We start from the raw sequence: 71,271 nt of genomic DNA, 5'->3' as shown, positions 1-71,271 counted from the left end.
GATAACTAACCCAAATGTTAGGATTGGTCATAAGCAATGAATAATAGGACTAAAAGGTAGAAGACACACCCTCCATTTATGAGAAGTTTGTAAAGACTTTTTAAGAGTCTCAATCTCCTATTCTTGCTCATCATTTTTTACTTTGAATGAGTTGATGTTCTCTTGAGAGTCTTTCGATTGTTGGACCAAAGAGGAGCAAGTGGTACAAATGCTATCTACTTAAGAGAAGAGATGAATGCCTTGGAAGTAACATAATGTTCCTTACAAGATCGCAACTCCTCCCTCAAATCAAGTAATTCATCATCCTTAGCTTGAAGGATGGATGCATCACTAGAAATCTTTTTATCCTTATCCATAAGTGAGATCTCTGAATTTTTAACTCATGAGGAAGACTCATCAAGCTTAGTGGAAAGATCTATAATTCTACTCACAAATGAGGAAGCAATAACTAGATATAAAGTAACAAGGAATGAAGAAACGATATCCTCCCTAACATTATGAATTGCTTCGGAATACAAAAGCCCATCAATTACCTCTTTCAAAGAGGGAAAATGACACAAACTCCTCATGTGGATTGCATAGCATAGCCTTTCCTTTCTCAAGAGAAGGAATATAAAGGAGGTGTGGGTACCTTCTTATAAGAAGGTTTTGATGGTGGACGAGATAAAGAAGGCCTTTTCTTCAATAAGCATCATATAGGAACTTCTAGAGGAGTGGATTCCAAGTAAGAAATTGGAGGCTCTGATACATGTGAGGAAGGGGACCGAGGAATGTCATCATGCATGGAACAATCACTATCTATACTCACAATTGTGACTTGAGGATGGATGAAAGTTTTGAGAAGCATAGTCAAATATGACACATAAGATGCAAAGATTGACTGATGATTAGGAACATTAGTGAAGTGATTATGCATCTTATCTTGTAAGGAATCTGCCTAATTAAAAACAATTCCCTTTAAGATCAAAACTACCATGCAAAATAATTTCTTGGTAATTCAATTATCCTCTTTTCCACATTTGGGCGCATGAAATGATGTAGAAGGAGCTCACAAAGTTGTCTCAATAAGGGTTTAGTCACATAAGCCATAGCGGCCCCTGAAGGTGTATAAACCTGCTTAACGGGTTGGTCTACCACATGAAGGGTATGCATGATCACATCATTGGCAAAAAGCTGAGACTTAAAAGGCACCGACACACCTCGACAAGGAAGATGAAGGAAACTATGAATAAAATTTGGCGTGAACACTCAAAGATAGAGATTGGATGACTAAATAGTTGTGAAAAATAAGCATCACACAAAAGATGGTCAATTTGGGGAAACTCAAAAACCAAGAAATCATGCAATCTCGACTTGACCATACACTCATGTAAAACAAGAAATGGATAAGCATGCACAACCATTGAGTTAGGTTGAAGAGGAATGATCAATGCCATGGTAACAATGCAACCTCACAATAAAAATGATAGATATGCCACTAACCTAACTATAAAAAACAAATGTGGACAAGTCCACCTCTAGGAAACAATAGTTCCACTTAGTGGCCATTGAAGGATTTCAAGGATGTACCGATGCCTCAGAGCATAAATGAGCATCAAGTAGATGATGATAGGCAACCAATCAATGATGATAACAACACGAGTCAATGATGAGGAAATATGACATATCAAGGAGGAACACCGGCTAGCGTGACTAATGTCTACTCATTGAGGAAGAAGTACTCAAAGGGTACGGATGGATGAGGGAATGGAATGGCATGTGTAAGGAAGGGGAAACAAGAACGATGGTGAGTGATGAAGTATCGTGAGAATGATTAGCTCCCAAATATGATGAAGAAGAGGGCAAAAGAATGCTAAATGGAATGATGTGAATCTCAAGTTCCAAATAAGTGTTAAAACAGATGTATGAGTGTATAAAAAACAAGTGTGTGAAAAACTTGCAAAAAATCAAGTGGCTAGTTAGATTTCACACTCAAAAAACTAACAACAATGGGTGCCTCGACTACACATTCTTTAAGCTCCAAGAAATCTTCCTGGCACTCTATTGTCCACCAACAATGCACTTCATTTCTTAACAACTTATAAAGAGGAGTGGTTTTCTTCGATGAATCTTCGATAATATCCCACATGACCTAGGAAACCTCCGACCTCCTTCAAGGAGGTCGGAGTTGCGAGGGCTACTATCTTTTCCACTTTGGCTATGTCGGTTGTTGCTATGGCTTGATTAGAAACCACATGACATAAAAGAATACCCGAGGATGCCCAAAAACACACTTTTCTAGATTAAGGGCTATCCCAAACTCTCTACACTTATTAAAGTGTTGTTGCCAGTATTCAAGGTGCTTTTCTTTCTTACCAATGATGGAGAAATTAGTCTACATCTTTCTTACCAAAGATGTAGAAATCATCTAAGTAAACTTCAATAAAATGTTGTAAGAAGGTTTGGAGGGTAGCCATCATCACTCTTTGGAAGGTTGTTGGGACATTACCTAATCCAAAAGGCATCATTTTATGAGCATAAGTCCCCCATTCAGTGGTAAATGTGGTCTTGGCTCTATCTTCTTCAGCTATGGGAACTTGGTTGTGCTCGCTAAACCCATCCAAAAAGGAATATATCTCATGACCATCCCCATTGTGTCTAAGAGTTGGTTAGTGAAAGGAATCTAGAGAAGTGGTCCTTCTTTGTTTTAGATTTAAGCTTCCTATAATCCACACATATTCTTAACTTTCCATTCTTCTTTGCCACTCCAACAATTGTTACCTCTAAGAGCTTAAGAAGCTCAGCTAACTAATATTGAGTAATTAGGATCATATTCTTTGTCTCTAACTTATTGGCTTGGTATCAGGGTCTAAATTAATGGCATATGTCTGGGGATATTCCTTTCAAGTCTCCATAAGACCAACAAGCAAACACATCCAGGTTTCTTTATAAGAGATCGTTGCACTCTTGTGTTTCTTCTTTAGTTAGACTTACCCACCTTCAGCATTCTTTCTTTCCCATCTTTGGTCCTTAAAATTAGCTCTTGATATCCTTTCACTTCCTTAAAGAAAATATCTTTGATGGGTGATGGGTTTAACTTATACTCCTTAATTAGAGGGAGGGCTTGCTTCTTCCATCAATTTGGGTTCCTCTTCTTGTTCTTCATTTTCCACTTTGTGTCCTTTGTTGGCTAGTTCTTTAGACTTCAACTTGGACATAGGTTCTTCCTCGCAGTAGGTCCTTTCTGTGGAGTTATTACATCTTCTTCACTTATGGTAAGAGAGGAGGAATCACCTTCTATGGAGCTTTCTTCCAAGAATGTGACATAGTTGCTGTGAGGTTTGTTAGCTATTTGTGGGTTTGTTTGTGAAGAGGGTGATGGGGGATTGTAGAGGAGACATTTATCTATCTATAGCAGGGATTGTAGAGGTGGTTTAGGGTTCTATGTGGAGAGTGGTGTCCTAGAACCTCTCAGATTGTATCACTGTTGGAACTTGGACCAGATTTAAGGATTGCTCAAAGCAGATCCCAGTTGTACTGGATAGTTGAAACCAACAAGTTATTTTTGCAGATCTTATTGTTGTTGATCTTGTTGGAATTTAGAATATATGATTGGTTTCCTTTGTGGTTATTGGTGTGAGAGCTCTCTTGGTCTGTTGTTTTTCTCTCATATGCTGTTTTTGTTTTTCTCTCATATGCTCAAGTCTCAAGGTTTGTTGCATATTGTATAGTCTTCTTAAAATACACAGAGAATCAAGCTGTGTGGAATTAAAGAGTTCTTCTATGGTTTTGGTTGTTGCTTCGATGGAGTTCTTTTGAAGACAAGGATGTAAGTGAAGAATGGACTCTAGCTGAGTGAGTCTATGCGCTGGGTCAGTTAACTTGTGTAAGAGTCAACTATAGTCAGCCAGACATCAGAATTAGTCAGTAGGTTGTGTAGGGATCTTATTCTAACCTATATAAGTTGACAGGAAGTGGTTCTAAGGCACAACTAACGGTTTTAGTTCTATCTGAGGAAAGTTGATAGAAGGCTAGCACTTTTTCTATTGCTTTGATTGCTTTTAGAGATTCTTTTTTAGGCTTTAATGTCCATGCAAAGCATATATACAAATACACCAACTTCTCTACAATTCTACATAGTGCATACAATGTGCATATGTGCACTCTGGATAGAGGAATATCAAGCACTGCTTTGAAATCTTTATCTTTTAAATGCCTATCAACAAGATCTAAAGTCTTAGCACTTGACATGCAATATAGACATGGACTCTTTGCATTTGCACTTTTGCTTATGTTATACATGCATTTTAGAGTCTTCAAATCACTTGCCATGTGCCATTCCACTTTATAGTCACCGAACCCAGGCACATGAAGGGCCCTTCCATTTCTTTGCTCACTAATCAGTGATGGAATTGTAGTTTGATGAAACACCCAATGCAAAATTTCAAAGTCTTCTTTATCTACATGTGTCATTAGGAAGAAGCTCATGTTTAATACAAGTTTCGTGTTTAAATTATTTCAACGTAATACACAGTCATATTCAATGATAAAGAAGATACCTCAAAAGATCCAAGTGGCAATATGTTATTCTCCGATTGAACACTAAAATATCTTGCATCATCTTTTGTAATAGATGTATCTAAGGCCCTGTTCATTAGAGTGATAGTAGCCCTCTCCATTTTTTTGTTCTTTAAAATCTCACACTCATCTAGTTTCAAAATAAATTTTAGAACTCCTTCACATTCTTCTTGACTAATCTCAAAGAACTGAACTCCGTACCTAAGCAAAGCTTCAAGATCAAAGAAAATATTGTTGTGCTGGTTAAAGAGTATCTCTCTGTCTTTAGCAAACGAATGTTGCTTCAATATGTACTGGTGAACCAAGCTTCTCAAACACCTCTGATTTCACATGTTGGAGTGCAGACTTTACTTGCATTGGTTTTGGACGTAACGAACCTTTATGCTTCTTACTTTGACATTTCTCTGCTAGTGCCTTTAACAGCATATTGTATGCTTTCTGAGAGATGCTAGTCTCATCCACCATTGCTTGCACCTGAGTTGCATTGAGTTGGTTCTTGTTCATAAAAGAAGACACATGCTTCTCATTGATTTTTTGAAACTTCTTTTGATACAGCATCTCTTCCACTATTCCTTTTGATACTAAATGAATGTAATGCATCCAGCTTCAAAATGTACCTTGGACTCTAAATGAAGTAAAGATCTAAAAATAGAATAACATCAAATCTAATTACTTATGTCTAGTTTCAAACAAAGAACCTAATCTAAAAAGAGAAATATATATGAAATAAGAGTTAACATTACCTTACAACCTCTACTTGCTTCTTCATCCCTCCACTTCCGACTTTCATTTTCTCTATGTTGCAAAGTTGCCTTCTTCTTTTACGTGGCCCTAGTGCTATGTCATTTCTCCTTAAAGCATCAATCTTTTTCTCGAAGTCTTGAATTGTTTCTTTGTTTGCCATAAGCTTCTCTGCATAAAACCCATTTAGTTTTTTTATTTCAGTGCTCTATCTGTAGAAAATCATTCTGCTATTCTGTAACCATCGCTTTTGTTTCCAAGTGTTGGGCATAACCCAGCAAACCTTGTCTACCATCACCGGTGAAATGTAGTAGGTTTGTAATGTTGTAAAATGGAGGTGGTGCATTTATAAATGGATCCCTGGGATACATTAACCCATCAGTCCCACAAGTCCAAATGACGCTCTCCATTATTCCTCCTTTGCTCTTTTTGCTCATAACATTAAAAAAAAACTCTTATTTTGTTTCTTCAAAGGCTGGTACTGATACTGTATGTCCACATGAAGATGGTAAGTATCATATGTTCTTTTAGATGCACCATTTCTACTACTGTTTACTGAGAATTTTACTGAGAATTTGAGTGTCTCCATGTGTTGTTATTGAAGGTGGATTAATTGGAATCCCCAAATTTGGATTAATGTTCTCATTTGCAAAGCTAGTATTTTATGTCATCACATAAAACATATTAAAGAATTGAAACAAGAACTAACTCGATTAGTAAGGATGTTTTTTTTTATATAAAAGTTTTAGTAGGAAAACCCCCACGGTCGAGATGATGATTAAATCTTTCCTCAAATCTATTAAATGCATAACTACCTCAAATCTGTGAAACTTTAGTTCTGACAAGTTTTACGTGCATCCAGCAAAGAATGCCGCCTCATGAGATGAAACCTCATTGAAAGAATATGTATATTTTAATATATTTAAACCTACTATTATAATAGTAAAAAATGAGCCGAATTACAAATTTGGATATGTTTTAAACCTTTTTTATTTTCTCTCTCTAAGTTGAGTTGGCACTTCTTATACAGGGCCCAAAATTGAGTCCATATTTCTCCTAATGTTGGTCCGAATGCATATGTTAGCACTTACAAATCACCATTGTGAAGCTCAAATACATAAAATTTAGGTTCAATTCTTGTGTTTTTTGCACTAGTGACTCTTCACCTTCCACTAGGAATGAAATCATCAAAATACATTAAAAAATCAACCCCATTTCCTTTTTAATTAACCAATTAAGCATAGATAGCCTAATTCCTCAAAGCTTAAAACTCCTTAGAAAACCCTACGAAACAAAACATAAAACCATAATTTGTGCTCTTGAGAGAAACAAGTGGGAGAATCCATAATTGAATACCTTGGGATTAAAGCTTTGAATCTATCAGGTTTAAACTTCACTTGTGTACTTTACACTCTTAAATTACAAAAACGCATATTCAGAAAGCATGCATTAACTTAACATTGACAAATAAATGAGAATGTGATAATGTCCTTGCAAATAGAAACTTGAAGTAGAACCCATCTAGTCCTAAATTTCAATCAACCAAGTTTGATTTCTTACGTGTGATTTAAATCTGTGTAATAAATTTCCAAGTTACTTAGAATTTGAGGCATAAGAAATCTATGTTAATTTTTTGTACCTCCCACCGAGTCAGCTCCACAATTTAAACCCACTTCGGCCAATATTTCAATCGACTTATCTTTGAACCCATCTATGTTTGAAATCGGCTAAATGGTCATCTCTTTGATGAGTCTCTGTACAATAAAAACCCTTGTTTAAACCCATTAGTCTTTAAATTCATCCATACAACTAGATTGTATATAGCAGAATTTATTGTGAGAAAACTTTAAACTCACTAGAAGAATAGTTTCTTCAAGTGTGTTTTACTTACATTTAATTTTCTAGTTAAATATGCAAATGGACTATGCTAAAAACTCTTAGATCATGTAGCTAAACATAGTTTCCTCCCATTAGGTTTAAACTTTCAAACCACCTATGTAAAATAATGCTTCCTCCCACCATTGAGAAAATATTATTTCTATATTAATGATGAGTTTCTTAGTGAATTTCATTGAGGACACACTAAAAATTTCCATCAAAAATCTTCTATAGAGACAATTTTCTCAAACAAAAACTTTTTTGCACATCTTCGATCAGATAAATTATTGGCAACAATGATCTACCTTGTTGTTGCAATACACGCAACAACTCCAATACTTCCTACCCACCAAAGCTTAGGTCTCATCATGTCAATGATGCTCAACAAAGTGCATCTAATCTTAGAAAGTAGGAATAATCAAAGATTGCTCCCAACGAGGAATCCATAAAAATGAACTAGGAGAGAACCAACCTAGGAGGAGGGCCTCTGATGGTTTTCTCCAATTTCAACTAGACGAGTGGCCCCTACCTCCCCCTGTAACTCTATCAATATCACCATAAGTTTCATGAAAAGAGTGTTTAAGTGCCCTACATTTGGAAGAGGTAAGATAAAGTGGCGTCCGTAGTAGCAAGAACTTCTAGATTTGAACCAATGAGAGTGACGCAAGTACACTTCATGCTAATCTTGAATTAAAACCCTTACACCTTATAAAATAGCCGATCTAAGGTATGGATGTGTCAGCACCAACAACTCTAAAGAGTTATCTTTGTAACTCCTAAAAACCAAACCCTAGCCTTGAGGATGGGTATTACACAAAATGTGCAAACCATACATACCATGCCAATTGGCCACCAACCTCTCTCAAGGCCCTTACCTAGGACACTACTTCATAGGGGAACCCAAAAGTACTGCACCACCTCTTATAGTGCCAGTCATCATCGGGAGCCAAGGCAAGACTTCACTCTAGGGTTCTAGCCCTATGTGGATTATTCTCAGTGGAAAATCATTAGTGACCTTTAACTAGCCATGACCTCAATGAATCCACCTCGGTTTCTAGGCCTAGGTGGATTATTCTCAATGTATGGAAATCTGTAAAAGTTACCCTTTAACTAGCCATGACCTCAATGAATTCTGGTGGGAAGGTGAGTATTAAAGGACTCATTAGTAGTAGTTGGCTAACCCAAGCAAAGCTCGATAACACCACCATGTTCGGTTCACCCTTACCAAAAGAGAGACATGTGCTAATAGACCCAATGCAACCATATGTATGGGGAATGTAAAACCAAACCCTAGAGAGGGGTTCGGTTCACCGTTACCAAAAGAGAGACATGTGCTAATAGACCCAATGCAACCATATGTATGGGGAATGTAAAACCAAACCCTAGAGGGGTAGGTCATCATGGTGGAGCTTGATAGCACCACCACTTTCAGTTCACTCTACCAAAAGAGGGACATATGGTAATAGACCCAAGGCAACCAAACCTTAGAGGGCATGTAAAACCAAATCTTGGAGGGGTAGGTCATCATGTGCAACCTGAACCTTTTGTTTCACCACATCATGAGTATGTTGAAAGTATGTTAAGGATGGCAAGGGAAATGAGAAGGGGGATGGATGGTTAGGTCATCATGGTGGAGCTTAATAGCACCACCACTTTCGCTTCACCCTACCAAAAGAGGGACATATGCTGATAGACCCAATGCAACTAGACCTAACCAAAACTTGGAGGGGGTAGGTCATCATGAGCAACCTCAACCTTTTGTTTCACCACCTCGCAAATATGTTTGAAAATATGTTAAGGATAAGGGGGATGGATATGTGAAATGTACAAACTCTAAGAGCTCCAAATCAAGGCCAAGTAAGCCTTGTTAATATTTAAGAGTTGTAACCTCAAGCAAGAATAAGGAGAGTCCATTCTAGACTACATATCGAAGAACAAATACCTCCACATTAGATGCACTTTTAGAGAAAGACTTGATTTGGAATCCCTCATTTGAGATTCCTCATTGGGTTAAAGAGCAAAAGCTTCATACCATATCTACTAGTCTACTTCTTTGATGAATACTACCGCAAAGCAAATGACCTTATAGAAAATCTATTAGACACACACGTGGAAGTTTTCCATCCTCATGAGGAACCTCCTTTGAAAGCATCATGCAACCAAAGCACGAAGGTGTGCTAGTTAAGAAATGAGCATTGATAAATTAGCAGGCAACTTGCTGAATACACTAGGTCATAATGGCAAGGTAAACAACCCAGAGACAAACAAGGTCACCCATTTTACCCACTCCACTTCCACCCCAGTTTCTGTGGGTTTTAGGTAGATTTTGGGGTGCCTATATACGTGGCACCCCATTTGACCGGGCCTGCAGCAGCCGGTAGCCGACGCCCCGCCCGCAAGTGTATAAACACCGGGCTATATACGTGTGCAAACGTGGTTGGTCACGGTTGTGCCATAGTGGACTTGATAAGGCACATGTTTGGGATGAGGGAGGTACTGGGTTCGAATCCTACCTCCCACATGTCTACACACATGATGTCTAGACATGTGTCTGTACATATGTTCATAACATTTTGCACGGACCAATGTTTGGACATGGCACTGGGACTTAGAAAATTTTCTAAGTCCCAAAGCCAAATGACCGGCTACCGGGGTCAACGGGGTGCCACGTATATAGGCACCCCAAAATCTACCTAGAGTCGTTTCTCTGTACCAATTTCCTATGTTGCCATCATCTACCTCCATATCTAGCCGCCTTCACATTAATTTTGTCAACCCCTCCCTGTCAACTTCCCTTGCTCCTCTCTTTGTTTTCGTCAAGCCGAATTGGCCTTGCCCAACCTCGCTTCCATCTAACCTCTAGCAATGGATGCACGTCTGTGTGCATCCTTCCTCACCCATTTTCATGGCAAGCCCAATGGTGAGCGGAAAATTTTCACATTTCTCTCTAGCATCATGCCTGACCAAGAGTTTGAACCTATTGATCATACAAGGGTGAATCCTTCCAAATGGTTCCACCTAATGCCATCACAAGGCTCCAAGCAAAATCAAGGGCAATAACACAAGAAGCAACAAAATCTTATACTACCACTTGCCCCAAAATCCTATGCCAAAACCAATGGCTCAGGACTCAAAAGCTAAGGAAAATATTGAACTAGGAAAGACACTCTATTCCCAACCTCGAAAAACGAAAACCTCAAAATAAAAGGGCATAAAAACATAGCAATGAAAGTAGCTATGAAGAGGATTCTAAAGCATCATCCCAAGGTAAGTCTACAGAGGAGGTCTTACACTCAAGCCCCATTTAAAACAAAGGAAAAGCCTTGATGGAATCAAGGCCTTGAGAGAGTAGCCCAATTTTGTGTTGATGATGAAGAGATCTCAATTGCAAAAGTTGATGCAAAATGTTTAAGCTAGAGCATTTCCTTGAGCAAGTGATCGAATAATTCAAGACATTATACGTACCCTTCAAGAAAACAACCAAGCAATATTATCTCATATCTAGCCGCCTTCACATCAATTTTGTCAACCCCTCCCTGTCAGCTTCCCTCGCTCCTCTCTTTGTTTAGTCAAGCCGAATTGGCCTTGCCCAACCTCGCTTCCATCTAACCTCTAGCAATGGATGCACGTCTGTGTGCATCCTTCCTCACCCATTTTCATGGCAGGCCCAATGGTGAGCGGAAAATTTCCATATTTCTCGCTAGCATCATGCCTGACCAAGAGTTCGAACCTATTGATCGTACAAGGGTGAATCCTTCCAAATAGTTCCACCTAATGGCATCACAAGGCTCCAAGCAAATTCAAGGGCAATAACACAAGAAGCATTAGACAATAGAACAATCCCTTGATACACAATCGTGAATCTTCTTTCTATCTTGTGCTCTTGTTTTTATGTTTTCTTTGTACATGTAAATGTTGGCTTGCCTGTTGAGAGCATGTTTGCTCTTCTCCCCTCTTCCTCTTCTCCTCTATTCTTGCTCTCGAGAGAGGGGCACAATAAAAGGTAGAGTGGATCTCTCTATAGTTGTATTCCCTTGTTGCACTCATCTATTGAGATCAATCTTTGGTGGTGTGACAACATCTAAGAGTGAATTCAAGCTTCTAAATTTCCAAGGTAGAGGCTACACAATATGTACGACTATAGGGTAATCCTCTAAAGACCCTTGCATTTCTTCCTTTCTCCTTCTTACAAGGTTATAAAGTTCATTGAGATGAACATTGGGGTTCCAAACTCAAGGAGTGTTATCATGCTCTTCAAATTTCATCTCTTGTAGTTTGTATCGATGGTGCAAGAGATAGACTCACTATAGGTGGGCAAAAACAAATTTTAGCTTGTAGTTGTAGCCATATGCTATTTTTCACCCAATGGCTCATCTTATCTCATCTATGAAAAAAAGCGAATACATCATTGGTCCTCAATCCATGGATGTCAAAGAATTTCTACCTCAAGGACATATCACAACATGAGCTTTCACTACCAAAACTACAAAATTACAAGTAAAGTCAATTAACAATGACAAGTGCAATTAGAAACCCATGGGTCGCGAAAAAATAGGAATAGCTAGACTTTCTAATGATAAAAAAAACAAAACTAGATATGACCATTGCTAGTTGTATTTTGGTAGGCATGCGAGCTAAAGATTTGCATCGGGTTATCTTTATGATTAATTTCAATGGGCTTCCTAGTGCAATTGAAAACATCAAGAGATTCGCAATTTTTGCTTGCTTTTTTTTGGATGTCAATAGACACTAAGAGTCGAGTCCCGAGTATAATGCATTGTATTGTCACTATTGTGTGACTATAGTAGTGTTGCATCACGTCCATAGCTTAGGAGAGTAATGTCTCAATAAGAGTGGAGCCCACATCTCCTAGTTTGCCTACCAATGCGTCTATATAGGATGCAAAGGGTGGGAGAGGAAACCCTTGCTTCACTCTGATGGTGCTAATTAAATCCCTTGCCTCTTAAACATAATCAACCAATGACCATAAGAAGTGTCACTATGATCAAGTAACTCTCTTGACGATGTTTGTCTCAACCAGGTGATCCAAGCTTTCTTGTAGGACACATCAATAGCCTTTCAAAAATTAACAACCACAACAAAAGTACTTTACACTTGGACGCCTCGGTGATGACATTTAGGGATGGGTAACATTTTAACTATGAAACAACCAATCATGATTCAAAAGTTCGTAAGGTTCACTGGATCCCATGCTTTGTTGATGGGTATGAAAGGTCCTCATTACAAGGTTTGAATAAGGAATGGTACCCGGACTTAATCAAAATGCTTGGCTAGGATCAATACAAGGGTCTCTTGGTCGTAGCCCCTCGTGATCTTTGCCTTACCATACTTCAGCTTTTGGATTGTTTGGGTGACTAATTTTGTGGTAAAAAGGGTACATGTGGGGAGAGAGAGAGAGAGAGAGAGAGAGAGAGAGAAGAATGGTGCTCATGCTAGTGCCACTTTTCGTCGAGGCAAATCTGGCAATCCAATGTTTGATTGCAAGTGCTCCACATGCCTGCTGATCGCATATTCATGTTCAATGCTGCATCTGGCTAATTCCAAGGCTGATGCCTCCTGAGGTGTAGCTATAGGAAACCTTGGTATGCGGGATGTTGCAGTTCCGGACGGTCTTCAGTCTGATTCCATGTGAGTAGGCCTAGACCCAAGCTCTAACTTCATAGCCTTCTAGGCCAATGACATGTCTCACACTCTTTTGGTAGATCTCAACTTTTTGGAATAATGAGAATTACATGGCAAATCCTAAGACTGTGATTGACATTCCCCTTAAGCATAATATTAAATGTGCAAAAGTTCACGCTTGTTGGATATTATATGATTTGACGAGGTTCACACAGTTTAAAAAAAATGTACTGACGTTTACCGATGTTAAGTGCAAATAATGTCCTTGTTGACAGCATAGTTGAGGCATGGCCATACAAGCATGACCATTGAATAGGCATTGCCTTCGGGAGCAATGCCATGCTATATTATAACTTAACTCTGTAGTGATAAGTGTGTAGCAAAAGATGACAATGTCCCTCTATTTTTTCCGATCAGCCCGATTGTCATTGCCATTTGAGTAGCCAGGAAACATCTCCACCCATAGCACATTCCATACATTCTTGGTGACACCAATGACTTGGCCTACCATCCAGTGCCACAAACAACTTAATCATACAATCCTTACCTCACAATGAAACCATAACTAATCACTCACAAAATGCCAGGGGGACAGCTTGTCAAGGTTCCTCACTTGTTCTCTTCTTGATCACGCCTGATCCAGTACCCCTTCTTGGCGCCAGTGGGATTTGGCCACCTACCTTTTCTTTGAGACTTACCATTAGATTGACCATTGAGCCTCCTCCTTGTCGACTTTGTGGAGCCACCAGTCTCTGACCCAACCTGAGAGTCTAGTGCCTGCTGACCCAGTATCAAATTATCAAATTCTTGCAATAATGGATCCACTGTTTCATTAGCTGAAACTGAAATTGATTCCAAAGCTTGAATGGCAGTGGAAGCCTTCCCGGCTTCTTCTCTGGGTTCTGAGCAACTAGCTGAAGGAACTGTTGTTGCTGGCTGAGTAACAAACATCCCAGGAACTACTACTTCCAATTTTTTGGGCTCGATGATGCCACTGCATCGCTGTTGAGCCTTGAAGAGTTCATCAAACTTACTTTTCCGCTCAATTTCACTTTCAGTGAAAAGAAGTTCAGGCTCCAAAGCCATCTCATGCTGTTGACCCTGCACAGTGCCAAATATTTCAGAGGATTAACTTTTTTGCACTACAAAAGCTGCAAATTCACAGCTATTGGCAGTCCATGTTGATTGGTTAAAAACCTGTTCTGTGACCGAATCAGCAGCTAGAACACTCCAAACAGATGCTAAATCCTCAACATTGACAGGCTTGCGGCACACCGGACACTTCAGTTTGACTTCCTCCAGTAGCTTCTCACGGCTGCAAATTTGAAGAGTCCAAGCATTTGGATTAGGTTCTCAGTCACAGAGAAGAAAACAAAAGCTAATGCTCTAATTTCTATTGACCAGAAGTCACCCTTCTTTTAAATAAAAGTTAACTACACATAAGAATAAGCAACAAAATTTGATTTCAAACATTCCGATAACAAACCTCCGAATAAAGTCGGTTGACTGTGTGTCTTGTTCCAACCCCAATCCATGATGTGCAATTAAATTGTCCAGGCTTCGCTCTTGCAACACCCATCGCCACCATGCTCCAAAGCAATCACTGCCATTGGTCAAGTAAATTAGGAATGCTCCTCATCTATCTAAGCATGTATTTAATTGGATATGTTATTTTTAGCACTTTAAAAAACTTGCTATAACCTGTGAAAGCAGTGGAAGCAAGACATGAGCTTCATAAAAGCTCTTAATTCTGAAGATTCATCCTCCACCAGTACCAATGGAAACATACAAAAACAGCAATTCCCATCAGGCTGATTCATGTCTGTGAGCCTATCTAGTGCTGCCTGTTGCAGGCATACAACATAATTAGAATCTCTCTCTCTCTCTCTCTCTCTCTCAGCCACAGTGATACAAGAAGATGGCACGTACGCCGAATGTTATTTGATGCATATGTGCTGCAAACAGTATTGTACGGAGTTGACGTATGGGGCGGAAGCATCTCACGATCAACTTGGGATGATATTGAGAAAATGCAAAAGTCCTTCCTAAGAAGACATCTGGGTGTCAAAGCTACAACGCCTTACTCAATACTACTCCTACAGACAGGCTGTCAACCAATTGAATGTCACGCAATGAAGAGGGTTTTCCAATACATAATCAAGATCAAACATATGAATGATGATAGATTACCCAAGAAGGCTTGGGAGACAAGCAAGAGGCCATAAAAGAATCATAAAAGTAAGATGCTATCTTCCGGATGGATGCAAGATTTGCAAGGCTGGTTCAAACGATGGAAGGTAGACAAATACCTAGACCTGCCACATGAAAATATGGATATGGAAGTTTTCCATCACGCCCTCCTAGAGACACTCCGTAACAAGTGGCAATCAGCTGAGAAATAGGCTAAATTTGAATACTATTGTGATGCCATTAATCGTGATTTTTGGTCACTCAAGCATACATAAGCACACCAATGCCACCCCATGCACGCAGGAATATAGCATGTCTTCGGACAAGATCACACAAGCTTGAGATTGAAAGAGGAGCACGGCAGAAGGTGCCAAGGCAGGAAAGAATCTGCAAATTTTGTGACATGAAGGCCATGGAGACAGAAGAACATATGGTCATGGTTTGTCCTCGATATACACATATTTGAGGCGGCTTCAGCAAACTCCTTGAAGGCCCCACACAGCTGCCACAAGTATTGCTTACCGCCACACCCACTGTTTGGGAGCATTCATCACTCTACTCTTCAGACATAGAGTCACATTATGCCACACACTAGCTTGCTAGTTTTACCCTTCATAGTAACAAAAGGAGACTTTTTTTTTCGTCTTGTACTAGTTTGTTGGTCCCATGGGTCATATTTGGTCCCTAGTGGACGATAAAAGTATCTTCTTCTTTTCTTCTTCTTTTCTTCTTCTTCTTCTTCTTCTTCTCTCTCTCTCTCTCTCTCTCTCTCTCTCTCTCTCTCTCTCTCATGTTTCCCATTTTCCCAAGTTACTCTTGATCTCTAGATCTTTAGATCTTTTCTCACTTTTTTCTGTTACACACCACTGACATTTGTACTTCCTTTGACCAGATTATTGTAACTTTTGGTCTCATAGGTCATTTTGGCCTTTCGAAGACATTAATACAGATTTCATTTTCATTTTCAGTTCTCTCTCTATCGCGTGAAGCCCTATAGGCTGCACTAAACCCTAATTCACTGCTGGCCAACGTTTTAGGAAGGCTTTCTCTCTCCTCGTGCTGCCTTCCTCATTGTTTTCTCTGTTCGAAACCCTAAATCGTCACCTTCTCTCTCGTCGCCAGAGCCAAGAGAGAGGCCTACCACATGTACCAGTGGAAATCGTCTTACAGAGGGGAGACCTGCACTTCAATAGGGGTACAAGGATCGGGAGGGGTGGTGGTACTATTCAGAACACATCTACAGTCCATGGTTATCATATACCTAGATGAATCCACGAACATGCCCAAATTCACCTTTTAGGAACGTGCATGTTATATACTCATGGTAGTCAACGCACAAGACTATATAACTATCAACTCCATTATGCATAGTATGGACTAGATACTACGTCCCCACTAACGTCATCAATGCCCAATAGTGAGTGTAGAACTCTGTATCAAGATATGATCTCACACACGCACACACGCACTCCACACACACACACACACATAAGAGCATATATTCACACAAAGCCCTTCGTACTGAGTTTTTGTCAAACCTCCGGAGATCCATGGTTATCATAGTCCAGAAGGATGAGGAGGCATGCTTTATGTGGCTACGATTACAGGCCAAGGAGACAAGATGCATCTACATCACCGTATGCTACTTTGCCCTAGAGAAATCACAATATTCACGGCAAGAGGGAGGCCAATCACCATATGCACCACTATAGTAGTTACAAAACGCGTTTCATACCATATGAAACTTACGAAACGTCTCACACGTATGAAACGAGTTTCAAACCTGGTCAAGTCTTATACAGTTGAAAAAGAGTGTTTTTAACAAATTGACCAGAGACTTCCCGTTTTTCAAAAAAAACGTCGTCCTGCGCCTGGGATTCACAACACTAGCAACCTGCATGTCCACAAATCATCACAAAATCAGCCCCTCCTGCTCTTCTCGGCTCACGTGCCTACCATCTCTCAGGTTGGTTGTTGGATTATATCATCTCCAGAGGGTCTACATCACCTTTTTCATGGTTGTATTGACCATTTATGAGGCCCTGCATTAGCATATCTTAGCGATTATTTAGCATTTTTCTACCATTTCTCTGGTATTTTTTGGCATTTTATGTAGCATTTTCTGCTACAACCATGTTATCGGCCTGCTACAGCTGGCCGACCAACATACTGAGGTAGTATATAAGGGTTGGCTCCCTTTCCCTCAGTTCATCTCATTTTTCAGCATTTAGTTGAGGTCATTAGCAACTACTACTGCTTCTCATCATTGTACAGCACCTACGGGCTTCCCTCGTGCTCATATTTCAGCAATAAACATCAGTTTCCAGCATTTACAGGTCTTGTACCTCGGCCTACATCTGTGTTTTATATTTGCTTCACTTTCTTTCATGGTATCAAAGAAAAACGCTGACCTGTGAGCAGAAGAAAGCTGCGTTTTCTGTTTTGGAGCAAAGGCTTTGCTGCGTTTTCTGCAGATTTCAGCGTAGAAGGGTGCTGGGTTTTCTTCCGGGAGCAGAGGCTTCCTCAAGAGTGCTGCGTTTTCTTCGCCTGACACTTGGGACTGTTGTATTTCTGAATTTTCAGCAAAGATTGCTGATTTTTCTGATTGCTAAAGCCCTCTTCTAGGTGTTGAGGACAAGGAACTACATCTTGGAGAGATCTTCTTCCTCTCCTTTCAGTTTCCCACCCTCCCTCCCTTTCTTCTTGCTGTGCACAGCCTAAGAGGACTTGCTGATTTTTTTTTCAGCCCCTTTCTTCAGAGAAGGTTTCTTGTCAGAGGGCATAGCTTCACGAGATTTCTCTATTGCTGCTCCTCCTCCTGTTGATACTCCAGCACCATCACAGCCTGGATCCCCTGCTCCCACTGCTCCACAAGTGGTTCCTATTCCCAATCTTTCCTCTCTGAGTTTCTCTCATCCACGTCTTGCTCCTACCCCTACCCACATACCATCCTACAATCCTCCCCAAGTCAGTGACTCCATGAAGCTTACCACAACCAACTATTATACTTGGTCTTTCTACACTCAGTTGTTGCTGGAAGAAGCCGGTGCGTGGATGGCTATCTCCACACCCCCTGCTTTGAGAAGCATATTGGATGCTCGGGCTCGTCTTATTATCATCATCCATTGCATGACTCCATCCATACAGGCACAGTTTGTCTCCTCCCGGAGTAATGCTCATCAGATGTGGACAAAGATCCAGAGGAGGTATGGGAGAGTTTCGACAGTGAAGATTGCCAAATTGGAGTTAGATCTGGAGAAGCGTACCATCACTGAGTCAGATAACCTGATTGAGAAGATTGGAGAGTTTTCCCGTATCAAGCTACAACTTGAGGAGTACGGGAGCACCATCAACAATCCCATCCATAAACTTCTTGGTAAGTTGCCTGCTTCCTTTGATTCTTTCAGGGATAATATTTATTTCCATGATCCTCTCCCCCCTTTTGAGGAAGTCGTGAGTTATCTCCACGACCATAGTTGTTTCTCGTACCGGTACAAACGAGTTCGTACGGTACGATATGCCCGTTTCTAGCCGTTGGAGCTGCCCGTTTGCGACCGTTTTCTAGCCGTTTTTGTGGCCGTTTTTTGCTTGCCTTATGACATGTGTTGCTTGCCTTGGCCCTTGTGACATGTGTTTTGCTATGCCATGGGCCATGGCCCATACTTATAAAATGCCCACTCCCTAAGCTTCCCTCAAGGCTCTCATTGCTCAAGTGACTATCAAGCCCCCCCTCTCTCTCTCTCTCTCTCTCTCTCTCTCTCTCTCAACTCTCAACTTTCAAACCACTCTCTCCCCCGTGGGCCGTCTCTCAAGCCTCTCTCTCTCTCAAGCCTTTAGGCGCTCTCTCTCGCAAGAGTCAAGCCTCAAGGACTCAAGCCTCACTCTCTCATTTTCTCACGCCTCTCTCTCTCTCTCTCTCTCTCTCTCTCTCTCTCTCTCTCTCAAGCCTATCCATCTCTTGAATCTTCTAACTTCTCTCTCTATTACAATGATGAGGGAGAAGAATGAAGCCTTCAATGTGCATGCTATCCATGTAGAGAAAGCCGATGGAAAGTCCAAGTCATATAGGTGGACTTGTAAGTATTGTGGCAAACAATACACAAGTGGAGTTACTAGGCTTCTCCAACATCTCGAAAAGGTGGGGGGGGGCAAGTTGCGCCATGCAAGGAACTCCCCCTTGCTATATCCGATGAGATCTTCAACAAGATTAAGGGTGGATTGGGTGCTCACCGTGATAGTGGTAGAAGCTCAAGGACGGATGATGAGGTCATTTCCCTGCCTTGTGATACATCCTCCCCCACCGCCTCCATCGGTGCCGCTTCCGCCAGTGCCGCCTCCGCCTCCGCCTCCTCAAAGAGACAAAGGCTTGAGTCTCCCATGAGGCAAGCCACCAGGGGGTTCTCTTCTTCTCTATCACATCTCTGAGAACGGCAACGGTTAGCAGATATAGAGATTGCACGCACCATTATTGAGTGCAATCTCTCATTCCATGTGCTCAAGGTAGATCAATGGAAGTCAATGGTGAAAGCCATTGCAAATGTGGGCCCATGTGAAGGATGGACCGGCGTCTCCTATCATGACATGCGCACAAAGAGGCTTGTGGATGAGAGGGAGAGAATCAATAGATCTCTCAATCCGGTGCGGGCGGCATGGTCCAAGTATGGGTGTAGCATCCTCTCCAACGGATGGAGTGACCGGAAGATGAGAGGCATCATCAACATACTTGTCTCTTGCCCTCTTGGCACATACTTTGTGCGGGGCGTGGATTCCGGAAAGGTGGGGAGGAAAACATCGGGTGCATTCATATATCGCCATATTAAGCAAGCCATCATGGAGGTAAGTTTCAAATTGCACTCAAGTCTTTAAAGTTTAAAGTTTAGGCTTTAGTATATGTGATATGTGGCTATGTCATGACTCAAGTCTCATACCGCATACGCTCATTGCATCCATTCATGTGCATTGTGAAATGTAGGTCAGATTGGAGAACGTGGTGCAAGTCATCATCGACAACGCTTCAATGTCATGTGCATGAATGTGCCATGAACATTTCTCAGAGATTCTCCAGCAGAGGTAACCAGAAAAAGACCATTAGAGCTTGGATTATGGAGCACAGGGTGCAGATTGGCTAGGGCAGACTTGGAGAGGACCAGAGGATGCTGTCGGCTGACTACAGGACCTGTCGGCTGCATGGTGGAGGGCAGGCGCTTCAGCGTTGGTTTTATTTGGTCCAGTCGCCTAGCCGACTGCTAGTCGGCCAGCGCTTCATATTTCCCAAGGGCCTATAAAAGGCACCCAAGGCTTGTTATTGTAACCATTCAACCCTCTACGGGTTTGGGTCAGTAGGAGTCCCATAGGGGGACAGTTTTGGGTGTTAATCACCTTTTGTTCAAGGCAGCCTAGGGCTGTGTGTAAGAGTACCTTTTTGTACTATAGTAATATACTGAATTTTCCAGCACATCTCTCTCTCTCTACTCTCTCTATATATCTATGTTTTGCATCAGCATGTTGCCAGTAGTGTTTAGGGCTGAAAGAAGACTCCCAGAGCTTCCGCGTGTTACATTGGTATCAGAGCATCAAGCTCAGCAAGGCTAAACGCTGTTTCAGTCCCATATAATGGTGTACAGGTCCAAGGTACAGGAAAGTGCACGGATGCGAAGCCCAAGGCAAGGAACACAAGATCGAGAAGAGCTCCCAGGAGGTTTGTTGGTGGTGTTCCACAAAGCCAGAGGGGATGGCAGTCCTATGAACCAGATAGGTTCTCGGGCAACGGTCCCAAGGGAGGATTATCCTCCAAGGGGTGAAGTGAGAGCGCCAGACTCATTTCTCAGGAGCGAAGACGAAGACGGTGTTCAGAGTCAGGGCAGGAACGGATTGGGGACTGGATGGAACACATGCATAGATTTTATTCAGAGTCAGAGTGGTTTTGGAGACTGGGCCGGGTTTTTAGTGAAAAGGGTTGCCATAGATGGATGGATGACAGAGGGACTTCAGGAATAGAATAGGATGATGATACTCATCCAAGAACAGGTTGGAATCCCGTCATCAAGTTTAGCAGAGGGGGATGTCATGTGCAAGCATTGCCATGGACATTCTCTGGAGCTAGTCCAGAAGGGGCAGCCAGAAAAAGACGATTAGAACCAGGTTTTGGAGCATGAAGAGCAGTTTTGGCCTGTGTTGGACTTGGAGCAAGGCATGGAAGACATGGAAGATGATGTCGGCTGCGTGAATGGGACTGTTGGCTGCACACAGAGGCTGTTGGCTGTACCAGAAGGAATGCAGGCGCATCCATATATAGGATTTATGACCAATCGGCTGGCCGACCAGCCGTCGGCCAGCACTCCAATGATCCAAGAGGCCTATAAATAGGCAAGTATGCTCATTGTTGGACTCATTCACTCCCTTATGGAGTGGGTCCTAAGTGTAGGACTGTTTTGGTGTTTTCCACCTTTTCAAGAAGGCAGCCATAGACTGTAGACTTAGGGTACCTTTTTGTACCATATGAATATACTGAATTTCCAGCTCTCTCTCTCTCTCTCTCTCTCTCTCTCTCAGGGTGCTGACCACAGAGGATATTAAGGAGATCCGCCAGCGTTCGATGCGGCACATATTATGAGATGGAGGCACCTCCATAGTGTACCCCCCCCGTCCCGCATGATATTGTATCCCCTCACTGTACTCCACTCACCTCCATAGTGTACCCCCCCCCCTCACTATATTCACACCCTATAAGGGTTTCTGTCATAGTTACCACGGAACGTCGTTCCGCCGGGCGAAGGCACGTTCCCGGAACGTCCCGGAACGTTCCGAAAATAATAATAATAATAATAATAATAAGTTTTGCTTGCAGAAATGTATGTTCATGTCTTGGGGGAGCAAATATTATGAAGCATATTTGGCTATCCGTATACAAAAAGTTACATTTTTTTGTGTCATATGCTGACATGTCATATGACGTGGCGTTCCGCGACGTTCCCAATCCGCTCCCGTTCCCGCTCCCGCTCCCGCTCTAGCATCCGACGTTCCCGGAACGTTCCCATTCCGTGGTAACTATGGTTTCTGTTTACCTTCCAGTTCCAGTTTCATTTTCTAGGTGCCAGTAGTATCATCTTTATTTTTTATTTTTATTTTTTTCATTTTCTGGTTTTTATCCAGACATTGTATCAGATCCACCATGATGTAACTTTTTGGTCTCATAGGTCATTATGGCCTTTTGAAGACGTTAATATAACATTTCATTTCATTTCTCAAACCGATCCCGTCAAGTGGGAATAGACTCCGTTGGACACTCACACGCGTAATAGCACAACTTAATATCACAATTTGAAATGGACAACTTAATAACAACTTGAAATTGAAATGAAATGAAATGAGATAGATGGACACCAGCACTGGGGCCGGAACGGGCCGACCCCCCCCTCAATATATAATATATTATTGGGAGTATTGTCACCTTCTTCACCACAAAGGTGAAGGTGCTTGCCATGTTCCGCGAACATAACAAGTTGGAATTGAAGAAGCCTTCATCTACACGCTTCGCCTACATGTCGCTCCTCTTGGAGCGCCTCCACGATGTGAAATTTTCCCTTCGCCAAATAGTGGTCTCCACAATGTGGAATGAGTGGGATGAGCGAGAATCGGCAGAGGCCAAAGCCATGCAACGGCTTTGCCTAAAGGAGGAGTTTTGGCAATCGGTCCGCACTATTGTCATTGCGGTCACGCCCTTCTATAGGGTATTGCGGATGACCGACATGGAGGGAGCCACCATGGGCCTTCTCGTTCACTTCATGAGAGAGGCCATTGCAGAGTTGCGCGCTTCTCCTTCCATCGACGAGGAGAAGCATGATGGTATGTTGGCCATTGTGGAGAAGAGATGAAAGTGGATACGAAGACCTATCCATGGTCTTGCCGCATTATTGCATCCGGCTTACAAATCACCGGCCCTCTTCACCAACGTGGAGCTACTTAAAGCCCGAGATGCTTACTTGCCCAAAGCATTGCCGGAGGATCACCATGGTAAGTTCCTTGAGGAGCTCTTAAGCTACAATGACCAAAGGGGAGGAGCCGCGTTTGCATCTACTACCTATTGGAAGAGGGAATCCCTTGTGAAGCCCCTCTTTTGGTGGGAGACATTTGGGTATGCGCTCTCAAGCCTCCAAAAGGTGGCTTTGAGAATCCTAGCTCAAGATTGCTCTTCGGGTGCATGTAAGAGGAACTGGAGTTCCTACTCACTTGTACACACGAAGTTACGCAATCGTTTGAGCACGCAACAATTAGAGCGGCTAGTGTATTGCTGCGCTAACTTGCGCATGGTGCGCACAATGCAAAAGATGGAATCGGCGAGACAGGTATAAGTTACAAATTATAATTTCAAACTTCAATGTTTATTGAAATTTGAAACTAAATTCTAATACATTGCTGGTCACTTGATCATTGTACAATGTAGGTGAATGTGGATGCATTCAAGCTCACAGGGGGCACTCTTGAGAGTGTTAACAAAGTGCAAGATGAGGAGGAGGAGAGGATCTATGCAGAGATCTATCGAGAGCTCGAGTCATTTGATCGACGACCTACTCGCACTCGTCGTGGGCGTGGAGATAGTGGCAGAGGAGTGCAAGTAGGAAGCCGTGGATGCACGATTTGTGGTGCTTCCAGAGACATAGTGCATACCTATGTGCGGCATGGTTCGGGTAGCTCCACACTCACTCTTGCAGATGAGGATGCTCCCTTTGGCTTCTCACATGACCTTAGAGAGCCCGAGTTCGATGATGAGGGCAACCTTCTTAGCGATGGCAACTTCGGCAAGGCCACTGATGTGTCCTCTTCTCATGAGGATGATTTCAACGAGAGCTCTGATAGTGATGCCTTTGTCTAGTCTCTCCTTGGGCCTTGGCTCTCTTTTTGTACTCGTGCCTAGCGCGCATGATCCCATCACACCTCTATGCTTTATGTACTTTTGTTTGCCACTTCAAACTTGTTTTTAATGAAATTTTGGTTTGAAACAACTTCTCTAGACTCTACCCTTCCAAATAGAAAATGTCTATGTTTGTACGTGTTCTTTAATAAAAAAACCATATTTTATCGTACGGTATCCCAAATTTTCATATCGCACCGAAAATTCCCATACAGTATCGTATTTTCGTATCATGACAACTATGTCCACGACAAGTGTATGCTTCACGGAAAAGACAAGTCGGAATCTGCTTTTGTTCCCTCTGACAAAGGCAAAGGCAAAGGCGGAAAAGGGAACTCCAACAACAACAAAAACAAAGACACAGGCAAGGGTAAACAGGATTCTAAGAAATCCAAGGACAAAAGCAATGAATGTGATTATTGTGGCAGGACAGGTCATACTGAGGCTCGCTGCTTTGCTCGTCGTGATGATTCTCGGGAAGCAAAAGCCAAGTATAAAGCCTAGGATGCTTCTAAAGCATCTGACAAGGACAACACCAAAGATAAAGGCAAAGTTTTAGAGAAACTCTGTGTTCCCTTCCTTGGAGCCAAATTCTCAGGGGTTGACCTGGGGCGCTCATAAGCCGCCCGAACGACATTAGGGTCACTCACAATGCGACAAAGGTTTGTATGTTCCCCTGGCTCATTCTTAACCCATCGAATCTCTACCCTTCAGTGAAAGCTTTTTGCAAAAGATCCCGGAGCCTTGAGGAAATTCCCAAAAGCTCTGGCGGAGATCGTTATTTTCCCGTGCTCCAGCCATTTCGCTCCCTAGACTCTTAACCGTACGTATAAATACGATGGCGTAGCCACATCTTGAGGATGGTAGAAGGGATCTGCCAAAGTTGCATACATGGCAGTCACAGATTCATCCACTTCTTCAAAGGATTCATTTCTCGTGATCACAAATATGACTTCTCCTGAAAAGGTTAGTGTCACACCTGAAGCGGTGGAATGGGTTGGTGATAGTGGTGCTTCTACCCACATGACCAATCAGGCCCATATCTTGGAGGACTACCAGACTATCTCTTCTTCATTTCGTATCGACAACAACTCTTCGCTTTGTGTCACCGGTGTTGGTAATGTTTCTTTGGGTTCCTTTGCCACCTTACATGATGTTCTGCATGTATCCATTGTGATGGGCCCTAGTGCGCCTTCCTTTCCACCCTTCTCGACTGGAAAAAACTGGTAGTGTCACCATTTGATCCATCTCCATTTCTAGATCCACTTCTATGGGACTGTCACTCCATAGAGCCGCCAGATTTGTGCCATATTCACATGGGGCTTACCCCCCTCTTGAAAAATAGCAAGCGTCCTCGATTGCAGCCATAGCCTTCAACCCATCTTTTGCACCATAACACTTCAACTACTTCTTGTTCCTAGCTGACTACTTCTTGTCCTTGGTGTCTTTTCTCTTGAGCTTCATCCTCAGCTCTTGCTCTTCACCTCATATAGGCAAAGACACACAATCTTGCACTTCCTTTTCACTTTCCACATGTTGAAGCTTTCGATGTGACTCTCATGAGACAACCACAAGCTCACCCCCTTGGGAAAGTTGGTGATTGTCCCGACCAGAGCAACAATGGGCTCACCCACTTGAGAAAGTCGACGATGTCCCGGCAACGGAACCTTGTAAACCGGCCTCCAGCCTTCAGACGAAACCAAAGGGCGGTACAAAAACAAACTTGCACACAAAACACTTCAACACCTTTGAGGACTATGAAAAGGAAAACAAACAAGGGGAGCTAGAGTGCTCCTGCAAACAGTACACGGACACCGATTGGCCCCAAAACGCAGTGGCGCCCCTTGCGGTATTTCTTTAATTGATTATAAGAGAGCTTTGATTACAATAAGGCTCGAAACTCAACCGTCACAGTAGAACTCCTGAAGCCTGCAAAGACCCTGCATCATGGCTTCATATCCACTCGACATCCACAAACAAGTCCAGCCATTGTTCACATCAAAAGACTCTCACACATTGAGTCTGCATATAGAAGCTTTCTCCCATGATCAGGACTGCCGCAACCATCCATAGCCTCTCACCCTATGAACAGCATCACACCCTGACACATCTAGTGCTTCTGCATCACAACAAAGACTCCCAAACTGTCTCTCAAAAGAGAACTCGCATCACAACACAGCATACCATACAGTGGACACACCTGTACCAACCCTCTCTACCTTCCAAGGGTACTATCCATCTCTATCATGGATTCCCTGTTCCATGTCCAATCATTAGCAAGGCTGTACCAAACATGTGTCCATTCAGGTACCTTCTGCCTGCATGTGACCGATTTAAATGGAATGGTTTTCTCTTGAAATCAAGCTCTCCAATGATTCATAATAATTAATTAGATTAATGCTAATTTTTATCCTCAAGAAACCTACGACTTGTTTCCACATGAAACCCTTAGGCCTGTTTCCCTTTGAAACTTTTGTCCTGTTTTCATACAAAACCATTCACAACACCATTCAACAACAGTGTCAACAACGGCATACATCTAGTTACCTGTTCCCTCATGAACATCTGGAAACATAGAGATGCCCATAACTGTAGGTCCCTCTGTTCCTTTCTAGCAGGAAGAAACAATCTGCTCCATGAGCATGCAGCCATGCAGGCTTGCATCACTCCCATGCCAAGAAACACATTCAAGTGACCTGTACTTGCAGCCAATAACCCAAGCACATAGCTGAATTTGCAGCCAACCAAAAACAGCCCATAAAAAGTCCTCAAACTGATCTCAAAACAGTCCTGGAATTGCTCATGTTCGTAGCCACATGCACTGCCACCAAACAGTCCATAAACCCTTTCCAAAACAGTCGCGAACCAAAGCAAAGAAAAGCTGAAAGTTCGATCCATTGAACGCCATCGACATGATGTCTGTGCTCATGTGTTCGGAACCACCAAACACCAAGTTGATGCCCCACAAGTATGTAGGGGAAAGAGAGAAACCCACACGGCTGTGCACTTCCTGCAGCCGCCTACAGCCCTGTGTCTCCTTCCAACCTGTTGTCCAGCCCCCTTTTCTAAGAGAGAAAACGCACATGTTTATGCTGCCCGATTCCTAGCCAGCCAAAGTAGGCACACAATTCAGCACTGTGCTGCCTATGTGTCCAGAGAAACCAGCTCCCTTGGCTGCCTGTGTGTCCAGAGCAACCAGCCCTTGGCCGCCTGCGCATATGTTCGGGAGTACAGCAGCCAACTAGCTTCTCTCTCCAAAAAGCAAACCAGCGGCTGCTATTCAGCAGCGCCTGCATGAGTTCCAGCACAGCCCGCCAGCAGCCTTTTCCAAAAAGCAAGAGAGAGAAATAGGCGCATCCTGCAAGAGTAGAGTAACCTCCCCAAAATAGCCTTTCGGGCCACCAAAGGTTATAAAACCTTTTAATTAAAATCTCTTTGTCCCCTTCACACTTGGGGTTGTCCACACATGGGTTTCCTTTTCAACTCCAAACTGATGCCATTCACATTGTCCACCAGGTCCCCGTGCCCACCTGCATATTGTCCAGAGAAAAAACACAGGGTCGTGATAGGGTCGTGACAGGGCCAGGCCAATGTTCCATGTGAAAGGGCCAGTCTTTTGGTGTCACATGGACAGGAGCCAGATCAGTGCCACCCGTGTGTGATCTCCACAGGAGAGGCTAGCTCGCTTTCATTCAGACTCAGGGTACATGTTCACGCCATTCACAGCCTCAGCATCGGCGATGTATGATATCTTATATCCCTCTTATGGCACTGGATGGCGTTAGACATAGATCTGCATAGCATGCTTGTACTACCCCTTTAGCATATAGAGATGCATCTTGCCTTAGCACTCCATCCACATCCCCACCCCCTTTTATATTGTTTGTATATGGGCTCCACCGCTCCATGATGATTCACAGTTGTATCTAGACACACGCACACTTTTTCTTTTCTTTCTTTTCTTCCGATGACCGGAAGAACACAGTTGTATTATTTTTTGTCTCATAGTCCGACTTTGGCCTCTCGTAGACGTTAATCTCTCTCTCTCTCTCTCTCTCTCTCTCTCTCTCTCTCTCTCGGTCGTGGGTTCGACTCCCGCTTGCTGCAGCTGGGAGCGACGTGTTGAATAAAGTGACGGACTAAATAACCCCTGGTGAAAAACTCGCTCAAAAAAAAAGAAAACGGGGGGGGGGATTTTGTATTGAGGCTCTCTCATAGAGAAAATGGAAAATTCTCAAGAGCATATTATGTAGGAACAAAGGTCAAAAACACATTGACAAGAAGATTCAGGCCCAAGCTTTCAAAACGGCTGCAATGTCCATGTGGTCAGCCATCACAGGTCATTCACAACACTTTAGATAAAGAAAACAAACAGAGATATAAACAGAAAATGACGAGAAAAGGGTAGCCTGACTCTGCAGAAAGTGTACAATATAACAAGACATTAAGCTTATTATACAAGAGAAGAGGACTCTAGCTCCAAATACAAAAGAGACCTTAAGAATATGCAATATGTGAGACAGTGATATTACTTAAGCTAGCAATGACGTAACATGCAGCAGAATTATGCGTAATGAAGGATCCTGTCACACAAAGTCTCACACCGCCTTCTTTATCCTAAGTTTCGTCCGCGAGGCTTTAGCAATCCACTTTAACACTTCAAACTTTATGAGAGAGAGAGAGAGAGAGAGAGAGAGAACTGTACACCTTATTGGGTCCCAAATTACCCGCTGAAGGGCCCTCTCCTATTGCTAGGAGTATTTGCTTTATTATCTTTGAAGAGAATGAATGAAAGACTGACTTGGGACTGTAGATAAGCCAAACGCAAGACCTTTGAAAGACCAAGAGTCGGGCTGAGCTGTACACGAATATAGAAGCACCAATGATTGACCGATCTGAATGCCTATGCACTCTTCCAAAATGGAGTGTAGGAGACTGAGAGAAGGTGCTGATTGGGACTGTTCTAGGCTGTGTTATGCACTATGAATGAATGAATATGATGCGTTTTACCTTCACCGAAGTGGCTGTAGCAAAACAATGATGTGAAGGACTGTTGAATTCTGTTGTATGCTGAAAACGCAAGGTACAAAAGCACCTTCCTTGGCTGAATGTTGAGGATGAAGCGTTTTGCTGAAGTATGCTTATGTGCTCAAGCGTTCATGCTCCGAGGGACTGAATCGCTTGCTTGAATGATGATGAATGATATGATATGAAGTGAAGCTATGCTATTTATATGCACTATACTACTGGTCGGCTGGCTGGGGAACTAGCCGACTGCAGAAATAAAGCTACACGACTAGAAATAATGGTATAATGCTGAAATAAATGGTAAAAATGCCATAATAAATGTTGGAAAATATGGTAAAATATTAGATGATATTCCAAGGCTTCTACAGTCATCTATGTGGTCTATGTGCATATGGGATGAATGATATGCAAAATGCAACCATGATCTGATGCAAACCCTAAGGCTTCTCCTGACTCTATGCATGAATGATTCTCTCCAAGTGGGTTAAGGGACTTGACTGACTGACTAACTCTCTAAGGTTGAGGAATGACCTACGTAGCTTGTGCCTGACATATCCTGGACTGAGGATTACAATGGGGTCACGGCGTACGACAATTATCAAATCCTAAAGGGTCTTACTGTTGTACAAAGTTGCACTGATGATGAGCCATCTTGTCACCATGCACTACAGTGCAGAGTGCATGTGACAAATGAGGAGTAGTAATGTTACCTTTTGGTCAAAAATTAAGAAGCCTTGAAAAGACCTCATGTGGAGGTAGAGAGTTCTACGCCAAGTCACACTGAAGCTTGCCGATAGACCTACCTACGGTGCATGGTGCAAGTCTTTGAAGGAGAGACAAGGGTTGATGGGGTGGTACAGGGGTCAGCAAGAGAAGTGATACTATCCAACCCAGGGAACGCAGAGGCACATAGCCCAAAAGATGTTTGCTGTTGCCAGAGTTTGGGGAGCAAGTGCAGTGTATTTTGACGACAATAGGCCCCCTTCTTAAAGGCTCAACATAGTTTCATGCTTTTCATTTTTATCTGTCACTAATTGTAAAGATTGGTAAAGGAGAGAAGTCAGGAGAAAAAAAATACAGCTTACCTCACAAATGGCCACCAACATTGGATTGAAAGTGAGCTCCTCTGCAAGAGCTTGCAATTCTGCCAGCAAATGAGCTACCTTTTCTTCTTCCAAGCCTTTTGTGTCCTTAAGCTCCAACACAGGTGGCTCACGTGGATACTACACACACATAGAAACAAAAGAACTATTCACAACCACGAAATACAGATCCTAGATTTAAAAACCATGAAATGCAGATATACAGCTGTTTAGATGCACTATGTGGTCTTTTCCAAGGCACAGATTGTTAACAATCTAGGTGTGTTTGGGACAATTGGCTTGGCTTGAATTTTATTAGCTTCCTTAAGGTGGTTGTGTGCAAAAATGTATGGTGAATTGTACAAGGTGAGGAAGACTCTCGAAAGAGACAAAAAGTAATGAGGAAGGTGTGTAGATGTGGACACTTCAGAGAGCACGTGGGATGCATGCTTGTGGTTGTTTAGTTTGAATTGTATTAGCTTCCTTAAGGTTGTTAAAAATGTATAGTGATTTGTAAAAGGTGAGGAGGAGATATGGACACTTGAGAGGGCACATGGGTGGCATATCTTGTAGTGCACAATTTCTCTTTAGAGCTATATATATGGATGTACTTGTAGCTCTCATTGAAGAGTGAGAGTTAGCAATGCATTTAACCTTTATGCTTTGAGTTAACCATTGGTATTAGTTTTCTATTATCTTGGGCTAAAGGAGATTATTCGTGGATTTAGACGGTAACCAATAACTTGAAAAAAGATTAGCTTGGTTAAGATCCATTTGGACTTGATTAGCTAGTTTATGCCTCCTCTCTCTCTCTTCTTGAAACAGGAAGTTTAGAAAGAGAGAAAAGTGTGTGATGATCTTCATCACTGAACTGGCACTTGCTGCATTGTCATCATCTTCCAGCAGCCATGACCATTTGCTGCAGTGACCAGTGACTGCACCTGCATTCCCCAGCTGCCTCTTTTAATCAAGGAGCCATAGAAGCTGCAGAATCTTGCTCACAGCAAAAGAAGGCGACTGTCAAGAGTCCCGGTCCCCTTGCAAGCACAAGCTCAACCTGCGATGCTCTGATGCCCCTTTGGGGCATTTGACCAGTCTAGTTCAGTCCATTAGCCTCCAGAGCTCATCAACCATAGTACACAATGCAAATCTGCAAGACCAGTGTGGGTGGCTCAAGCAGCGTATTCACTCCATCACGGGTGGCTTCTCTCCAGAAAAACCCGACAGCAGCTCGTTTCCCTCTGGCGCAACCTCACATGCAGTAAGAAGCCAACGTGAACCCATTGGTGACCTCCACTTTCAGTACAACAACAGTCACATTGTGGCGGAAATTTTTACATGAAGTAAATTTGATTAGCAGGTGGCATAGCTTAGTTGAGGGCCCATATTAAGTGGGCTGCATGCACCTTGCGATGATGAATCCAACAGCACAAACGGCACTCAATTTGGAGCTCATCTTGGAGTGTTATGGACTCTAGCACACTTAGCACGGGAACAGCTCCTAGGAAGTTTTAAGTCTTTGAAGAATAAGAAAAATAATGGGTGGAGTAGACTTAGCTTGCTGGGGGAGCACTGGCATTAAGGTAAAAAATAATGGTGATTTAAGTACTTGAATGCTTGCAGAACTCCCCGTTCTCATTCTTCAGGAGACCTATAAATTGGGGCTTACAAGCCCATCATTTGGTTAAAAACTTTGGTTTCACTTCTTCCTTTTCTCTGCAACCATGAGTAACAAAAGGTTTGGGGCTTGTGCCCAATTTTGAGTATAACCAAGGAGAGGCCAAGTGGAGGCCCCACGATGACCAAGGACGCCAAGCGATGGTGCACGTGCCACTGTTTGCACCTGTGTGCAGGTGACACATGGGACCTGAGGATGCTGGCCAATGCTTCAATACATAAAATATGAGAAGGCTACGAGCTGTCATCTCCCATATTAGTGATTGTAAAAGCTCTATAACTAGAGCAGCTGGCAGGGTCTATATCCTGTGAGTGGGGCTCTGGGATTAATAATACATCCACAGAATCGAGCATCTCTACTTGAATCACCGATAGTGTGTGCATTATAAGACATCAATAATTTGCTGCAGAGCTGGTTATATTGATTTATTTCAGCACTATATACATTTATAGGATAGGTAGTTTTTGGGTTTGATTAAGGTTGTTAGTATCTCTCGTTGTAATTTCTTTCCCCAGTCCAAATAGTAGATGCACAGACACACATGTTCACACCCACACACGCACATCCTTATGCATAAATGTATCACAAATCCACAAACCCAGGCATACGCATGAATGCATCATACATATGCATGTTTAGCATATGTATATATGACCCAGAGCCACAGTGAGCCCAGATAGGAAGACTACATGTTATGAAGAAGTCATGTGGTCCAGAGAAAATTTTTCACCTAACCCCACATTATCCTACCAAAGTTGCCACTCACAATGATGCTTCTTTTCAGCTGATTATACACAAAACATCACATAGGAAATACAGCGAAGGGCAAGCTTAGACCTCCTTTACTCAGCTTACTATCTGCTAGATAATGAGCAGCTCAAAACGACACGTATAACTAGTATGCTTGACATCCCAATCAGTAACCATAGAGGCAACCAGATTGACCATGCAAAAGTCCATGGTTTCCAGACAGCTGCCAAGAGGTAGGAAGGGAGCATATAGAACTTTAAATATGTATTACCAGTGGTGGGGATAGAGGAGCATGCTGTAATTGGTTGATACCAACATACATTCAAGGACACAAGCTCCTTTTTCAGGAAGAAATTCAAACCACTACACGAAGCCACTGACTATAAGCACCAGACATGGGTGGTGCTCAACTTGCACAAATACCACAGCCCTAGACCAACTCATATAGTAGTAGACCAAAGGATGTCTGGACACTGGACCTCTTTTTTCTTTTTTGGACTCGAGACACTATGCTCCTATATATGGGAGCAATTTCAGTGGCCAGATTTGAAGAGGGAAGACTGGTCTAACAGGAACGGCTAAAAATTAGCATGATGTCAAGAGGTATTGAAAGTAATCCACTGCCACTTTTACAGCCTAACTAGTTGACTTGATAGCTTGCCTGCAAAAAGGATCTCTCAATTTTTATTGATCAGTTCTGCCATCTACTCCTTGGTACCTTGTCATTCTCATGCTAGATGTGCTGCTCCATCCACTGCCCCTGTTCCGGGATGTAAACCATGTGTAGGTTGCATTTTCAATTTAAAAAGAGAAAACCCACTTTAAAATCAATGGCATTGTATATTTTTCCTTCAAGATTGCTTTGAGATTCAAATGCTTTCAGTTTTGATCTTTCTATCACCTTTTAGTTTTATGATACCTGAGCACTCGCTTTGACCACAAGAACAGCTTCAACAAACTGCAAATAAACAACACATCTTGAATGTTAATTTAGTTCTTTAACAGAATTTCACCCAATTTTCAATTAATCAACTTAGAAGCAGCTTCAGTGCAACATAATGAAAGGTACATCAAGTAAAATTTTCTAGTTATAAGTTCATTTAAAGATTTTAAGAAAGAATTCTTTGAGCATAAGAATCGAGAGTGCCAAGTGAGAGAATGGTTGAAGGCATCAAGTATTTTTTCCACATTTTTAGGCACTTTTCCCTAGTCCTTAGTATTTTCACCAATCGTGGGTTTCTTCTACTGGCCAACTTGGCTATTTGTGCTGCATATAAGAACAAGCTTTTTGCCATTTAATTCCTTCATCATTTTTGCTCGAGTGTTGGATCATTGCTGGCTGCTCTAAGTCTCTCCTCTGCTTCCACTACTAAGTAAAATAGATCAAGTAGAATAGTTTTATTAATTCTGAACCTTAGCCCTTTGTATTTGCTCACTATCTCCTAATCCCAGGTTTCCCTAACCCTATTGGATTAGGCCTACTAATCTAAGGATTAGCTCTTGGTACATAACAACAAGATTGGTCTCGGGCCAATACCAACTAAGATCGTATAGCCTTTTACCGTTGGGACCTATTCATAGAGCAGATCTCAAACACCAGTTCTTGCCACCACAATTAGAACGTCTAAACGAGTCCCACCGCTTGCAACAGAATTTGCAACCAACACTCCAATTTGCCAACAAGATCACTCTGTTGGCCCTTTGGTTGTGCAAGTCGGATGCAAATAAGTGTGGGGCCTTCCTTTATGGATTGGACCCATAGATTCAATGGGCAATCTTTTAGGGTGCAATATAGCTAGCCCAAAACATGGAGCTGAAGCATGATCATGGGAAACCAAAGGCCATAAATTCCTAGTCCATTGTGCCTAAGCCACAACTAACTGGCAACAAAGTGCACACCTCGGGGGTTCGCCCTAGCACAAGCTTCACGAGCTTCTAGCTCCAAGCCCAACCAAACTGACCCCACACCATAAGGCATAGAAAAAGTGATAGAGGGCCACTTGTCTGCACATAAACTGTAGATATACCGTCAGGGCAATCGATGTTTTTTTCTACCACGCAATCAAACATAGCAAACAAGTATGCCCAAGCAACATCCACCCAGCTGTGACTCCACCGCTTCCCCAACCATGATTTTCACCCAACCCACCGCAATGAATCCTCTACCACCATCCCTAGTTGTTGGCACTATTCTTCATAGGGTAAGCAAGAGGGGACTTCCATGAGGGAGCTAGAAGACAAGCAGGAGGGGCCTTCCATGAGGGAGCTAGAAGACAAGCAGGAGGGTGTCAGAATACGCAACGGAGATGATGACCAAATCTGGGAACACGAGCAAAAAAAGCAGGCAGAAAACAGCACAAGAGAGAGAGAGATATAGGCGTGTAACTCTGCTCTGATATACACAAGAAGATCCCGAAATATGATACATGAAGTAGTGGGGAGCATGGGGCATATTTATATGCCCCATAGATGCAGTCGGCCTGTGCTAGAGACTCTCCATGACTGAATAATGCAGTCGGCCAGCAGTAGTAGCCTCCACGACTGAAGGACCAAGTCAGCCAGCCACCAGCACCTACACGACTGTGTAAAACAGGTCGGCCAGCCATGGGGTGCAGTCGGCCAGCCCCATGGGCTCCTGCCAACCATCTGGCATCCATCCACACTACGGAAAAATGGGAAAAAATAGGGGAAAAATGCGGGGAGTGAGGAAAAATGATAAAACACCTCATAAGGGCGGGCACACCCACAACAAAGGCCCTGGTGTATAAATCTAGACAGGAGATGACTTCTAACACCCCCTCTCAGCTCCTGGCTGTGAAACCAACCACTGGGAGCTGGGGTGCCGCCTGAGCAAATCCTGAGAGCGACTTCGTGAAGAGGTCCACCGTACTGTCCTCCGTCGAACAGAACTCCAGCAAGATGTCATCAGCAACGATCTGTTCACGAACAAAGTGCCTCTGGATGACCATGGGTTCCTCCAGTGAAAGCCCAAACCTGCAATGTAACCTCCTGCTACTCCGTAAAACTGCTCCTGGGCCATAAGTAGATCTCCTCGTGTCCGGATCTCCTCCCCAAACCAAGTCACTCCAACCGTGGAGTCGGACTCCATCCAACAATCCCCCTCCTGTGTACAAGAGTCCATGATCCTTCGCATGCCGCAGAAACCACAGGAAACGCAATCCTGCCTCCCAAAGAGACATCTGCAACCAAGAGCTCAACTGCCTCATCAGGAAGCTCCCGTCCAATCCGGTGTCCATCAACCCAAGTCCTGGAAACCTGATGAAACCTGTCAACCACCCCCTCTGAATCCGGAACCACAAAGCCTGGAGAAACCACCTCCTTCTGCAAGTAAGCACCTGCCACCTGCCTGGCTTTCCAAAAGGTCCCCGTGGAAAGAACATCCTCATCTACTGGAGGTTCTTTGTCCCGAACACTACGAGACATCAGAGCATAAGTGACCTGTTCAACTTCCTCTGACTCATGAACACAAGAACTACCAACATCAGTACTGGAAAGTTCCTGCCAACTGCTGCCATCTACTGGCAAGCTATCCACCATCTGGTCTCGGAAAGCCCGCACCTGCAGCGTATCCACACTTGAGTGGCCATTACCAGACTGCCACTCATCACAATCCTGAGGACCTGGGAGAGAGAGTGCTGAAAGCCTGTAAACTCCATTCTCCACTCCGCCTTCCCAAACCACTTGGCTTGTTGCTTTGTCCCGGAGAGCAACAAAATGCTCATCAAACTCCACCCGTACGCCAGTCTTGCAAACCTGATGCACTGACAACAGATGAAAACCAAGTGCCGAAACATACAACACCTGGGAGGAATGCTTCCCCCCTCTGCCATCGGGAACTATCTCCATCCTGCCCTCACTGTGAACTAGGATAGTGGACGTATTCCCAGTAAGAATATGACCAGAACACCTGCAGAGTGTCAGCGTTGGTGCAGCGAAAGCTTTACACAGGCAGTGAGCGAGAGAGAGAAGTTGACGCAGAGAGAGAGAGAGAGAGAGAAAAGTTGACGAACAGCTTGAACGTTAGCAATGAATAGATGGTAATTACAATGGGTGGGCATGGGTATTTATACCCTCACTATGGAAATGGCCGACTCATGTAGCATAATAACTTATGCCCTTTGTTACGACTCGTTTCCACATGAGATACTACTTTTAACACCCTCTCTGTAGCTCATAGTTTGCATAGATGAGGAAACCAAGTCGATGTAGATGCAACCATGGACACCTCAGTACTGGCTGGATACCAAGTACACCTCGGAAAATGCACCAAACAACCTGTCTCCTCAAGGAATGCCATCTTGAGCTTTAGCTGCCACATAGAATAATGAATTGCAGACAACTCCACATTCATGATCCCCCATTCGTTGAACTGCGAACACATCACGTTCAAAAAATCCTCTGAACCTTGAACTGTCGTCACACAACGCCCAAAATTCTGCTACACAATGAACCAGGAACTCATCCCATCCATAGTCTGCTACCAATGAACTACGAACACATCACGTCCATAGATTTGTTAAGCTGTTCCATGCCAGATGCATGTGCCTTGATCTCCGACACACGGGTCCAAATCACCAAAACGGGAGCACAGACTGCCCCTCTCTGCCACTCACATGCCTCTCTCTGGCTGAAGCACGTGGTAGCATCCATCCACCAAGCTAGAATGCTGGAGCATGTGCCAGTGTAGTCCTCGCCACACCGGCAGACGCCGTAGCATCCCTAGTAGAATCACTGTCACTGTCATCCTCGTCAGCTTTGCCTTTGCCTTTGTCATTTGTCGAGCCTTGAGCTTTAGCTTTGGATTTGCAATCCCGAGCCAAATGCCCTCGCTTTCCGCACTTATAACAACGGCTCCTAGACTTCTTATTGGATTCCGATGCAGCATGTGCCGATTCTACATCCTTCGGAACCCGAATCTTGCCTTGGGAAATGAGCACTGCTTCCTCCTCAATGAGAAAAGAGCTGAGATCATCAAATTCCAGCTTTTCCTTCGTGACTTGTAAGCGTAATGCCCTCGAGACCATCTCGTACTCCTCAGGCAACTTCGTAAGAACCAAGGCAACTAACTGGGTACTAGTTAATGCACTATTCATAGCCGATAACTAATCATGGATAACCTTTGCCTTCATTAGAAGTGACTGCATAGAGGTCCCGGTTTCAAACTTGATGGAAAACAACTGGCCGAGAAGGGTTACTGCTCGCATTGTTGAGTCTCGATCAAACATTCCTGCAAGCTTTGACCACATTTCCTTGGCAGTCTTTAAAGTCTGAATGGCAGGGGAAATTTCCTTGGTGAGAGATTCTGCAATCGCCGACATCGCCTTCGCATTGTGAGCTTCCCAATCCACAAGAGATTTGAGAAACTCCTCCTCCTGATGAAGACGTGTGAAACGATTGCTATCCCTTCGGGGACGTTCCTCCGAGCCATCAACAATGTCCCATAAGCCTTTTTTGCTAAACCATAGCCTCATGATCAAGTTCCAATGCGCATAATTGTCACCATTCAGTTTGTCATCCTTGCTCGAACACGGGAGTCCCATCTCGAAAACTCCGTCCACCTCTTCTCAGTCGACCCGGTCTTCGATAACGCACGTCTCCTCCCTTCGCCTTCTCTTCTCCCAGCCGGCGGTTCTCTTGCGGCTGCACTCCTGCTGCACGAGCGGTGCCACTGGCCTCCTCTTGCTCTGCCGCCTGCAAGAAAATGCACTCACGATGTTGCTCTGTCGTATGCAAGAAAACGTAGCTTTTCGTCGTCCGCCCAGTAGTAAGCTCGCAACCTGACGACGTTAGGGTGCCGGACGCGGGCGATTGCTTGAACTTCCGTCTCGAACTCCTTGAAGCGCTGGGCACCGCCTTCGCCCAGCCGTCGAACGACCACCGGCAGCCCACTGCCCAGCACTACCTTGTACACGATTCCCAGGCCGCCCTTGCCAAGAACGTAGGCGGACGCCCGCAGCAGCTCGTCCAGCTCGAATGAAAATCCCTTGTCCAACGCCACCAGCTCGCCTTGCTCCGGTGCCTTCGATTCTGAGCTCCCCTCGCTGCCCCTTGCACAGCAACTTTCCGTAGCTTTTGCTGGCCTTGGGTGCTTTGGCTGCTTCAAGAAGAAACGCAGGTTTGCTCTAGCCTTGATGCAGACGCAGTCTGCCGCGCGTCTCCTCCCTCGTGCCTTGTGTGTGTCCAAGGATCAGAAGCCTTCAAGCTCTGATACCATGTCAGAGTTGGTGCAGCGAAAGCTTTACACAGGCAGTGAGCGAGAGAGAGAAGTTGACGCAGAGAGAGAGAGAGAGAGAGAGAGAGAGAGAGAGAGAGAGAGAGAAAAGTTGACGAACAGCTTGAACGTTAGCAATGAATAGATGGTAATTACAATGGGTGGGCATGGGTATTTATACCCTCACTATGGAAATGGCCGACTCATGTAGCATAATAACTTATGCCCTTTGTCACGACTCGTTTCCACATGAGATACTACTTTTAACAGCAGAGATCCTGTAAACCGGAACGGAAAGGAGTCATGTGCCTGGAAGCACCACTATCGAGAATCCACTCCCGAGTATCCGTTGCGGAGAGTCCTCCAATCTCCTCCCTGCCTGAAGAAAATGAAGCATCGGTGTCCATCACCTCCAGGTGCACAAAAGCCGGAGTCTTCATGATTGCTGCTGAGGAGTCTTCACCCTTCTCGGTCTTCCGCTTGGGACACTGCCTCCAATAGTGGCCTTTCTCGCCACAATCATTACAGGTCCTCTCTGCCTTCAGTTTCTCGCGGTCAGCGTCGGACTTCTTCTCAGAAGACTTCTCCGATGAAGTCTTCCCTTTGCCCGAGTTACGGCCTTTCGACCGTTGGCCAGTAAAGGCCTCCGAACCTCCACCCTGAGGAGGGTTCGTGAATCGTTCCTCCTGGTCCAGGACCATGGACACAAGCTCCTCCCACGTGATGGTGCTGAGCCTGCCACTGGTAATCAAAGAGGAGTAAAATGCTGAGTACGAAGAGGGCAAGTGCGACAGCAACATTATGGCCATGTCCTCTGACGATATCTCCTTCCCAGCCTGAAGAACTTCCTGCTGAAGAGCCTGCAGCTTGTTAATATGCTCACGCATCGTCGACGACTTTGCACGGCTCATAACCCGCATCTGTACTTCCAAGGAAATACTCTTCATGGGCGATACCCTGTTGTAAAGTGAGGCCAAATGCTACCATATACCTCTGGCCAGCGTCATGTGCTTTACATGATTGATTACCTGTGGTGTGCAGTTGAGGAAAATAAACGAACGGACCCTGGCATTGACACGATCCCACATCTGTGTCTGGGCCTCCCGGTCCTTTTGGATCGACGGTAACTCCCCTTCCTCTACTTCCGGCCGTGGAACACCAACAACGACGAAATCGGCGAGGTCGTAGGACTCCAAAACGGATTCCATCATCACCTTCCATATGCCGTGAGCATGTAGTGGTTTACCCACAATTGACAGGAACATCAATTTCTTGTGTATCACCACGAGGGTTCGTAGGCTGGTCATCATGAAAAGTGAAACTAGCAGTTCCTAGGCTGGTCATCATCAAAGGTGAAACTAGTATACTGTCCATAGGCTCCTCTTATCTCTAGTATGCAAGTGATGAGTGTAGTTCAAGATAGTGGTTGGTGTGCTAAATCTTCTTGTTCACATCACAACGATTTAGTCTTCCTCACAGAGTGGTTTTTTTATGCTAGTTATTTGAGGTGAATGGGTAGACTCTATCAAGCAAGAAGCAAAAAGCAGCAAGGAAAAATAAGACCACCGAACAAAAGCAACATGGAGACATAAAGGCTTCATTGTCCACCGGACGGGACCAAATAAAAAGTTTGATGGATACCAAAGTTCGTGGGATCGTTGCCTATGGTCGATAGAGAGAGATGGGTACCGTTCCCGGTTTCTCCAGAAAGCTTATACATGTAACAACTGTAATAAGTTGAGATCGTTTTATGTGTTTCAACTGGCATTTTTGTGTGTGTGTGTTGATGGCAGAACGTTCATACCTAAGAGTTTGAGATCGAGAGGAAGCAGAATGAACCTGCTGGGAGATGTCGTCGGCAGTTCGAGGCTGAAGACGCACAAGTAGGTGTGGGGGAGAACGTTGAATCACGGTGCAGTCACCTCCATAGACTGCCATCGCTGCCTCAACCTCCTCTTCTGCCTCGTCTGCCATGGCTACACACTGTCTGATTGTCAAATAACGCACCAAAATGTTTCTCTTTTTTTAAGCCCTTTTTTTAACACAAAATGAAAGGAAATGCTTTGCTTGTGTCTATTAATTAAAAAAATGCGTGAATCTTGTTTGAACTTAGCTGATAGTAAGGTTGTCATAGGTAATGAAGGTTGTTTTAGCCTTTGGAATGTGGATTCGAAATCTCCCATAAATAAATAGTATACCAAGATTAATTTTTTTGTTGGGATTTTTTACATGCTTCATTCATAGCATCATCATCAGAAATTATCATAGATTCTCTCTCTCTCTCTCTCTCTCTCTCTCTCTCTCTCTCTCTCTCGCTGAAGGTTAGGCTATGCACTCTCTTTGTTTCGAGCGTCAATCACTGATATTATGTCTCTCTTCAAGGGCTAGGGGTTGGGATGTGCTATTTTGTTCGGTAGCTAGACAAGCTTTAAAAACCCTAGGAGCATTAATTAATGTCCACTATAGCAAAGATTTTAATAATGCCCATGATAATTTTGGGTGAATAGACACCCAAAATTAGGCACCCATGATAATTTTTGGTGAATATGGGTCCCCAATATTGTTTGGGGATTAATGAATTAGTTTAGAAGGGGGAAGTGATGGGACCTTAGGGGCAAAGAAATCGTGAAGATGACGCATGGTCAGAGTTGGAGGCTTCTTGACTGTTCAAGAAAGATATTTAAAATTGAGAGTTAACTTTAGTTCCCGCGAATTTGAACATATATCGATAAACCCTTGTACATATAGGTATATAAGTGAGAAATAGCTCAGGTGAATTAAGCTGGAAATTGTGAAATTGAGTTTATTCCTTGATACATTTTAAGACAATCTAAAATCGGAAGGTAGATGTGTGGATTTCACTTGACAAGATCTTTGCATTCATGGAGAAAAAGAGTTGGAGCAATAGTGAGATAAAATTATTTGAAAACATATTAGAGACTTGGAGGAAGGCATTCATTGCAGGATGGAGTGATCAACATGTAACTTATTACATGGTAAGAACTTTAAAAACTAACGCAATCTCAATACTGTGAGACCAACTAATACATACATCTGATTTTTTTTCTGTTGTCATTGATTGAAGCATATACTATATAATTATACACCATATTTCACAAAGACATACGGTTCATTGTCATGGTCAACTTAAGGCATGGAGAAGTCACATTACATAGCAAGAATAGGTTACTTTAAGCACACTAGACATGGTGGAGGCAAGAATCGAGCCAATAGTCTTTTAGAGTTACATCAATGGACTTACAGGAAATTGATTCACAAAGCAAAACAAAAAGACACATTCAAGTCCTCATCATTGACATGTGCAATACAATTGATTAATAAAGAAAAGCAACAATGCGCTTGGAATCAGTCAACTGCAAGAGAGTGCCATCAGTTGTGGCGTCGCTCAAGAGTTAGGGTTGGGAGAAGGTGGTCTAGATGAGGTGGGCTTGATCTTCTTTAGTGGTCTTCCTTCTTCATCTTCTTTTTCCTCTTCTTCCTCTTCATCTGCTAGGAGATCTATTTTTGGCATCTGCACCGTTTGGAGGCAACAGTTCCGACCGCCTTTTTCTTATCGTTATTAGATATCTTTTTCCATATGGATGCAATGTGTCTGGGTCTGTAATTCCCGCTACAATAGCATGCGTTGTATATAACAGGTAGTAGGGGCATCTTAGTGCTTGGCAACCATACCCCTGACCAAACACCCGCAGTGCAAACTGTTTCTTGACAAGCACCACCTTCTCAGCATTTAAAGGCACTTTGTGTCCACCACAAAACGTGGATAGTACTTTGAATGCGAATAAAGGAAATTTAGCATTGTCTTTTGAGAACTCCTTGTGAAATATAATGATCTGCGTATTAAAATTGTAATCATCATGACTCATGCCACTGCTTGAGAACTCCTTGTGAAATATAATGAGAACTCCTTGTGAAATATAATGATCTGCGTATTAAAATTGTAATCATCATGCCACTGCTTGCTATTGTCAATTTTAAGCAAGTGTCGTAAATTTCACCACGTACCTTTTGATGATTCAAATGTCTTATATATTGAGCAGAGAGCAACATCCTTTCGATGACATGTTGACTTTGAAGTGGAAGCTCCGGATGATCTTGAGCCTCCTACTCTCTTTAGGAAATCATCATCATATACAAAAACCTGGTACCAATGTTATATGTTTAATTGACACAATCAACAAAGTCTACGTAAATAAAATTCTTTTAGTTTGAAAAATCTTCGGCTCGATTACCTGTTGATTTTCATCACTCTCAAGCATGGATCTTGTCCACAAAGGGATCGTGGACTTACTGTCTTCATGCACAGTAGGTGCCAAAAATTTGTCCATATCTGCCAAACCAAGACGGTCGGCAATTGCTACAGCCTCCTCCTCGGAAGGAAATTGGGTTTCATATGTCCTAGCTTCATCAAACATCTTCTTTAATATCTCCTTGCTAGGCAGGTACTCGGAGTCCTGGACTGCAGAATCAGCTATTAGATAATTGTCAACTCCTTCCTCTATCCATCCCATGTCTGCTTCACTAAAATTTGCTAAGGCAGCCAAGCAATAGTCTTCACGAATATTGAAATGTTGCATAATGTTTGTTAATAATACATAATCAGCTTGGGCTGCCATAGTAAAGCTAGGCAAGGAAGGTAGTGACAACTCCCCCTATTCATTCTCATCACAAAAGGTGCTACATCAAGGGGATAAGGGATGCATTAGCCTCAAAGGTTTCCTTTTCGGCCTCTGCCCTCTCCTCTGCTGGGTCTATAGCCACCTCTTCCTCAACCCCATCATTGATGGTAAATAATGTCAGTGGTTGGATCGCTAGACAAGGTCACCTTTGATGCCTTGAAAGAGTCCTTCAAATTAGGGTATTCGAGACACGGAACCCGATGGAGTCCTATCAAATAGTTGCATAACATGAGGCAAAAGGAAGGAGAATCCATCTGGGACTATATCGACCAGGTAAGATATCTTCATTCTTGCTATAATGATAGGGATAAGTTCTCTGAGACACGAAAGACTAATCGGTCGATTCTTAGAGGGACTTGAAGATGTGGCCTTACATAACTCCCTCATGCTTGTGGACACACCTCCTTTGAGCAATGCTATAGAAGTGCCATGACCCCCACTTCCACCTCCTTGCCTTCTTCATTACAACATGCTTTAGTGACTAGCTGTCACACAGGGTGAAGTATTCTCTGGGAAATCCTCAGAGAGGATGTGGATGCCCACATCCTTCTCTTTGATAGTGTGTGGCACGTGAACGTCCCTGGCTTGGTGGATCAGAACCTTAAGAAAACCACTTTTGTCCCGACTTTGCAAAAAAGTGCTGCTCTCTGGGTTTGCTTAGTGGGAGTATGCTCACTTCTCGACATACGATACAATCAAAGATGCTTTCTTCAAAGATTCAAGGAAGATAAGACATCCGTGCATGTTCTTGATAAGCTCTACTGGATGAACCAAAAAAGCCTCATGATCAAAGACTATGCTACTAAGTTTTGAAAGCTTCTTCGAAGATTAGATGCAGCCAATCGGCCAGTGGAGGAGATCCTCAATTCTTATTTCATGAAGGCATCAAGAAAGCAATTGAAAAGGGCAGTAGTTGGTTCTGATCTCGCAACAATGACTCTAGAGCAACTGGTTGAATTAGCTCTCAGGCGGCAGAGTGCGTGTTGGTAGGGTTTGTCAAGAGTAAGACCAAGACCAAGAGCAAGAGAAAGAGCAAGAGAAAGTCCAAAAGGTCCACTTCTGACTCTTTGGAGAAGGAGGAGGATGATTCTGATCACTTAACTACAAGTGAGGGATCGGAGGATGAGGAGAAAGATTGCAAGACACGGTCGAAGAACAAGAAAGCAGGAAAAACAGCCAAGGAATTGGCTGCAACCATGGCTCAGTTGAACAATGAAGGAGCGAAGTCCCCTCCTAAAGTCTGCTCATCACAGGAACTTGGTGTTCGAGGTGTCAGAATCATGGTCACGGAGCTGAATAATGTGGCTTAAATGAGCTTTGGTGTGCCATTTTCAGAACTGCTACACACACCACAGAGGCATGTAGATACAATGTAGATACAATGGAAGGAGAATGCCTTAACAACCTGCAATCCCAGCCCCAGTGGTGGTGGTAGTTCAACCCACCCCGCCAATGGCTCTGTAGGATCCATACCAAAGGCCACCATTTTGCCCACGTGGGAATTTTGTGCCTGGTACCCAATGACCCACTTTCACACACTTCTATTGCCATGGCCCAGGTCACCGCAAATCTGACTCTGAGATCTGGAGGAAGCATAGGGCAGAGGTAGAAGGAGCCTAGGCCTCAATATCAGGCCTATCGACAATAAATGATGTGGAAATCCACGATCTAGAGATGAGCAAGAAGTAATCATGCTGACACAGAGGTGGTGGAATCATCAGCCCCACCAGCAGTGACAAGATCCATGCAACCTGAGACTTCAGAGGCAAGGAAAGAACCGACCTTGGTGGATAAGAGGGGGAAGCAAAAAGTTGTCACCTGGCAGGAGCAGAACAGGGTATGGATGAAGATGTCCGATTGGGTGAAAAGCAGCAGGCCAAGAAGGCACTGTAGAAAAAGGATCCAGAAAGGCCCAGACCAATCTGTTGTTGGTAAGAAGCCGAAGTCATCATATACAGTCAATGAACCCAGATCAGGGAGGCAAAGTGCCCTTGTCTCACAACCAGAAAGGAACCAGAAGGAAGGTACAGGAGACACCACGACAGAGAAAGGTGCGGAGACACCGCGACCAGAGAAAGGTGTAACGACACCACGACCGGAGAAAGGTGAAGAGGCACCAAAGTAGGAGGAAAGCCAAAGTAGGCTCATAGAAGGCAAAATGCAACCGTACAATCTATGGGAAAATCTGAAGTGGCAGCCAATCCATATGTCAGTGGAACAGCTCCTCACATTAGTGCTGAACTTCCATTGCCTGATGCCCCAAGAGGAGATGGCACCCTCGTAGCCTCTCGAAGCCATGCACATAGAGAGGATAGAAACTCCGATTTATGATGATGCTATCCCGATGATCTAGGTCAAGTTGGCCGGAGTAGACATAGTAGAAGCAAAACTGGATGGTGGATCAAGAGTCAACATTTTATCGGATATGACATGAAGAATGCTCGGGTTGAGTAGATGGGATCCAGCCCCATTCGTCATAAAAATGGTAGATCGGTGCTGAATTCAACCTCTTGGATTAATCCGCGAGCTCACACTTGAAGTCTCTGGATTCACCTTCTAGATTATAGTAGTGGTGCTCCGCATGGAGGACATAGAAGGTGCCCACCCGCCGATGTTACTGGGCAAACCATGGCTCAGGCAGGCAAGGATTAAGCAAGACAGGGATGCGTATAGGATAACTATTTGAAGAGGAAAGAAGAAAGTCAGGATTTCCATAGCTAGTCCAAGGAAAGTGGAGAATCCTTCTCGGATCGAAAGTAGCCAAAGGAGTAAACATGCTGGAAAAATTGGACATCGATTGAAGAGGAGAAATATCTCTAGCATAGCAAAATGCAAATCTGATTAGCCTGTTCAAGGTTGATGTGATCTAGGTCATGGAGAAATACCAACCAACCCTTTATCACAAGAATGAAGCCACTAGGGAGGAGGATCAACTCGATCTGCTGAGTGAAGGGCAATTTTTTGATGAGGTCGAAGATTTTTATGAAGCCTTAGCCAATGATGGTAGTACACTGAGTATATAGAAAATCATTACGGTAGAGAAAGCCTTTGAAAGAGACCTAAAGCAATCCAAACGGGTAAGAGAGGATGAACTAATGGAGATGAATCTGGGTACATATGCCAACTCGAAGATGGTCAGAGTCACTGCCAAAATAGACGCCTCATTCTAGTAAGAGATTCGAGTGCTACTCACCTACTTTCAAGGATGTTTTTGCATGGAGCTACACTGAAATGAAAGGGATTGACCCTTGATTGTACCAGCATCGGATCAATCTATGAGGGAAGATGCATTCCCCATCTTGCAACAAAGATATCGGATGAATCCCAACTTTGCAAAAAGGGTCAAGGAGGAACTGGATAAACTGCTGCACGTCGGATTTATATATTTGATTGATTGGGTGACATGGCTGTCCTTGATCTTGATCATTACCAAGAAGAATCAAAAGCTTAGGGTCTGTGTGGATTACAAGAAGCTAAATGGCCTTATAGTCTCAAACCCCTTCCCCAATACTATCCAGATCGACACTGAAGTCTTGGCCGAGATCCTTGACACTCTGCAAGATGACCTGACCCAGCTCATGGACAAGCTCTGCCTACTTATCACCAGCCAATGCAAGCAGTCGACCATCCAATGAAAGGAGGATCCTAACTTGGATGATGAAGGCAGCACTCAATCCGAAGCGCCAAGCCAAATGCCCGTCCCATAGCAGTCAACTATACTGAGAGCTCCGACAGCTCCAACCCAGTCCCCACCCCCAAAAGCATCAATCTTCACCACCCATGATGACCTTCTCTCATGAAGATGGACTAGCTAGAACAAGAGCTTGCCTGATGCAAAGCACAAAACGCCAAACTCATTGTCCTGGGCAAGACGTCGATCCAGGAGCCCGAGCCAAACCAAGAGAAGCCGATTGACATGGAGAACCTGCAAAACGACTAGCAATGGTGCCCTACACGAGGGAGCCACATCTAAAGAATATTTGGCCATGGCCCTCCGGAAAGACCATGCAGTGGCCCTCCAAAACAACTACGACAATCTACACGACTATACTAGAACCAGCGGTACAGAGAAGACAGGGGGAAGATGCATCAATGATCTCAAAACCAAGGTTGCCATGAAGAGACCTGTCACTTGGCAAAGGAAGCCCAACAAGACCCACAAAGATATCTAGTTGGCCATTGCCAGCATCGAAGAGGCTAAGAATGTGACCCTCCATGCCAAACTTGCCTCTACTTGAACGCAGATCACGGACCTGCAGGCGAGAAGCAATCAGGCAACAGGGTAACTCCACCCCAATAATTTGCAAGGCCTATTTTACTACATGCAGATTCTCACAGTGGCCATTGTGACAGCCAATCTACTTGAACCCCATGCCTAGAGAAGGATGGACACCTTTTTGTTGCAGCAGCATGCCCTGAACCCAAACAATCTGAACCAACCCAAACAATCTGAACCCAAACAATCTAAACCAACCCACGGATATCCGGACAAGAGACTAATACCTTGCTTCTTCCAAAACCAAACCCAAAAAAACTTCTCTTGCCCAGAAATCACGGGCGATTCCTCCAGGAAAATCTATACTAACATAGTCAAGAGCCTTAACTAACCAAACTGATCCGACCGAACCTGTAAGTCACATGGTCCAATCAAGAGAAGAGACTTGCACTTGGATCATAGAGACCAGTGCTTTTTTCCTTGTCAAGAGGCACATCCGTTGATTCTTTTCCATAGAACAAGGACTGTCCGGGATTTACTTCAACTATCGTAACTTAACAGAATTGAGTCTCATTTTAGGGATCCATCAGTCCAGCCTAACCCCATCCAATCCCATGGGTTAGCCAACCGCCCAACCACTGTAGTGATAGGATGCATTTAAAAATTTGGTTATGTTTTGCCCTGGGTACTAGGAAAAAGTGTTCCCAGGCCCCCTAGCCGGTGCTTCAAGAAAACTTCAAGATAGTCACACCACTTACACACCCAATATGAATTGCCTGTCTCGCAGATTCAGCTATCTTTAAAACAATTTTTTAATGAAACAATAGTATCACTGATCATAATCCTCCAAAATATCTAGCTTGAGTTCCAATTTGCAATGGCATCATTGGTAACCAGAACACTCACCACCTGTCCACTCAAGGACCTTTTCAATAGTTCCTAGCTCATAGTTCCTAGTTCCTAGCTCATAGTATCCAAAAATATATTCACTTAAGAAAATCCAGATGGACTCTCCCTTGAAGATCAGGAAGATCAACCAACAGATCCATATAAAAGAGCCATGGACTCATCCATTGAGGACCAGCAAGGCCAATCAACCAGATTCATGCCTGAGTTCAGAAAATAATTCTAACACCTTGTTCCATTTTCGATGCATGCATGGGTATCTTCGACGACCCAAAGCCCGAGCACCGTATGGCCAGCACCTTCTAGGCTCCTTCATAGGTCACCTAGCGCTTCACTCATAGGCTGTTTCTTTAGTCCCTCATCCACCGTACTGGAAGCTCATCATTTAAATCGAGCCGAGGCTCGTCAAGACCTCGACCGACCTTGCTACGCGAGAGATGTCCCTCCATTGACTCTCTGTCAGCTATTGCAACTTTAGCACTTGGGTCTCCACGATCTCATTCACAAGATGGTCAAAATGCTTCCCTAGCATTCTTGACATAAAACAGTCATTTAAAAATAGGTTTCATAAATATAGTTTCTAACGAACTCTCATCTTTCCACATTGTTCCACATCATTTCTTGTTATTCCACATTCTTCTACATCAATTCACATTGCTTATTCCACATCCAATCATATGTATTCCCATCGTCCTTCATCCATTCTCATCCAATCACATCATATTACATCTCATCACATCTATCCTCATCACATCACATCACAACATATCCACATCACATCTCATCCATTCATATCACATCACATCCATCTACATTCGTTCAGATCCACATTACATCCACATATCATCACATCACGTTCACATCTATTTACATCACTTCACATCTCATCTATCCACATCATATCTCATCCATTCATATCTAACCAGATCCACATCACATCACATCCATTCACATCTCATTACATCACATTCACCTCTCACCACATCTTACCACATCCACTCACATCTCATCACATCTTACCACATCCACTCACATCTCATCACATCCATCATACTCGTTCACATCCCACATTCATTCACATCTCGTCACATCCATCCTCATCTTATCACATCTCGTTCACGTCCATCCACATCACATCTCATTCATTCCATCCACATCTATCCATATCATAACACATCCATTCACAGCTCATCACATTCATCTACATCCATTCGTTCATTTACATTCACATCTATCCACATCCATTCATTCATTCACATGCATATCTATCACATCACATCTCATTCTTATCCATTTACATCACATCATATCCTTTCACATATCATCACATCTCATTCTCATCCATTTACATCATATCACATCCATTCTCATCCATTTACATCATATCACATCCTTTCACATATCATCACATCTTTTTCACATCTCATCACATTCACATCCATATACATTTACATCACATCACATCCCATCCACATCTCATCACATCCACATCCACATCCATTTACATCACATCGCATCTCATCACATCCACTCACATTGCATTCACATCTTATCACATCGCATTCACATCTTATCACATTGCATTCACATCACATTCACATCGCATTCACATCTATTCACATCGCATTCACATCTATTCACATCGCATTCACATTTAGTACCGTTTTCTACTTTCGATACTGATGGGACTTTTCTAAGTTTCTGCCAATTGCTTGGCCTAGTTAAAGGTACTTTTTCTCGATGGATATTTTCATATTCTTTCTCAAATTTCTCAAGTGAAATATATTCAATATTCTTCTTTTTGAGTAAAAGATTCATGGGATTTACTAAAATCAATTCTACCCATATTTTCCAATAAAATTAATAATGCTCAAAATTTCACTTTTGATAAATACTCAAAATTTGAATTATGCCAAAAATTTCTCTTTTACCATTTAATTACTTGGATCTCAAATATCATGGGAATTCCTCTTTTTGCATAAAAATAAATTTATCAAAGTTTACACTTTTCTCATAATCAATTAATTATGCATAATTACAATAAAATTATTTCTCATGAATATGATGAAAATTATTCTTTTTGCATAGGATGTCCAATCCTAGAATATGCTAGGAAGTCCTCTTTTAGAATTATGCATAAAAATAAGATATGTATTATTTTTTAAAAAATTTTGCCATAGCTTTGCTGCTATTGATAATTCTCAAATTTTTTCTAAAGAATAAAAGCTTGTAATGAAAATATGATAGTAGTTCCTCTTTTATGCTTAAAATCAAACTATGAATTTAAATCATAATTTTAATCATAATCATAAACTTAACTATGATTATCCCACTAGATTAAGCTAATTCCATTATTTCTCTTTTCCCAAATTGATAGGATAATCTATTTCTCAATTAGAATCAATCAAAAGTAGTTTTTAACTACTTATAAATAATCTAAAAGAATAACCATTATTATGTTAACACAAAATCATAAAAATATCATTTTCTTAATCTCTAGCTTAGCAAGCCTAGAGTTTAGCTTTGAATTAAGAGACTATCATTGAGAAGCATCCTTTTTCAAGGGATTTAGCCATAAAGATGGCTATTCTTTTAGAGAGAGATATTTACTAAAGAAAGCATAAAGATTAACTTTTTTTTTATTAAGCATTAAGACTTTAAGGGAAAGCTTGATTTGAATTAAAACAATCATTTAGAAAGCTTCTCAAGCTTGAGAGGGGTTGAGAAGAAGAAACTTATTGAGAAAATTGAAAAAAAACCATAAAATTTGATTTTACCTCCAAGTTTGGCTTGATTCTCTAATTACAGTGAAACCCCCGACCAATCAATTGGTCCACCAAGAGGAGAAGAGCAACTCCAAGAGTTGTTGTAGAGAGAGAGAGAGAGAGAGAGCTCCAAGCTCCCAAGAGAGTAAAATTTAAGGGATAATAGAAAATATGATTATTTTAATATAATACTGGCATAGTATAGCTCTAATATTCAATTACAAATGATTGAGGGTCTATTTATAGGTGAGGGAGGCCACTAACCAAGTCCAACTGGGTTCTAGAATTTTCTAGGTTCAGTCTAACTCAATTTGGACAAGATTTGGACCAGTTTGGCTCCCTTTTTTATTTGGTATGATCCAGGAGAGAGGAGAGATAAAAATATCACAATTATTTTTGAATTAAAAAACCTTCCACACATGTGAAAGAGGCGCCTACCTCAAGAGTCCCCCTTTCCTTACCAAGGTGTCAAAAATGCATCATTATTCTAAACTATCTCATTTTTTTTAGTAATATCTCATAATTTTTAACTAATAAACCTTGTACTCAGTCAACTCTTCATCTTATGTGAGCATTTACTCATTTTTGGGTATTTTCTTTTATTCTTTTGGATTTATCTCATCCCAACACTTGGATTTATCCGATTGGCCCATTGGAACCTTAATTGGACCATAATCTAAATTTTTTTGAAAATGTAGTCCCTTAGGCTAAGGTCCCTTATACCATTTTCAGTTTATTCCAAATGCACATTGGAAAGTTCATTTTGAACTTTTGATTCAGGGGAATCCATTTTAGACACTAGGAGGATTTTTATATCCAAAGATATCTTAATTTAGGATTATCTTTCTCTAGATATTTTCTCTCTCTAGGCCAAAACAAGATAAAACAAGATCTTTCTTCTATTTTAGAGAGGGGAATAATTACAAGAATAGAAGGGGAGGTTCTTACACCTTTACACCTCAAAATCTAGAGGGAGGAATCTTACATCCTACCCCACTTAAAAAATGCGAGATGTTCTCATCTCACAGGTGAAGTATAATCTCTTTCATCTTCTTCTTCAATCACTTCCAGCGTTACTGCCTTGGAAGTGGATGGCCGATTTGGGAACATCTCTCTTTAACTTCCCCTATTCTGGAGGCAGAGATCTTGCATTACTTTGGATTGAAATTGACCTCTAGGATTTCCCTAATTTTGACGGAAAGGAACTTGATTACTCTGGAAGGAAGGAGCTGGAGTTTGGAATCTTAGATTACTTTGCATTACTTTGGATTGAAACTGACCTCTAGGATTTCCCTGATTTTGACGGAAAGGAACTTGATTACTCTGGAAGGAAGGAGCTGGAGTTTGGAATCTTGGTGCTTGACTTCCCTACCCCGAAAACCTTGATCCAAAAGGAGTTGGGAAATCCATATTGCGATGTCCAAATCCTTGACAGTTATAGCATTTTCACTTCTTTGTTCAAGGGTGGAACTTCTAAAGTTGAATTCTAGGGGATTGCGTTCTGGGAAAAAGACCTTTCTTCCATTTTGGAATTGCCCATATCCTGAGTTTGACCTTGTTGTCTCTTAGGTGGTGGAAAGTTGGAATCACCTTCTGGAGCTAGAAATCTTTTGAAAGATGATGGTGCTGGCTTTGGCGGGACCTTGACATCAAAGGCCTTGGCGAAATCCTTTGCCATCCACACTGCTTCGGCCATGGAAACTGGCTTGGTATTCTTCACTAGGATATTCAAAGGTTCGTTCAATCCCCGAATGAACTTGGCCATCAGCTGTTCTTCATCCAGCGGTGGTGAGTACTTGAGGAGGAGAGCAAACACTTGGTGATACACTTCATTAGTTCTACTCCCCTAGGTTAATTCTAAGAATTCATTCATCTTGGTTTCCAAAAAGCTGGGAGGACATAATCTCTTCCTTAGGTAAATCTTGAGATCATTCCATGTCTAAGTGTTCCGATCAAAACGGTTTGTCTCACAGTGGTTTCTCCATGCCACTCTGGCTGTTTCTACTATCTTCAGCCTTGCAAGAGCCATTTTACTTTTCTCATTGTACCACTCGGTGACATCGAAGTATTCTTCCATTACTTCGATCCACTTTTCCACAGCCTCACCTAAGTTTTTCCCTTCACCCTTGAAAGGTCCAGGCTGCGATCTATGAAGAGTTTTACGAACATCCGAGTCGAGCTCTTCCTCATTGAGTTGGGGGTTAACATTCCTACCATGACGACCTCGATCCATGATCCTATCAATACGAAAATTCTTGTTAAGTCTCTTTTTTTCCATATTAACCAAGCCGCTCAGGTGAAAAGACCACTTTATTTATAATTCAAATTTGACTTTAAATCCAACTAATTCTGGGGTTCTTTATAATTTGGTCAGCCCCCCACATAATCCCAGGATAAAGATCCCTTCTACAAGAAAATCATACATAACTCATTATTAGAGAACAATTCATTCATATTCTTAACACAATAATGGTCCACCAGACTTAATTCCATTTGAACATTCCTTCACAGGAATTTCAGTTATGCACAGGTTCTCAATTTGTCATTCCTTAATTAGATCCACTGGGTCAATGGTTAACAGCAGCAATCTGTCAGCACAATCCACTAATCTCATAGTGATTTGCTAAAGTCATAATCGTCATTCTAGTTACTATTGGGATTTGTCCCATTCATCCTCATTGTGGCTTTGTTCAACTTATCTTCTTTCAATCAAAATTCAGGAATCATCATCTTTCAATCAAAATCCAAATAAACTCATCAATTCTCAACCAGAATTCTAAAATCATATAAACCAGCATTCGAATTCATCATCTGGATAGCATTTTTGCTTATAATTTCAAGGTCTTAGATTTACTCGTATATATTGTCAGTAAAAGAGCTACAGGTAGTCATCACGGTCCTTGGAGTTATAAGGTAAATACCATCATATCCAGGCCTCAAGCAAGTCAAGGACTCCATACAATTGCGGTACTTCCATCTAAAGACCCAATTTTCAATTTATGAATCTTTATTCTGAATATCAATTTGTATGAATTTCATCACACAATTACAATCTTTTACTCTGTAAATCATAAATTTTTGATATTTATTGCTTCTCGGTTGATCCACTTTAGCCAATTTGCTTTGATACCAGCTAAAAGATCCCTGTCCCCTCCGCGCAATGAATTCGGGGGTGCTAGCAGCGGAAGTAGCACTTCTTGCGTAGGGCAGAGCCTCTCACTTGGGGCCTTGCCCACGGATATCCGGACAAGAGACTTTCCCTTGGTTCTTCCAAAACCGAACCCGAAAAAGCTTCCCTCACCCAGAAAGCATGGGCGATTCCTCCAAGAAAATCTATACTAACGCAGTCAAGAGCCTTAACTAACCAAACTGATCCGACCGAACCTATAAGTCACATGGTCCGATCTATAAGATTCCTCCCTCTAGCTTTTGAGGTGTACAGGTGTAAGGACCTCCCCTTCTGATCTTATAATTATTCCCCTTTCTGAAATAAAAGAAAGATCTTGTTTTACCCTATTTTGGCCTGGAGAGAGAAAATGTCTAGAGGGAGGTAATCCAAAATTGAGATATTTTTGGATACAAAAATCCTCCTAGTGTCTAAAATGGTTTCCCCTGAAACAAAAATCTAAAAAAACTTTCCAATGTGCAATTGGAATTAATTGAAAATAGGTATAAAGGACCTTAGCCTAAGGGTCTAGATTTTCAGAAATTTTTGGATTATGGTCCAATTAAGGTTCTTATGGGGGGGCCAATAGGATCAATCCAAGTGTGGGGAGGAGATAAATATAATTTATAAAAGAAAAATACCCAAAAATGAGTAAATGCCCACACAAGATGAAGAGTTGACTGAGTACAAGGGTTATGAATATTACTAAAAAAATGAGATATTTTGGGTATAATGATACATTTTTAACACCTTGTTGGTAAGGAGAAGGGGGCTCTTCAAGGAGGCACCTATTTCACATGTGTGGAGAAGTTTTAAACTAAAAAATAATAAGATATTTTTATCTCTCCTCTCTCCTAGATCAAACCAAAAGGGAGCCAAAACTGGTTCAAATCTTGTCCAAATTCAGCCAAACTGAACCTGAAAAATTCTAGAGACTAGTTGGACTTGGTTAGAGGCCTCCCTCACCTATAAATAGACCATTAGCCCTTTGTGAAAAAAATATGTGAACTATACCATGCCAGTATTATACTGAAATAATGATATTTTTTATTATCCTCTAAAAATCCTCTACAATTTGGAGAGAATGGAGTTTCTCTCTCTCTTCAACCTTCTTTGGAGACTTCATCAAATACTAAACCAATTGATTGGTTGGGACCCTTCTTGGACTAAAGAATCAAGCAAAATAAGAGAGGTAAAGTGTGATTTATGGTATTGTTCTTAATCTCTAAATGTTTCTCACTTCTCAACCCCTCTCAAGCTTGAGAAGTATTCAATTGAATGGCTCTTTAATGCAATTGAAGCTCTCTAATGGATTTTAGTGATTAAATACATATGGTTTTCATTTATGCTTAAATTAAGATGTTTTTTTTAGCATATCTCTCTCTCCCCCAAAGAATGGTTATTCCTATGACCAATTCTCAATTCAATTAATGCTTCTCATGGATAAATTCTCTATTCACAAATCAAACTCTAGGCTTGTGAAGCTAGAGGTTTAAGAAAATGGTTTTTATACTTATATGCTTGAAAAATATGGCAATATTATGGGATAAATCCATAAATTGGATTTAATGCTAAAAGATAGTTATACTATCATAATTATTTTACTACGTCTTATTCTTTTCATAAAAATTAAAAATTACAGTAATAGCAAGCGGAGCTATGGTAAAATTTTTAAGAAATTGATGCATAATTCATTCTTATGCATAACGTGAAAAGAGGACTTCCTATCATATTCTAGGATTTAATATCCTAGGTTAATAGAATGGTTTTTGTCACATTCAATGGAAAACTAATTTTTAAGTTTATGTGTAATTAAATAATTAAGAAATGAGAAAATTATGGTAATTATATTTAATGATAAAAGAGGAATTCCTATGACATTTGGAATTCAATCATTTAGATGGGAAAAGAGAAATTCCTAGCATATTGGAATTATTGGATATTTTATTTAAATTTAAAGATGAATTTTAGATAAATTTATTTTATCTATGAGAAATATTTAAATGGTAAAAGAGGAATTCCTATGACAATTGGAATTCAATCATTTAGATGGGAAAAGAGAAATTCCTAGCATATTGGAATTATTGGATATTTTATTTAAATTCAAAGATGAATTTTAGATAAATTTATTTTATCTATGAGAAATATTTAAATGGTAAAAGTGGAATTCCTATGACATGTGGAATTCAATCATTTAGATGGGAAAAGAGAAATTCCTAGCATATTAAATTAATAGGTAATTTATTTTAGATGAATCTATTTTATAAGAAATATTTGATGATGAAAGAGGAACTCCCATGATAATTGAGGTCCAAGAAATTAAATGAGAAAAAGAAAAAAAAATTAGTATAATTCAATTTATGATTATTTATCAAAAGTGAAAATATGGGTAGAATTGATTTTTGTAAATCCCATGAATTCTTCTATTTCAAAAGAGGAATATAATTCAATTGAGGAATTGAGAAGGAATATGGAAATAGTCGTCGAGAAAAAGAACCTTTATCTAGGCCAAGCAATTGGCAGAAATTTAGAAAAAGTCCCATTATCGGTATCAGGGTAGTAAAAACTACTAAATGGAAAGAGAATGTGGAACGGATGTGATAAGATGTAAATGGGATGTGATAAGATGTAAATGCGATGTGATAAGATGTAAATGGGATGCGATAGGATGTGAATGGATGTGATAAGATGTAAATGGGATGCAATAGGATGTGATAAGATGTAAATGGGATAGGATGTGAATGGATGTGATAAGATGTAAATGGGATGTGATAGGATGTGAATGGATGTGATAAGATGTAAATGGGATGTGATAAGATGTGATGTAAAGTAAATGGATGTGAATGTGAATGATGAGATGAGAATGAGAAGAGAGGATATGTGAAAGGGTGAGATGGGAAGTAAATGGATGTGGATAAGTATGTGATGAAAATGGATGTGAATGTGTATGTGAAGAATGGATGTGGATGTGTATGTGAAAGAATGGATGTGGATGTGTATGTGAAATAATGTGATGTGATGTGACATGAATATATGTGGATGTGAAGTGATAGATATGAATGTATGGATAGATGTGGATATTCGTACATGTGAACGATTGGATGGATGTAGATGAATGAGATGAGATGTGTATAAATGAGACATGATGTGGATGTGATGTAACGTGGATGGGATGAATGAGATATGATGTGGATAGATGTGATGTGATGTAATGTGGATAGAATGTGTATGTGATGGGATGGTGATGAGAATGAATGTGATGGATATGAATGAATGTGATGTGATGGATGTGAATGGATGGAGGTGATGTGATGTGAAATGGATAGATGTAAGTGAATGAGATGTGATGTGAATCGGGATGTGAATGAATGAGATGTGATGTCATGTGAAATGAGATAGATGTGAATGAATGAGATGTGATGTGAATGGATGAGATGTGATGGGATGTGAATCGAGATAGATGTGAATGAATGAGATGTGAGGTGAAATCGATGTGATGTGGATCGGGGTAGATATGAATGGATGAGATGTGAATGAATGTGATGTGATGAGATGTGGATATGGGTAGATACGAGTGGATGAGATGTGATGAGGATAAATGAGAAAAGATGTGATGAGATGGAAAATGATGAGATGTGATGAGATGGAAAATGATGTGATTGGATGAGAATGGGAATACATATGAAATGGATGTGGATTAAGTAATGTGGATTGATGTGGAACAATGTGGAAAGAGGAAAGTTCGTTATAGAAACTATATTTATGACCTGTTTTTAAATGACTGTTTTATGTCAAGAATGCTGGGAAAGCATTTTGACTGTCTTGTGAATGAGGTTGTGGAGACCTAACTGATAAAGTTGCAACAGCTGACGGAGAGTCAATGGAGGACGTCTCGCATAACAAGGTCAACTGAGGTCTTGACCACTCAGTTCGATTTAAATGGTGAACTTCCGGTACGATGGATGAGGGACCAAGGAAGCGGCCTATGAGTGAAGCACTAGGAAGGATCCTAGAGGGTGCTGACCATACGGTGCTCGGGCTCTGGGTCGCTGAAGATACCCACACGTGCATCGTGGAAGATATTGGAACAAGAAGTAAGAGTTTTTTTCTGAAACCGGGCATGGATCTGGTTGATTGACCTTGCTGGTCCTCATCAAAACGGATGAGTCCTGCCCTGCGCAAGAAGTGCTACTCTACTAGCACCCCCGAATTCGTTGTGAGGAGGGGACAGGGATCTTTCATAATCAAGGGAAGATACTTGCACTTGGATCATAGAGACCAACGCCTTTTTTCCTTATTAAGAGGCACAACCGTTGATTCTTTTCCATAGAACAAGGACTATCCGAGATTTACTTCACCTATCGTAACTTAACAAAATTGAGTCTCATATTAGGGATCCATCAGTCCACCATCCAATCCCATGGGTTAGCCAACCGCCCAACCACTGTAGTGATAGGATCCATTCAGAAATTTGGTTATGTTTTGCTCCGGGTACCAGGGAAAAGAGTTCCGAGGCCCCCTAGCCGGTGCTTCAAGAAAACTTCAAGATAGTCACACCACTTACACACCCAATATGAAATTGCCTGTTTCACAGTTTCAACTATCTTTAAAACAATTTTTTAATGAAACCATAGTATCACTGATCATAATCCTCCAAACTATCTAGCTTGAGTTCCAATTTGCAATCATTCCTTCATCGGTGTACCTATGGCATCATGGGTAACTAGAACACTCACCACCTGTCCACTCAGGGGTCTTTTCAATAGTTCCTAGCTCATAATACCCGGAAATATATTAACTTAAGAAAATCCAGATGGACTCTACATTGAAGATCAGCAAGATCAACCAACAGATCCATATAAAAGAGTCATAGACTCATCCGTTGAGGACCAGCAAGGCCAATCAACCAGATCCATGCCCGAGTTCAGAAAACAATTCTAACACCTTGTGCTCGCAGGTCACCTAGCGCTTCACTCATAGGCCGCTTCTTTGGTCCCTCATCCACCGTACCGGAAGCTCACCATTTAAATCGGACCGAGGCTGGTTAAGACCTCAGTCGACCTTGCTACGCGAGACATCCTCCATTGACTCTCCGTCAGCTATTGCAACTTTAACACTTAGTTCTCCACGATCTCATTCACAAGATGGTCAAAATGCTTCCCCAACATTCTTGACATAAAACATTCATTTAAAAACAGGTTTAATAAATACAGTTTCTAACAAACTCTCATCTTTTCACATTGTTCCACATCATTTCTCATTATTCCACATTTTTCTACATCAATTCACATTGCTTATTCCACATCCAATCATATGTATTCCCATCGTCCTTCATCCAATCACATCATATCCACATCTATCCTCATCTATCCTCATCACATCTATCCACATCTATCCTCATCACATCACATCACAACATATCCACATCACATCTCATCCATTCATATCACATCACATCCATCTACATTCGTTCAGATCCACATCATATCCACATATCATCACATCACGTTCACATCTATTTACATCACTTCACATCCATTTACATTTACCCAAGTCCACATCCATCTACATTCGTTCAGATCCACATCATATCCACATATCATCACATCACGTTCACATCTATTTACATCACTTCACATCCATTTACATTTACCCAAGTCCACATCGCATCACATCTCATCTATCCACATCACATCTCATCTATCCACATCATATCTCATCCATTCATATCTAACCAGATCCACATCACATCACATCCATTCACATCTCATTACATCACATTCACATCTCACCACATCCACTCACATCTCATCACATCCATCACTCTCATTCACATCCCACATTCATTCACATCTCGTCACATCCATCCTCATCTTATCACATCTATCCTCATCTTATCACATCTCGTTCACGTCCATCCACATCACATCTCATTCATTCCGTCCACATTACATCACATCCACATCTATCCATATCACAACACATCCATTCACAGCTCATCACATTCATCCACATACATTCGTTCATTTATATTCACATCTATCCACATCCATTCATTCATTCACATGCATATCTATCACATCACATCTCATTCTCATCCATTTACATCACATCACATCCTTTCACATATCATCACATCTCATTCTCATCCATTTACATCACATCACATCCTTTCACATATCATCACATCTTATTCACAGCTCATCACATTCACATCCACATCCATTTACATCACATCACATCCCATCCATATCTCATCACATCCACATCCACATCCACATCCATTTACATCTCATCACATCCACTCACATCACATTCACATCTTATCACATCGCATTCACATTTAGTACCGTTTTCTACTTTCGATACCGATGGGACTTTTCTAAGTTTCTGCCAATTGCTTGGCCTAGTTAAAGGTACTTTTTCTCGATGGATATTTTCTTATTCTTTCTCAAATTTCTCAAGTGAAATATATTCAATATTCTTCTTTTTGAGTAAAAGATTCATAGAATTTACAAAAATCAAATTTACCCATATTTTCCAATAAAATTAATAATGCTCAAAATTCCACTTTTGATAAATACTCATAATTTGAATTATGCCAAAAATTCCTCTTTTACCATTTGATTACTTGGATCTCAAATATCATGGGAATTCCTCTTTTTGCATAAAAATAAATTTACTCTTTTCTCATAATCAATTAATTATGCATAATTACAAAAAAAATATTTCTCATGAATATGATGAAAATCATTCTTTTTGTATAGGATGTCCAATCCTAGAATATGCTAGGAAGTCCTCTTTTAGCATTATGCATAAAAATAAGATATGTATTATTTTTTGAAAAAGTTTGCCATAGCTTCGCTGCTATTTATTGATAATTCTTAATTTTTTTCTAAAGAATAAAAGCTTGTAATGAAAATATGATAGTAGTTCCTCTTTTATGATAATTAAAATCAAACTATGAATTTAAATCATAATTTTAACCATAATTATAAAGTTAATTATGATTCTCCCACTAGATTAAGCTAATTCCATTATTTCTCTTTTCCCAAATTGATAGGATAATCTATTTCTCATTTAGAATCAATCAAAGTTAATTTTAACCATAATCATAAAGTTAATTATGATTATCCCACTAGATTAAGCTAATTCCATTATTTCTCTTTTCCCAAATTGATAGGATAATCTATTTCTCATTTAGAATCAATCAAAGTAGTTTTTAACTACTTATAAATAATCTAAAAGAATAACCATTAATTTGCTAACACAAAATCATAAAAATACCATTTTCTTAATCTCTAGCTTATCAAGCCTAGAGTTTAGCTTTGAATTAAGAGACTATCATTGAGAAGCATCCTTTTTCAAGGGATTTACCATAAAGATGGCTATTCTTTTAGAGAGAGAGAGAGAGATAAGAAAGCATTACAAATAAGCATAAAGATTAACTTTCTCTTAATTAAGCATTGACTTTAAGGGAAAGCCTGCTTTGAATTAAAACAATCATTTAGAAAGCTTCTCAAGCTTGAGAGGGGTTGAGAAGAAGAAAGTTATTGAGAAAATTAAAAAAAAAACCATAAAATTTGATTTTATCTCCAAGTTTGGCTTGATTCTCTAATTGCAGTAAAGCCCCCGACCAATCAATTGTTGGTCCACCAAGAGGAGAAGACCAACTCCAAGAGTTGTTGTAGAGAGAGAGAGCTCCAAGCCAAGAGAGAGAAAAATTTAAGGGATAATAGAAAATATGATTATTTTAATGTAATACTGGCATAGTATAGCTCCAATATTCAATTACAAATGACTGAGGGTCTATTTATAGATGAGGGAGGCCACTAACTAAGTCGAATTGGGTTCTAGAATTTTCTAGGTTTAGTTTGACTCAATTTGGACAAGATTTGGACCAGTTTGGGTCCCTTTTTATTTGGTTTGATCGAGGAGAGAGGAGAGATAAAAATATCACAATTGTTTTTGAATTAAAAACCCTTCCACACATGTGAAAGAGGCGCCTACCTCAAGAGTCCCCCTTTCCTTACCAAGGTGTCAAAAATGCATCATTATTCCAAAATATCTCATTTTTTAACTAATAAACCTTGTACTCAATCAACTCTTCATCTTATGTGAGCATTTACTCATTTTTTTGGTATTTTCTTTTATTCTTTTGGATTTATCTCATCCCAACACTTGGATTAATCCAATTGGTCTATTGGAACCTTAATTGGACCATAATCCAAAAATTTCTGAAAATGTAGACCCTTAGGCTAAGGTCCCTTATACCATTTTTAATTATTTCCTAATGCATATTGGAAAGTTCATTTTGAACTTCTGATTCATGGGAATCCATTTTAGACACTAGGAGGATTTTTATATCCAAAGATATCTCAATTTAGGATTATCTCTCTCTAAACATTTTCTCTCTCTAGGCCAAAACAAGATAAAACAAGATCTCTCTTCTATTTCAGAGAGGGGAATAATTACAAAATTAGAAGGGGAGGTTCTTACACCTTTACACCTCAAAAGCTAGAGGGAGGAATCTTACAAATAAATCAACCATGCGGCTCAAAGAACGAGGGTATCTTTGCACCACTCTATAACTGCACATTAAGCAGTATAAAAGATGTAATCAGAACTTTGTATTAAGGCTAATTACTATAATATTTCTCTTTGTGAATCAAAGAAGATCGTTCTATATTATCTCTATATATTCGTCATGTCTGTTTGTCTTTTCTGTATATTCGTCTTGTCTATTATTTCTTGTGAATCTATATGTTAAGTCTTTTGAATCTTCTGTTGTAATCCAGATTTTACGCATAAGTCGATCAGTCTTAAGTAATCATTTTCACTTGTGCAGTCACTTGTAACTGATAAGCTATTTCTGTGTCGTCTTATGCATGTTCCATTTTAGACTAGTGTGTTTCTGCGTACATAACCAAAGACACCCCCCCAGTAGGTTGATCAGGGTAGCGGTCAATGCCGAGACAACAATTAAAATGCTGCTAAGCTACTTGGATTGAAGATAGTATGTGGTGGTTAGAAGTGTATGGAGTGTAAGAAGTGAGAACTTTATACCAACACGTGCTAGGCAAAAATAATCCTTTTTACTATCCCTTGGGGTTTATCAAACTGCTATACAACATACACAACTATTTAAAGAATATGCTTTCACATGCTGATGTAGGAGTCTATGTCAATTTGGTCAATTATCCAAAAGTAGACACACAATAAATCCACGAGTTGTAAAATAAATATCATGGCCTCTAGGATCTTGCAAAAGTAGCCTATAAGAAAATGAACAAAGGTAACAAAAATTAACCTATCCTTGCAAAAGTAGCCTATAAGAAAATGAACAAAGGTAACAAAAATTAACCTATCCTTGCTTTATAGATTCAAATCACTTAGAAGCTCTAACTCTTTCACAATGTACATGTGGCTTAGAAATTGTGCCTTATGTGCCAAGAGGTAATGCAGGTAACCACGTTGACCCTACTTGTCCTTATGATCCCTCTCTTGGAGTACAAACTCCCACAGCAGCCAAAATGATTGAAAAAAGTCCATACTTAGTTTATCCACTTGTGGGTAATATGAAAGAACACATAGAAAAGCATAGATGGAAGGCTACTAATTTATGGGTGCCTACTATAGCCAAACATAGTTCAAGAACCCTTATCTAGTTGCCCTATTGGATGTGCAAATAGTGGCATTGCTTATAGAGCATGAATTTCATAGATGGAAGAAAGATCATCCAATAGACGGAAGAGGTGGATATGCTTTACTGCCAAAATACAATGAAAAGAATCAAGGATGGGAGGGTGAACAGCCTGAATGGCAACAATAGTACTTACAAAAAGTAGAACAATATGGTGACAATAGTACTCACAAAGTAGAACAATATGCATCTACTTACTTCCACTCCCCATGCAAATTAAGGTTTGATAATGAGCTACACCACGATGTAAACAAGGGATGACCGAGCTAAGTGTAATGCTGACATCGAGTTCACTTGTATACTAGTAGTGTAGCACACATCGAGTTCACTTGTATACTAGTAGTGTAGCACACATCGAGTTCACTTGTATACTAGTAGTCTAGCACACACTAGATGATAGATTTACTCAATGGTCGCCCGTGCCCGGGTGCCTGGCCACTTAATAAGTTTGTATAAAAGATAACTCATCTAATGAGAATGGAAACTTCCCTTGTGTGAGAATTGAGAGCTCTTGCTTCTTCTTCTTTCCTCTATCTCTCGTGTGTGAGTGAGAGAGTGAGTGTGAGTTTGAGGGCTGTCTTCTCCACCTCCATAGCTTCTTGCTATGGAGAGGGACTTGTCCTTGGTCTCTAGCCATCAACATTGTTCGGTGACAAGCAATGGAAGCTACCATTCGAGCTAGCGACTACACATAGTGGTGGTTGGAAGACCTCCCTTGGGAAGCTGAATACATGTATAACCTAAAAACCCATGACATATTAATTGGTAAATCTAAACCCTAAGCTTGATCTATGAAAGTGTTTGGGTACAATCTAAACCATAAGCTCGATCTATGGGAGTATGTGGGTATAATCTAAACCTTAAGCTTGACATATTAATTGGTAAATCTAAACCCTAAGCTTGACATATTAATTGGTAAATCTAAATCCTAAGCTTGATCTATGGGAGTGTGTGGGTATAATGCATTTCTGTTTGATTGCTTTGGCATTTTTGTAGATCCATCCTCCTCAGACCTATGCAATTAATTGCAAGTCAAGGGGTTGGTCATGTGTAGAAGAAGCTATGGACATGGAATTTTGACTTGAAAGTTTTTCCATGTGTCGATGAAGTGTTTACAAACCTTTGATGCAACTAGATTGGTTGCTTTGTAAATGTCAGCTTTTTAAGGTATTGATAAATATGTGGAGTGGTAACTAGGCGAACGGCTTCAAAACGGGCCCTATAGGATTTTCTTCAAAGCATTCGTAGTCATTACAAGTGATTGGCATTCGGAGTCATTACAAGTGATTGGCATTCGGAGTCATTACAAGTGATTGGCATCAAAGGTTTTATTAACTTGGATCACTTTGTAATTTTGTCCGCCCGAGCAATTTTTGCACTTAATGCATAACTTATGATTTTTTCGCTCTAAGGAGCTCTACACAATGTAAACAAGGGATGACCGAGCTAAGTGTAATGCCAACATCGAGTTCACATGTATACTAGTAGTCTAACACATACTAGATGATAGATTTACTCAATAGCCACGCCGTGCCACCCGGGTGTCGGCCACTTAATATGTTTGTATAAAAAGGATAACTCATCTAATGAGAATGGACAATTCCCTTGTGTGAGAATTGAGAGCCCTTGCTTCTTCTTCTTTCCTCTATCTCTTGTGTGTGAGTGAGAGAGTGAGTGTGAATTTGAGGGATTTCTTCTCTACGTCCATAGCTTCTTGCTCTAAAAGGGACTTGTCCTTGGTCATGTCCTTGGTCAAGCCATCAACATTGTTCGGTGACAAGCAATGAAAGCTACCATTCGAGCTAGCTACTACACATAGTGGTGGCTGGAAGGCCTCCCTTGGGAAGTTGAATACGGGTACGACCTAAAACCCCACGACATAGTAATTGTTGTAAATCTAAACCTTAAGCTTGATCTATGGGAGTGTGCGGGTACAATGCAATTCTGTTTGATTGATTTGGCATTTAGGATTTAGGATTAACAGCCCCAAATGAGGCTTCCTCTTCCTTACTCGAAGATGCTTCCTTCTTGATCTTGATCTGAGTTTTCCCCCAAAATGTAAGTGTCTGCAATTTCATTTGATGGCGACCGTCATGTGCGATTCAAGTGACCATTAAGCTACTAGAGATGGCCGCCTAGGAGCTGGGAAGAACCTCCAATGCTTGGCTTGAGCTTTGGTTGCTCCTATAAGGAACAATCAAAGCTCCACTGACTGTGGGTAGAAGAGGAGACGACCTAAATGTGAAAAAGGTGGAAAAAAGATTAACCACTAATTATAATTAGTGTGAATAATAAGCTGAAGCTGAAAGAGAGTAGATGTGAGCTCTGATACCATGTTCGCTTTCATTTTGGATCAAACATGATGATGAAGCTCATGATGAAGGCAACATTAAGCTAAGAAAAAGAAGGGTTAAGACTAATCTCATGGGATTAAGATTAATGGCAACATAATGGCGGCATAATGATGAGAAAGAGAATGAGAGTATTATACTCTTCCATTAGATGTGAGCCTCTTATATAGGCTGGAGTACAAGTGATTAGGGCATGATGCAAAACCCTAAGAAACCCTTGACGTGAGCACCCATTGCCTAGTTTTGAGGGAAAGTGAGATCCTCCTCCACTAGTAGAATACTCCTTCATTTAAATCCATCTTTGACCATAATCTACCAAATGTATGATGGCTATAAGACCTATGAACCATATCCACATGTCCCCAATGTCACATGTATGATATTTTGGTGTATAATTTCAACAATCATGTTAGTGTGAATGTAGTGCCATGAAATGATACATGTGCTATAAAATGATACATCCCCATTCCCTAATGTCACTCTTAAATTCCTTCAAGTCGTACCTTGTAATTCCCTTCCATCTATTGATTTCTTCAAAAAGGTAGAACAACTAGAATCATACACAAAATCTAGCTTGGGATGCTTAAATTTGTGCTCTTCTAGGAGGCTTGTAAAATGGACACACATGAGACTGTAGTCTTGCTCAAGTGACATGGTTATAGTGACATGGTTATAGTGACATGGTTATAGTCCTGCTCAAGTGACATGGTTATAGTGATTACAAATGTAATTAAGCATATATTATTAAAGCATGAAAGCAACAAGAAAATATTATGGCTCACCATATATCCACAAATACTCCCCACTTCAGTATTGCAACGTACACTGAGGAGGCACCCTACTTTGTATCCTTTTGCATCTACCTTGGAGCACATGTTTTTCACTTGATACATTGACCCAATGATAGCAAGTGTGCCATTTCCATCAAGTATAGTGGATGCAAGGTCAATTAAATACTGCTCATCACCCTTTGCAATGTAGTTTGTAAACACTTGTAATACTAAGTATGTTGAAATACTCTTCTGATGTAATATAGCATTAGGGTGGTGTTTAGCTAAGTTTGAGAAAGTGAGACTATGGGGGACCTAGTTCCATTTCCTAAAAAATTAAATTCCATCTAGGGATTACATCTATATCAATACCAAACACAAGCCCACCAATGGTTAGCTTCATGATCATCGTCTGGCAGCCTATGTTCAAATCAGTTCTTCGAATTATGAAGTTGTTTGTGATAGTAGCTTTACCTTGAAGGGCAGCCTATGTTCAAATCAATTCCTCGAATTATGAAGTTGTTTGTGATAGCACAGAGGTTAATATATTCTTCATTTACTTCAATATTTCTAATGGCATGTCCTATTTTCACAAGATTGCTAGCCAATGTCTTTGTTTTTCCTTGTATACATAGTCCTAAAGTATAGAAAACCCACTTTGTAAAAATTGATTTACTGAAAACTCAATTGTTATTAAAATAGATATTATTATGTATTTAGAAGAAAAATCTTATGGTTTATTTCTCAAAATGGTCCATCCTAGCAACAACTTCACTATCAATGTATAGTGTATGATGGCCATCCTCTATAAATAATTAACTTTTGGTGGATTTCCTATACGTTATATGAATCCATTATACATCTATAAACATTCTCAACTATACCTTGTTGGTTCAACATGCTTACACCTACCTCTATGTCGATGGTTATATTTTGTAGATGAGAGTCTTCGGCACCTAAAATGTATAGTATCTATTAGATATCATACACAAAATTTGGACAAAAAATATCAAGATATTACTTGTTTTGAGATTAGCCTTCTACAACATCAAGAATTATTAATTCCCCGATTTAACTCATTTGTTCCTCTCCTATCGACATTCATCTTGTAAAAAACTATTAAGAAAATGTTCTTTTAGATTAGAGACCGACTACTAAAGTTTGCATGTGAATACTTGGGATTTTGAAGTTAATTGGTGTCAAAGGCTTCGATGATAAAAGTAGCTTCACTCGAAAGCCATAGGAGATTTACCCCTTTACGCACCTACTACATTACTTCTCTATATACAAAACATTATTATTAATTATCATTCTTACTTACAATCATGTGATGGTGACTATGAGCAATAAATGTGGAATTTTTTCCCTTACCTAAATAGAAATCTATGAGGGTTACCGTCGACCATCTTCATCTAAATTATACTTTGACTTCTTTCTCATCTTCTTAATCCTCTTCATCTTCCTCATCTTTGTCTTTATCCTTGGCATCTTCCTTATCTTCTTCCTCTTCCTCCTTACTCAAAGGTAGCTTGTCTTTGCCTTTGTCTCCAAGAGCTATAGACTGACTCGTTACCATTTTTCCCTTCACGTAAAATAACATTCTTCAATTTAATATACAAAACTAATGCTTGTTTTCATATAAGAATATAAACCCCATATTTAGCAATTCTATGTTGTTTTACCAATCTAGCAAACCATTAAAATATAACTTATCACTCCTGCCTGTTTTTTTTGGCCATGCCTATAGATATCTTTTTCTCTCATCTTTTGGATACTCGTCCTTGGGGTAGTCGATGAATAGGGGAGAAGTGAAATATGTAGTTATATCCCACATGTCTTACTTTTGAGCCGCTATGTACATGGTGTTTTCATGATCAAGGTCCTGCTAATCCTGCCATGTGCTGTATGTTTTTTTTTGTTTTTCAGGGTATAATCATTGATGCAATTTTCCTTCTCAACTCAATTAATTTAAGCTACTAGACTACATCACCATGAAAATATTACATTAATACGAGTTTAAAGGTAAAAATTAATGTATATATATCACATAAAACGAGAGACTTTACCTAAACCAATCTTTCGCTATCTCTGGGTTTCCTTCTCTAGGTTTGCTACCATAGCCAGTTTCCTGTATGCATCTTCAAGGTTAAATCATTTATGTAGTATGCTTTCCTCATCCTTTAATTTTTATATCTCTCTAGTGACTCATCCGATATATTGAGCAATATGTATGTTTATATTGCATTTTTATATAGCTTTATACATTAAAAATTACCATCATACTATTACTTGGAATACGATTTATGCCATGATCGAAAGAGGACAATTATACTAAGAAGGTCGCCTCCTTCATTTTTGCTTTTGTAAAAGCCTCTGCATCTATTGATTATTTAAACTCCGAGCATGTAAAAATAAGGTTCCTTATTTGATGTCCCTAGTGCTCGAATAAGACAGATCTTGTCAATGGGTGTTGAGGGAATGTAGCCCACCTTGTTCACCCTATAAAAGTGGAATTGCTTGAGTTATAAAAAATAAAATAACAAATAACAATAGCAACAATATAGATTATGAATAAAAAATGGCATATACTGATTCAATCTAGCTATAAGTTAGAGAACATCTCCCTCATTCTCTTTCTCTATGTCCAAGAGAACCGTATCCACACAAGGGTGGTACTCTACTTTCTATTGCTGACTGGGGCACAATCTTGATTTATTATGTAACTTAATTAATTAGTCAATCTCAATAGAGTATGAGCATTCCAAGAACTTACCTCTATTTATTTCCTCCATCTAGGCTACAAGATTATGATTGCCATCCCAAATGTATAGCATCTTCTCAGATAGGAAAGCCCACTCGGATTCTTGTATTTAATCTTCAAATTATTTATTATTTGCTTTCCATATCTCATTGCGGCTATCCTTGTCTATATTAAGCACCTCGATACTTGGATGATTTAATTGAGTAAATAAAATTTTCCCTACCCCAACATATCTAATTTGCATTAAGGACCTCTCTAATAGGATACTCGACTGATTTGAGAGAGCAAATAAAAATTTCCCTACCCCTAACATATCCACTCGTGAAATAATCCACATGTAACCTTTGGTGCCTAGAGTGAACCCTTCTTATTTTGCAAGGTTACTAACTAGGTGACAAAGTGGAACCAAAGTTAGGGGAGTCAATTTCTTCATTAGTTTAAAAGAGTGGTCTACACTTATTATAATTGATCATCAACACCCTTACTTTAACTTAGATTTGTTATATGTAAATGTGGAGTTAGGGGAGTCAATTTCTTCATCAGTTTAAAAGAGTGGTATACACTTATTATAACTAATCATCAACACCCTTATTTTAACTTAGATTTGTCATACATAAATGTGTTTTCTTATTGTCAGAGGATTAATGGTGTTTTATATAAGATCAAGTTGAAGACATGTCAAGTAGTTTATCATGAAATTTTTGTTTAGGTCAACCTCGTCTCGCTATCTTCCTCTGCATCCAACTCATCTTTGTCTTCTTATACCACCTCCTTTGAGGTCTTCTTTCTTGGCCTCCACATAATTTCATCTTCCTCGTCCTCTTCTTCGTGTGGGTAGTTTATTTTTAAGGCCTTCTTTGTTGAAGTTGTTAACGAAGGTACTTGTTCTTTATCTTTATTATTGGCCTTGTGCTTTCTATGTGTCTGCTTACTTGTCTACTTACTTGATACTTTATGCTAGTTTGGGTGTCTTTGATTTGACTTTTTCTTGAGGGGCAATAGGTGCATTCAGATTTTCTTTCTCCCATCCTTCAACATTTGAAGAATTTCCTGTGATTAATACCTAAGCACAATTCATAAAATGTCACCTTTTCACAATTTTGCAAAATAAATAATAAATTATTGAAGTGAATAATGAAATCTTATGGGATATTTTATAGTCCAAATGATAAAGCTTTTCATTGTATCATGAAGATACAATGAAAAGCTTTATAGTCCAAATGATAAAGCTTTTCATTGTATC

At 41.0% G+C, this 71,271-nt stretch overlaps 1 protein-coding gene and 1 pseudogene across 2 annotated transcripts; both read right to left on the bottom strand.

Annotated features, from left to right (window-relative positions):
- Nucleotides 1–13,034: 13,034 nt before the first annotated feature.
- Nucleotides 13,035–40,739, bottom strand: LOC147614525 (RWD domain-containing protein). 2 transcript variants are annotated; one of them, XM_086781078.1, is made up of 7 exons: nt 40,530–40,739; nt 33,378–33,416; nt 30,034–30,171; nt 14,521–14,663; nt 14,306–14,422; nt 14,017–14,134; nt 13,035–13,920 (listed from the first exon to the last, which is right to left on the bottom strand). In XM_086781078.1, exons 1-7 carry the CDS (start codon nt 40,662–40,664, stop codon nt 13,429–13,431), a joined length of 1,182 nt encoding a protein of 393 aa, XP_086637204.1. In that variant the 5' UTR covers nt 40,665–40,739; the 3' UTR covers nt 13,035–13,428. The 2 variants fall into 2 exon arrangements, with proteins under 2 accessions (XP_086637204.1, XP_086637205.1); XM_086781079.1 differs by lacking the exon at nt 33,378–33,416 and having other exon boundaries at nt 40,530–40,736.
- Nucleotides 40,740–41,298: 559 nt separating this feature from the next.
- Nucleotides 41,299–43,039, bottom strand: LOC147614524 (uncharacterized; annotated as a pseudogene).
- Between the last annotated feature and the right edge of the window lie 28,232 nt (nt 43,040–71,271).

This window comes from Cibotium barometz, chromosome 42 (assembly GCF_041138505.1).
Source record: "Cibotium barometz isolate CiBa-2024 chromosome 42, ASM4113850v1, whole genome shotgun sequence".
NCBI classification, from domain to species: Eukaryota; Viridiplantae; Streptophyta; class Polypodiopsida; order Cyatheales; family Cibotiaceae; genus Cibotium; species Cibotium barometz.
The sequence above is the reverse complement of the archived record's forward strand: the minus strand, read 5'-3'. Positions and strand labels throughout refer to the sequence as shown.

What these genes read in the sequence shown, in the direction of transcription:
- LOC147614525 (XM_086781078.1), bottom strand. Translation starts at nt 40,664, where the DNA reads ATGGCAGACGAGGCAGAAGAGGAGGTTGAGGCAGCGATGGCAGTCTAT. An exon ending in CCGACGACATCTCCCAGCAG is followed by an intron (nt 33,417 to 40,529) that starts GTTCATTCTGCT and finishes GTTTATTTGCAG; the next exon opens with TTTGTTGAAGCTGTTCTTGT. An exon ending in TCAACCGACTTTATTCGGAG is followed by an intron (nt 14,135 to 14,305) that starts GTTTGTTATCGG and finishes TCAAATTTGCAG; the next exon opens with CCGTGAGAAGCTACTGGAGG.